Raw genomic sequence first — 54,167 nt, 5'->3', positions numbered from 1 at the left:
TTTTTTTTTTAACTTACACCACTACTTCAGTGAGTTTTTGTTATGACTCATTGTACAGCAAACTGAGTGCCTTGGTGGGGAATCTCCGAGTAATTGCAATTATAATCGCTAAACCCAGCTGACTCACTTTCTTCCCATACCAGTAATTTGGGAGTTGCCACCTGCCTTTAAAACAGAAATATATGAATGTCCCTTTCCCCGTGCTCTTGGGAATGGGACAGAAATGTGGGGTGTAAGATAGAGGTTGGGGGGGGGAGATGAATGATGCAGGTGCAGCCTTCCATGGCGTGACATGCCATGGTAATAATAAAAGGAGGGTGTTTAAGGTGTCTTTGCAATAGAAATAGATGCTCTTGTCCAATCCAAACGGAGGGTAGATGGAATTTAATTAAACCTGAGGGAGCCTTGACCTAGAGAGAGAGAGAGAGATTGTCCCCACGCGACCAAGCCGGTGTTTCTTCCTGCAGCAGTGCCTGATGCAATAAGCTGCTGTGATCCAGGGGTGGGTCCCTCTCTGCTTCACTGTTGTTTGGGACAAAGCTGCAGCAAAATCTGCCACATCAAATAGTGCTGTGTGCTCCTCCTCCTCCGGGCTGGGCTCGTGTCTTTAATTAAACTGTGTCCAGTCAGCAAGCATAATTGTTTGCTTCATTTTTTTTTTTTCTGCCCTGTGTGTCCGAGTCTTTTTCCTTGTCATACGGAACAAAGAGCCACTGCATACCACTGTTTTGGTGCCGAATGCAAAGCAGTGCCATGAACTCTTTTGAGTCTGCAGTAGTTCCCTGGACCCTTTGTCTTGACTTTCTTTCCTTGCAGATCCCCTAACTCAACAAAGAGGGGTTTGGTTTACTACTTTTTTTCCCCTCCTTCAGATCCCTCCCTCTGCCACGTTAGCCTGGAATTGCAGTTCAACCCAGCAGCCTTGGAGTGAAATTTTCACATTTTGATTACACTGGTTAACAGGAAGGAAGCAGTCAAGTGCAGTTGCCAACTTTCTTTATCCGCTGTGTTATAGTAGCTGACATGTGAAGTTTATTAGTCCAGCCGGTCTCATTTTTTGTTCCCTCTTTATTTAATTCGCTTACTGTCACTTCTCTCCCATTATAAAGTCAGCCCCCTCTCTTTCCCCAACCTGAAACATGAAATCCTAGCTTTCCTGTCTCATTGCCTGTGTGCAGTGATTTCACTAGGGCTGAGCATCATGCAGGAGAAACAGATTGTAAACAAAGCTGACAGTGTAGAAAAAATAAACATCAGGGTCACATTTTTTTAAAATGAAAGAAGAGAAGGTACAGGAAAGATGCTAAACTGGGAGCATTAAACTAGGGAAGTTATTGATTTTTGCATGTACTTCACATCTGTAGCTGTCTCTATTCTCTTGTTCCTTGCCTCTCAACATTTCTCTCTCAGTAATTCAAGATAAACAATTTTTTTTTGGCTAGATAATTCCTTTTTGGGGGATGGAGGGAAAGACTGTTCATTCACTTAAACACAGGCAAGAAGCAGAATTAAGTTATCTACAGCCACTGCTTACAGTTTTTACTGATGCAGCTGTGTTGGTCAGGGGTGTGAAAAAACCACACCCCTGATCGACGTAGCTATGCCAACAAACCTCCCTGTGTAGATGCAGCTATTGGCAACAGAAGAGTGCTTCTGTCAACATAGCTAATGTTGTTCAGGGAGGTGGTGTTCCTACACTGGCAGAAAAACTCCTTTTGTTGGTGTCAGCAGCATCCCGCTAGGGGGCTATGCTAAATAGGCTCTGAAGTGTTGACGTAGTCCCAAAAAGTATTGTAAAGCCATATTATAGAGTATGTAGGGGTTAATAATTCCACATGATTGTTTGCCTGTCACATTTCCTGGGTCGTGGGGGACGGGAATCCTTACCATGTGGGATAGGGAAACCCTTCTATAACTCTTGCAAGACGATGGTAATTAGTCTGGTTCCAAGGTCCTACTGTGTCTTGCGCTCTCATAAAGTTGTGTTCATTTCCTACACTGCTTTGATAACCTGCTGTCCTGAAAAAAGCATGGATCTCTTTTCCATGAACATCAGAGAAACTCTAATAACCATAATAGTGCTTGTGCCTATTCAAATAGACTTTTTTTTTAAGGGGGTGTAGTCACATATTGAGATAAAAATAATTGCAAGTGGGTGGGAAGCAGTTACTTCTGAGGTTCTTTAATGCTATCAAACTCAGCTGATGCTCACTTTCCAATTTCAAGGTGTTCCCCCACCTCCAGTACTTTGGCCAGTTTCCATGTGATTGTAGAAACGCTCAGGCAGTCTTTAGAGCGGAATGTCCCTCACACCTGCCTTTCAGAATGGAATCCATATCTTAGATTCTCCTGTGTTCTTCCTCAGGGGGAACTGGTAAGAAAGCTGAAAGAAGAGAAGGCTCCCCAGGTGGATGTAGACAGAGCTGTAGCAGAGCTCAAGGCTCGGAAGAAGATCCTAGAAGCCAAGGTGAGTCTGAGAATTAGATCTGTGGTCTAGAGGGTTTTGCATGAGCATACTTGAATTCCTACAGTCAAGTGGTGGTGTTTTTTAAATGCATACATTTAAAAGAGGAGGTGGAGCTCGGTGAAAGCTTGTCTATCTCACCAACAGAAGTTTGTCAATAAAAGATATTACCTCACCCACTTTGTCTCTCTGTTTATGCTAGACTGTCTTGACCAGTAGATGCTATGTTCCAATCTACTTTTTTAACCTAGGATTCATGTTGTTATATCAGCATGGGACTATGTAATCTCTTACCTTTCATTATAAAATGGTCAGTTCAGTGGCATAGATGGCAAAGCTAGTGATTGACACCACTTGATAACTTCCCTTACCTCAGTTCCTCCTGTGCGGCTGACACATCAAACAGTCCAGTTCCTCCAGTGATTATGGTCGCTGGCTAGTTGTGCTACTTCTTTCCAGGTGATGCCAGCGCATTCAATCTCCTCTGTCGCTGTCTTCGGACAGTTGTTCCTTGGCTTTCCTGGCTTTCTCTTTCTTCCTTGCTGTTTGTGCCACAGAAATTCAAGAGCCAGTCACTGTTGTCAGTTTGGATGCCTTCCACTGCTGTGCCCATGACTCCGTCCCAGCCAGTAGAGTTGTTTTATAACTTGCAGTCAACTTAAAAATCACATGTTGTAAACAAATATATTTCTTCCCTACATTGCTGATAAGAGCTTAGATGATCAAAAGGGAAAGAATTTTTAAAAGCCAATGTGCATGTCACTATTCTTTGTTTACTTTTTGCATTTGTCAGCTAGCAAAATGAAACCCCTGTAAAGTCACTTTGTACGTTTCACTTTCAGATTCTTTACACAATGTTTGAGTTACAAACCTGGCAGGGGAGATTTTTGTTTAAAAACAATTCTGTTCACTGTAACTTAACACATTTTAAAAAAAATATTTCCAGTTACCATATTTTTTTTCCAAATTGAAGGCCAAATTTAAGTTGTCCATTTTTAAAATACAGTTCTGTTCTGAAAAGGGGCTCTAAAAATGACATTGGGGGGGTTCCAGGTTTATCTTGATTTCCAGATCAAATTTGCTCAATATATGAGTAAAAATATATCTTCCCCACACACCCCTAGCCAGCTCTGCAAACTCACCTTGAGATCTAAGAGCAGGTTCTGGGTACTTTCTGGCTTGTATATTACCAGATAAGAGAATTCCCCCTCCCCCCCCCTTTTTTTTATTAGATACATTTGTGTAACCTTATTGTCTTCAGTGGTGGTGTACGTAAACAGAGGGCGGAGGCTGCTTCTGTGCTTGGAACTCAGCTAATAATTAGAGCACCAGAATCAAATCTAAATAATTCAATTAGTTCTTCAAAGCAGGCCAGAGTGAGAAGCTATTTGTCTCTTAAGTCAGCAGCCATGACTGGAGATGCACAAGGAGGCAATCTGAGTAAGACTGAGTCACTTTTCAGAGTGGAACCACGCTTTAAAACCCACGATTTGCTCATGGCTAGTCTCGGTTACAGTGACTAATTTTTTTTTTTAAATCTGTTCTCTGGTTATGTCTTGTAATCCTGGCAAACTTCATTTAGAGAGGCCATGAGTCAGGTTAGGAGTCTTGGCACCCCTTTCAGCCACTCCTTTTCCATGGGAAAGGCGTGTATAGGATCTGGTGCAGAGGCTTGTTTGTCAGTTACACAATGTGTGTGGGCTGTATTCATATTTATTCCAGGATGACCTTGCAACACCGTCACGTGTCCCTGTCAGCACAAGTGTTGATTATTGCCATTCCTGTTTGGCAAGGCTTCCAGCCGGGCATGTTCATCAGTGGCAACTTGAGAGGAACGCAGCAGCGTGGATGCCTGCTGATTTGAGCAACTAGACAGTATCACGCTGGCCCTGTAACTTCCACATTGGCTGCATGTAAAGGGGAGGTGTCGCTCTACGTGGGCACAGTCGGCTTCCAAACCCTTAACGGTGTAGGGCACATCTGTGTTTGAGAGCTCCTCTGAGAGGATATAGGCCGGGCTCAGATACCAACTTGTTTCCATTTTCTCAAGTCAGTAGATGACGGAGCTCTTACGCAGGGCCCAAAGATGTAGACATCCCCCTTGCAGCCATCACATGCTCCCCTCTCCACTTCTTAAAAAGAGTGAAGCCAAATAGTTAGACTCCACTCCTTCCTTGGAGTAACTGCAACATAGCCAGCTTAGCATTGCATCTCTAATAGTGACCCAACACATATTGGTGGTAGGGCCTGGAATCTCCTATATTCTCCTATTGTTTTGGGTCTCTCCTGAAGCGCTGACCATTTTTTGCCATTCGATGTCAGGCCATGCCTCTGTCGTTTCCCTCTTTCCCCCATCTCCTTGTCAGAAACTCATTCCTCCTGCTGAGAAGTCCTGGCAGTTTTGAGATGTCTCTAGTCCTTACAGAGTGTACTTCTCTCCTTCCTCAGTCTGTACTTTAAAGCTATTGTTTTGGCACTGTCAACTATCTTTCTTTAAATTGATATCCGCTCTTTTTTTTTTTTTTTTTTTATCAGGCAGATTTACTTATTGGTAGGGCCATACCAAATTTATGGTCCATTTTGGTCAATTTCATGGTCATAGGATTTTAAAAATCATAAATTTCTTGATTTCAGATATGAAAATCTGAAATTTCACTGTAACTGTAGGGGTCCTGGCCCAAAAGGGGGTGGGTCGCAAGATTATTGAAGGGGGATTGCGGTATTGCCACCCTTCTGCTCTGAGGCTGGTGGCGGCGCTGCCTTCAGAAGTAGGCAGCCAGAAAGCAGCGACTGCTAGCCAGGAGCCCAGTTCTGAAGGCAGCACCACCACCGCCAGCAGCAGCACAGAAGTAAGGATGACATGGTATGGTATTGCTATCCTTACTTCTGTGCTGCTGCCTTCAGAGTTGGGCCCTCGGCCAGCAGCCGCCACTCTCTGGCCACACAGCTCTGAAGGCAGCAGCGCAGAAGTTAGGGTGGCATGGTATGGTACTGCCACCCTTACTTTTGCACTGCTGCTGGCAGCGGCACTGCCTTCAGCTCTGGGCGCCTGGCCAGCACTTGCCGTTCTCCAGCCACCCAGTTCTGAAGGCAGCGCAGAAGTAAGGGTCACAATATCACAACCCCCTACAATAACCTTGCAACCCCCCCTGTGACCTCCTTTTGGGTCTGGACCCCCAGTTTGAGAAACGCTGGTCTCCTCTGTGAAATCTGTATAGTATAGGGTAAAGGTGCACAAAAGACCAGATGCCATGGTCCGTTAATCACTTTTCACGGCCGTAAATTTGGTAGGGCCCTACTTATTGGCCTGAAGTTAATGGGCGCTGCAGATGCTTTAGCATTCCTGAAAATCAGGCCTCTTTTGTTTATATGCTTAAATGTGGGTTTAGGTACCTGACTGCAAGCACCCAAGTTGTAAAATGTTGGCCATACTACTTTAAGTTAGTGATATAAGCCAAAGAAGATTCAGAATAAAAGGTTTTAGTTTAACCTTGACAGAGTACCTTAGTCCACTTTATATAGTTGTTTTAGAAACAAAAAATTCTGTAAGTCATTTGTCAGAATAGATTCCGTTGCTCAAATGTCTTAATGGGGAAAAACCCACTGTCAATAATGAATGGGGTGGGTGATCAGATATCACAGCAATGGGCTTGGTATAAAAATCAGTATTAGGTGGGTAGACTGAAATTCCTATACACTTGTTTAATGAAAAGTAGGTGTTCTCTCTGCATATCTTTTGTCATAATGTGTGTTGATAATAGTTATTAAAACTTAACGTGGAAAGTGACATCTAAGGCATATGTTCTGAGTCTAAAACTGTTGTTTTTTATTACCGGCATCGTTTTACAGTAATCATGTGGAATACATGCAATTGTATTTGCTCTGTCTGATGTTTGAATTCAGATAACAAGAGGATGGTATAAAACATATTCCTAGTCTTCAGTCAAATGCTACCATTAGACATCTGATACCTATAGCTTGTGTTATGTTATACAGAAACCCCAAGTGTCTCAGAGGAAGTGTGCTTTAGAAGTAGTCGTTGCTTGTTGTACAGATGGCTAGGAAATTTCTCCTTGACATATCACAACATGGATGGTCTTCATAATCCTCGTTATCAAAATCCCAGTAGCATCCAGAACCTCCCAATACTTGTGCAAGTGTTTAAGCTCACAGAGCTCACTTTTCAAACTTGGTGGCTAAATCTGGCATTTGGACGTTTACCTTAGCAGTTAGGCACGTATCTTCCAATTTGAACGTCCCGATCTGGGAGGTGCCTGTGAAGGCTACTTTCGAACAGAGGTCATTTTGTCCCATAATGGTGATTGAGGAAGGATTCATTTTACTGCCAGTAACTGGAACCATTGATTATTTTCGCCCTGCCTGTTTTACAGGAGCTGGCTTTACAGCCCAAGGATGACATTGTGGACAGAACGAAAATGGAGGACACTCTGAAGCGGAGGTTTTTCTATGATCAAGCTTTTGCTATTTATGGAGGTACAAGCTTAAACAAATTTAAATTCTAATCACTTTAGGGTAGAGTGTCTCTACACGATTATGAAGTGCCGTGTTCACCTGACATGTTACGTTGTTGATGATGATGATGATGATAATTAGGGCTCCGTGTCTGTCATGGAAGTCGCAGAAGTCATGGATTCCATGATTTTCCGCAACTTCCGTGACTTCGGTAGAGGCCAGTGTGGCTGATCCCAGGGCCACCCAAGCAGCTGGCTCTGGGGCCAGCCACACTGGCTATTGCTGGAGCAGCTCTGCAGCCCGCCGCTTGGGTGGCCCCACAGCCAGCCACACTGGCTGCTGCTGGAGTTGCCCTGGGGCCAGCCCGTGCAGCGGTCCCTCGGGCGACCGGAGCAGCCACTGCTCCGGCGGTCCCCGGCAGTTGGTGCTACGTCTGGCCCCAGTAGCAGCCCCTGTGGCGCTCCCCCCCGCGGGGCGCCCCCCCCTCTGCACAGCCCTCCCAAGATTTAATCAGGGGTATTTATAGTAAAAGTTATGGATAGGTCATAACGTGAATTTTTGTTTATTGCCCGTGACCTGTCCATGACTTTTTACTAAAAATACCCATGACTAAATCGTAGCCTTAATAATACTATGAAACATCAGTGGGTTTTTGGAAAGTTGGCTTTACCCAGTCTCGAAACTTCTTCCAAGTATGTGTGGGCATGAGTTCCATCTTGTGCTTTCAGAATGCAAATAGGAAGATCAGAGAGGGAATGTATACTGTCCAGGGAGCTAGTGGAAATAGGGTGGCTGGGAATTTTTTTTGAAAGCCAAGTGATTACCTTCTTTCCTAATACCGTACGTCTTTCTCTGAACTTTCCTGGCCAAGTTAATGTTAACATCACTCAAATACCAGATTCTGCTACTGCTCTCGATCCTGTTACTGCGGTGAAACTCTTTTCAAGGAGTTGCACTGAGCAAGTGGCTAAATATGGCAGTCAAACCTTTTCAGATAACCAGATGTGGTTCTCAACCAGGGGTATGCGTAGGGTATGGAGAAGGGGTACATCAACTCATCTAGATATTTGCCTAGTTTTACATCAGGCTATATAAAAAGCACTAGCCAAGTCAGTACGAACTAAAATTTCATGCAGACAATGACATGTTTATTCTGCTCTATATACTATACACTGGAATGCAAGTACAATATTTATATTCCAATTGATATATTTTTAATTACACCTCTACCTCGATATAACGCTGTCCTTGGGAGCCAAAAAATCTTACCGCGTTATAGGTGAAACCGCGTTATATCGAACTTGCTTTGATCTGCCGGAGTGCGCAGCCACACCCCGCCCCAGCTCCCGGAGTGCTGCTTTACCGCATTCTATCCAAATTCGTGTTATATTCGGGGTAGAGGTGTATATGGTAAGAATGAGAAAGTCAGCAATTTTCCAGTACTAGTGAGCTGTGACACTTTTTTGTATTTTTATGTCTGATTTTGTAAGCAAATAGTTTTTTAGTGAGGTGAAACTTGAGGTACTCAAGACAAATCAGACTCCTGCAAGGGGTACAGTAGTTTTGGAACAGTTGAGAGCCACTGCATTAGAATAGCGCTGTCTGTCAGGCTGCGTGTCTTTCCTGTGTGACCTCAGATTCCGGAGTAAATTTTCAATGTGGCGTTTACAGGCTGACAGTCTGGGCCTTTCTGCTCTTTTCTTTCATTGTAACATATTTGCTACTTTCCTTTCCTCATTAAGTATAAACTGGTGGGTGTATGTAGGATACGTTCTGTTACAGCACAGCTTCCCCGCAGAGTATGCAAGTGTCCATCTTCTCTCTGTATTCAGCTCCCGCCTTCAAATACATTTTCTTCCACATACTCCCCAGGAATAATCCACTGGAGGAGGAAGTGTGGTTTGTATATTTATAGAACATGTATCTGAATCTGGTTGAGTTTTGGCCACAAGCGGATCACCCAGTGCATTGTGGGACTGAACTGTATTAACTTTCTCACCTAGGGGCCAATTCTTGTAGATGCTGAGCACTTCCAGCACTTGGCAGGATCAATCCTTCCCATTGTAAGCTTTTGAAGGCAGACCCTGTTTCACTCTGGTTCCTACGAAGCAGCTCGTACTCAGAGGGTGCCCAATAAATAACCTGGACTGACACCTAAAAATTGAAACATTGTAGTTTGTGGGCTTTGGGTTGTTTGTTTGTTTTTTTTTGTTTTGTTTGTTTTAATCAAAACAAAATTGCTGTGTAAGATGGTGTGACCCATATTTTACTTCTCTTGTAGGTGTTAGTGGCCTGTATGACTTTGGGCCTGTTGGATGTGCTTTGAAGAACAACATTATCCAAGCTTGGAGGCTGCACTTTATACAGGAGGATCAGATTCTAGAGATAGACTGCACCATGCTCACCCCAGAGCCAGTTCTGAAGTAAATATGGGCCCTTCTCTCTTGCAGTGTGTGTTCATTTCTGGTAGTGATAGATTTCTTTGCAAGCCCTTGTAAAAATAACCACAGGACTATGAGACTAGGTCACCCAGTTTGCTACCCTGTTACCTTGTAGCAATGCAGAATATCTAGGTGGCTGCACTTAGCTAGGTAGTTAGTGGAAGCTGCTGTTCAAGTAGATATCTACCAAAGGTTTGTATATGGGCCCCATTATCGTAATAGCTGAGAGCCCCACAATCTGTAATGGGTTTAGCCTCATAACCCCCCTGTGAGTTAGGGTGGTGCTCATATCCCCATTTTACAGATGGAGGAACTGAAGCACCGAGACACTGACTTGCCTAAGGGTCTCGCAGGAAGTCTGTCAGAGCAAGGACTTGAACTCAAATCTCCCAAGTTTTAGACTAGTGCCCTAACCACTGAACATTGCTTCCTCTCCATGTGGAAGCCTGGCAGAAACCACCACTATCCATTAACAGTACAACTGTAGTACTAGTGAATGGTACCAGCCGTGGAGACTGAAGTCCTTTGTTTATCCACAGCACAGGTAGAGCACAGAAAGCAGCAAAGCAATAGGCCTCATACAGCTCCCGAAGTGTGCCTCAACCCTGCCCTGGAGGCAACACCTCGAAGGGTGAGAGTGTAATTCAGTCTCCATACCTCTCCCGTCCCTAGCACCTCTGCTAAAACTGGCAGCCAGGGTGCTTAGTATGCTCATGGCGGTGTGGTGTGGTGTGGATGCTTTCTGGGAATTGGACTGAGACCACTGAGATGGGTCAATGAGCCAGCACTGGATAGTAAAGACTTTCACCTGGTAACAGCTTGGGTCACACTCAAACCAATGACAGAAGAGTGAGTGTCCAAATGCCACCGCTAGTCACCTGACCCATCGAGTTCCCCCCACAAATGCATCCTTATCTTGCTCCAGTAATTATGCAGTAAACAAAAGAGAATGGGCCAGTAAAATAGCACCACAATGTACGAACCTAAAATGGATTCGGGGGGGGGGGGGTATCCAGGCTTTCTCAAGGATCCTTATGGCCACAGACGATTTCTAAATGAGGAAACTACTAAATACAGGTCCGTAAACTGAAGCAAGAATGAGCCTGCACTTTGGTTGCTTGGTTTAGAGGAGATCTCTTTAATGTCGGTCTTCATTGTGGGCTCACATGCTACTCTGGTGCTGTCAAGTGACAATATGTGTTTCTAAAGTAGTGTCTTCTGTCCCAGGACCTCTGGCCATGTAGAAAAATTTGCTGACTTCATGGTGAAAGATGTGAAAAATGGGGAGTGTTTTCGTGCTGATCATCTCTTAAAAGGTACATTCTGAGGGCAGGACTGGCTGAGAGATTCCTTGTGAGTGCTTTATGCTCCGTAGGGGGATGCCCTGCTTATGAGGATAGATGAGATGACCTAGTAAATATCTTGCATATTAATATCTATGCTTCACTAAGGGAAACATTCACCCAGCGTAGGTGACCCTTGCAAGCCCTCCACCCCATTTAAACATTGTGTTAAGGTCTGAAGTGATGCACAGGACCTCTGCAGTGGAATGACTTTCACCTAATAGAAATACTGTACAATAAAGATCTCATTTTTATTTTCTAATAATTCATAGATTAAGCCACAAGGGATCATTGGATCATCTAGTCTGGCTTCCTGCATAACAAGCCTGACCTTCCATCTAACAAATCTAAACAAAGCACATAAAGGCCATGCTTTGGTCTTATTTTTCTTATTGTTCTGGTGTTGGCTGAAACTTGCTTTTTGATCGAATCTCAGGTTAAATTTACTAGAGAGATGGTTGCAGGACAAAGCTGCTGGCCTGGACTTGTTTCGTGGAAGAGGCATTTCAAGGGTACTGTTGAGCTTTATATGCTCAGAATCCAGCCAGGTTGCAAAATCAGTGTGATTCTTTACATTGATTTGTATTAAACAAACCATGGAATCCTAGACATTGGAGATGGAGCAGATCTACGTCTTGTCCATCCCCTGGTCAAGTGAAGGATGGGTGTAGTCTAGCTTTAAATGGCTCATGCCAAAGGGCCTTCCATCATTCCCCTGGTGATACTGTTCTGCATCTAATAGATATTAGCATTAAGAAGTGGTCTCAGAATATTCAACTTAATATTTTCTTTGCCTTTATGTAACATGCTAACCAAGAGTGTGTATGTCCCCTCTATGGCCGATCCACAGAGTAAAGCCACCTGTGTTACTATCTGCTAGTGGACCAAATCGTTTTGTTCAAGTGGTAGAGAGCTATACTTTGGATCTAGAGGTCCTGGGTTCAACTCCCCACTGATAACTTGTCCTGTGGAGGGTCGGTACACTTAATAAGAAATGAAAAGGCTGTGCAAGCCAATAGCAGTGAATTCGTATGTATGTGCATGAACACACGATAGAAGGAGAAGCCTTTCTGAAATGGGAATAGATTTCACCCTCACGCTTCCAGTGCCTTACCCAGACTGGGTTTAAACTAAGGGGCGGGGGAGGAAAGAGTGACACAGGTCCTGTTTGCTAAATATACACAACATTCCCCATCGTCCTCTCTCAACAGGAAACTAGAGAATGTCAGAAATGACAGATTGGAAACACTGGGTCACATTCTCAGCTGGTGTAAATCCGCATAACCCCACTGACTTCAATGGAGCTACAGTGATTCACAGGAGCTGGGAATCTGGCCCATTGCGTTTTGTCCGGTGGGAATGTACAGGCAGTTTCGTGCTTTATAATCCTCTTGATTCATGTAGTTTTAGGGTTAGAGTGGTTCAGTGATATTGCTCAATGTGAACTGATTCCCTACTTCCAATGCTTACAGCTCACTTGCAGAAGCTGATGTCTGACAAGAAATGTACAGCTGAGAAAAAGACAGAAATGGAAAACGTTTTAACACAGGTCAGTGCTTGAACAGAGGATGATGAAAACTTGATAAATGACGTGGCAGAGATGCGGTGCGGTACAAACATCCAAGAGTGGCATCCTGTCCCATCTCCCTAAGAGAAGAAGCACATGCCGCTTCCCACGTCTGTTGTTAACTTTCCACTGGGCACCGTTTTTTCAAGCAGACATGAAGGCTGTAGCATTAGACGTAAATGTCCAAAACAAGCACATCCCCCTATATGCCCATCAGTCTCCTAAATATACTTAAGGTGCTGCTTTCCTTAAAGGAAATGTTCCTTTGGAAAACAGCTCAGTGGGCCCTGTCTGCATCAAAGCCACTATAGCATCACTTTGTGACCGGGGGCAGGATTTGTGGCTCTTGCTCAGATGTCTGCACCCCATGTGCCCATTACCTCATCGGGCTCACTGTGCCTCTGTGTACAGGAGGTTTTTTGGTTAAGCAGATCCACCACCTGTTGCTCTTCAGAGAGAGACTGGTCTCATGCATGCTTCTGCAGCCAGACGGCTGCAGATCTGTCCAGAGAGCATCTCTGTGGCCAGCCTAGTGAGGAGAATTGCACCCCTGTTGAGCCCCCCAACCCCCACTCATACGCAAGGCTCAGCCATTTGGGCCGTATGCAAGGGACAAGAATTATATCTCTAAGGTTTGGAGGTAGCTTTTTAAATAATTTTTGTACTGGATCAAAACCTGTGGTGATGTCTCTAGACACTTGGGAATTGTTTCTCTGTATAAGATTCTCAGTGTGTGGTTGCTCTTGTTTACCATTAGAATGGTTAGTGCTGCAGGCTAACATTCCTGGGCTGCAGTGTGTAGAGATTTGTCTTCATTTAGTTTGTTTTTAATGTTCGTTCCCATGGCTTTTAGAATAAGTGCTTTCACAGCCGCATGCAGCGCAGATGGCTCTCTCCAGATATAGTACTGTGTATCTCAGTGTATTGCATCACAGAGTCCTGGTCAATAACTCCTCCACAGTACAGTACTGAACTTTGACCCTGTTACATTTGTCCCCTTGTGCTGTCCCCTGCTGTAGCTGGAAACTTGATGTAAAGCTGGCAGTGCTCTTACAGTGTTAGACTCTATTAATATAGGAATCTCCCTGTCTGCTCCGAGTTTGGGAGCGCTCTCTGATATGCCAGGGATCATAGAAGTTAGGGATGGACAAGGCCTGTTTGATCACCAAGTCCAGTTCTCAATTATCTCTGCCACTGTGAGGTATGGTTACCTTGATAGAGGACCTATCTAATATTGAACACTACAGGTTAAAATGTAGTAGTCCAGCAGTTCTTTTAAATCAGTCTCTCTCACACAGCTGTCTGGGATCTCCTTCTGCTCTGATTTATAGGAGAGACGGAAGGAGGCAGGGCCCTGTAAGGGTGGCGACATCTCACTCATGGAAACCTCTAGTTAACAAATTGCTGTTAGAGCTAGTAGGCAGTACGCTTGTGGAACCTCTTTACTGCTGCAGTCAGCTTCTGTGCTGCAGATCTGCTCGGCAGCGCTGTCATGCAAGGTGTGATGCTTGGCATGTGTTGTGTCTGGTGCACCAGGTAATTACAGGCTTGTGGAAGGAAGAAGACATGAAAGGAGGCAAAACATTGCAGAAATTGTAGTTGACTTTCTTCTTCTCCCTCCCAGCAATTCCTTTTTTCTGCCTCCCTCCTGCCCTGGCTGGTTTGATTGGAACTGTTCAGAAGGAGGTTCTCTGTAGGTGGTGGTGCCCTCCTAGTGACTCTGTTGCCACTTCATACCCAACCTCAGAGCTTGTACTTCTAAAAAGATTGCAGGGCCTTGAAAGGCTCTGGCCTGCAGCTGAGCCATGGGCCCATAGTTTTTCAAAACATGTTCTTCCATCCCTGCTACAAACCTTAGCCCTCACCCCAAATAAAATACAGAGTTCCAGTCCTATAACAATCTCTTCCAGTGTTTTCCTCACCTCATGTTTAATAATAGATGGGAAGGGGGCGAACCATCACTGCTTTAACCTTGTCTTGTCATTTTAAAATAACCATCCTTGTGTTTTGTTGCTAGTTGGACAACTACAGTCAGCAAGAGCTCACCGATCTCTTTGTGAATTACAACGTGAAGTCTCCCGTCACAGGGAACGACCTGTCCCCTCCTGTTTCTTTCAATCTGATGTTCAAGACCTCCATTGGGCCTGGAGGAAACATGCAGGGGTAGGTAGCAGCCTCATGCTGCCCATTTTCTTTTGGCATGTGGCTAAGAGTGACCGTAATTTTCCATTGCCCAGGATTGGAAATGAGATCTATACGAAACTGAAAACAAACCACATTTCATCTCATGCAGCCTTCCCTCTGCAATTCACTCCTGCCCAGTCTTTTCCCCAGGCTGCTCTAGAGCGGCTATTGCAAAATAGGCTCATGGACTCTTAAGATAAGAAGGACCATCACAGCTGTAGTCGCCCATGCAGTTCTTGTACACCTGCTCTACTTGAGAGGCCGTAGTGGCTGGTGGATGTATGTCATTGTAGGCTAAATTGTGTGGCATGGGGCAGCAAGGCCCTGGACTCCTGTTCCCCATGCAACAGAACATTATTGGTTCCACAGGTGTCAGTGACCTCTGTGGCTAAGCAGGAAGGGGCGTGAAGCTAGTCTGTCGTAATGGTAGTTGCGTAGCAAAGGTAGCTGTCATGTGTGGTCTGTGGCCGCCATCTTGGTTGATGCACCAAAGATTGACCTGGGGACAAGCATGGGCTGCTATGGCTTGAGCTAAAGATCCAGGCTCTCTAGCTGAGGCTGTAACAGACTCACCCTCTGTGGACTGGCACAGAGCGGGACGTGGAACACCCACTCACCTGTGGGCTATGTAAGTATTAGCACCGGAAGCCTTAAATGAGCTTAGAAAAAGATGAGGCCATGGCTAATCTGTGTGTGTAATTACCCTGGGAGGGTTCTATAATTGCTGGGGTTCATAAGGGCAGCATTGCTGGACTTGCTTCACCTCCATATGTGCTAGTATTGGAGGGGTACAGAGAGGATAAGCATGGCCCCTGAATTTATAAGAAGAGAGCTGCAATCAGAAAGGTGAGTGGACCATCCCCTGCTCTCCTTGAACCCTAGATGCAGCACCTGAGTCAGCCTTTGCTGCTCTAAAGAAAACAAGTCTTGATGCTTGTTTATAATCTGTGGTTTCCTGTTGAACTCCACATTGCTGCTGCTGCTGAGAGCAACAGAGCATGTTGCCTTGATGTTTTGTGCCTGGAATTAGAGACCTGAGACAAAACGAGGCCGCCTCATTTTTGCATCGAAACAAAGTTTGCCTTGCTTCCCCCTCCATTTACCCACCTATGTCTTGTTTGTTTGTTTTTTCTCCAGTTATCTAAGGCCAGAAACTGCACAGGGAATTTTCCTCAACTTCAAACGCCTTTTGGAATTTAACCAAGGCAAACTGCCTTTCGCTGCTGCCCAGATTGGAAATTCCTTCAGAAACGAGATCTCGCCCCGTTCTGGCCTCATCCGAGTCAGGTACTGCAAACTTTCTCCCCCACCAGGACATCTGGCAGGTGATCAGCTGCCTCTGGGGAAATCAAAGCTCCCTCTGGCTTGAGTGTCTTTTTTCACTGATTTCCTGTCCACCCTGCTCTTTGAGAGAATGTCTTGTGCCTTGTAAAAGGCTCTGAGTAGCTGCATAATAAACGCCTTAAAGTAATCAGAGTTCACTGGCAAAGAGTATCTTGGTTATGAGACTCTTGCTTCAGAAACATTGATAAGAATTTGTATTAGGCATGAAAACTTGGCATTAAAACCTGGTTAGACCTTGGAGTAGTGTGTGGTTTTTTTTTTGTTTTTTTTTTTTGTCTCAACCTTAGATCATATGACAAAGAACAAACAGGGACTTTATCTCTTAGATAAGGTACTACGGGACATTAGTCAAGCAAGAGACCCTCAGATCTTCAAAGCCTTCTGCTTACCATACCTGGCATCTGAAGTGGGTCCAATAGTCACTTTCCCTGCCCTAGAATGCACTAGGAGAACCTCCTAAAATGTTCGTGGAGTTTCCACAGACTTCAGTGGGCGAGAGATTGTGCAGCTAAAGCTTTGAGGAATTTACCCTTAAGCTGATCGCTTTGTGTTTGGCTGGTTTGAAAAAGAAGCCTGCCTACCTGACCAAGCTCATAAAAGCTTGGTCGAGAAACCAAAAATGGACCCATTTCACTTCTTAATGATGGCCTTAGTATTGAAACTGTGTCTTTCTATGGAGATATCTTGTCCCCTGGTATGTTTGGCATTGCAGCTCTGGTTCACAGACCCAGACTCTGATCTCTGATTGAAACTACTTTAGCTTCTGATAGATGTCAGTGGAGTTACTCTGCAGTTACACACCGTGCATGTTGTAAAATTGATAACTGATTAACATAATGACATTTTCTGGCATTAACAGGGTGCAGTGGCATTACTGGCACTGAGGTTTTTTCAGCCCTCCTGTTCTCCTTATTACATCTGTAAACTGGCAGTTCTTGTCACCGAAGCCCTTATCCAATACAATATAAATTATAGGCTTGTGATACTTTCATAGGGAATTGTGCTGTAATTTTCTGCAATAGAATAACATCCTGGTGCTTGCAAAATAAACTTAAAATCTTCAGTGATTATACAAAACTCTTTCTTTAAGGTTCCTGATCACAAAGTAACTCACTGCTAAGCAATTTGAGGTACTGAAGTTAAAGACCTAATGTATAAATATATACATAGTGAAGCAATAATGTAAAAGAGAACATACGCCATTGTTGAACAGGCGGGCTTGCTACATGTTGCTATCTTAGTGCTTCTGTTGTCTGAGGCTCTTTCACTTAAACACGATCTCTGAGGAAAAACGAAGAGATCCACCTTTGGGGAAATATGGCCAGCATTTTCCACCACGAGTGCTTGAAGTTTAATGTATTTACTCTGTTTTACTGCAGACAAACCGATTGCAAAAGTATCTTGCATGACAAGAGCCTTCATTGTAAACCCTCAAACAGAAGGCCTGGTTTTCAGAGGGGTGAGCCACCTGCAATGTCTGCTGAAGTTACTGAGCACCCATGTCTCCCATTACCACCAGAAGTCAGGCTATTTAGGGATGTAAATATGGATTTAGGTGCCCAACTTTAGTCAGCCACTTCTGAAAATGTCCTGTGTCTGAGTCGTTCCCCGGCACAGCCATCTCAATGGCATGCAGTTAAAATTTGGCTTCTTAATGGGGGGATCACGGACCATTTCTTAATTTCTGGGTTTACGATGCCATGCAGAATACTTTTGCCATCTGTTTGCAGTAAAGCAAAGTAAATAAACAAATGTTTGTTGTTAGACGGCCTGGGTTGAATACTGGAAAAGCTTGCAGTTTTAAATCTCATCTGTGCTCTTAAACAGAATGGTGCTGGAGCTTCCAGTATTGCATTTTTAAAAATGTACCATGAGTGGTTCTTCCCCCCCCCCCCCCCAATCCCTCACAATAAACGTTGCAAGATCTAGTTAGAAAGCTTATCAGGGTGAGGCCAGGTCATAACTTGGGTGGGAGACCTCCAGAGGATACACATGATTTAGGAAAGGGTTTGGGTATTTCAGTAGGTAGCATTCTTCCCTCTGAGTCAGTGATGTGATAACCAAGGTCTAAAGCAGTGGTTTTCACTTTTGTATTGAGAACCCCTGGCCTAAAGGCTTCCAAGAGAATTTGTAGGTACCTTTTAATAGAAGCTAAAGGGGGTGGGGGAACCCTCCAACATCTGAAGAAAAGCGGCGTGCTTTCTAATCTGTCTGGTCCCTTGGCACTGCACTTGTTGGTGTTGAAACTCCTGATTTGCGTTTTTAACAGGCTAAAGCACATTTAAAAGGCTGGTGGGGAAGGTTCTTCCTGGGAAGTGTGCATTAATGCTAGCATGTGGCTCTGTGTGTTCTGCTTAGAGAATTCACCATGGCAGAAATTGAGCACTTTGTGGATCCCAGTGAGAAGTATCACCCCAAGTTCCAGAGTGTGGCAGATCTCCACATCCTCCTGTACTCCTCCAAAGCCCAGGTCAGTGGGCAGTCCGCCCACAGAATGCGTCTGGGAGATGCTGTTGAGCAGGTAATGTTACTCGCATGACCATTCACAACTTAATTTGGTAGCATGCTTGCAGGGGTAAATTAATTCCAAACTTGTACATCAGGAGTACCTTCATGGAGTCCAGTGGAGTTACTCCACGTGGGCACCTGTGAGATCAAAATCTGGCCTTCATCAGTACTGAAAGGACACAGTCAGGTAGCACTGTTGCATAGGTTAGGCTTCCAGGTTAGTTTTTGGGAGAGGGAGCACATTAGGGGTACCTGCTAAAAGGCTGGGGGCAGCCTGAGAATCCAGACCCCCTTTTTGTATCACCTGGCACCAATACGCTGTGTGTTGGGTTTGAATCCCCAAAACCCTGATTCTTCATCCGAGTGCATTAAAGAAAGAACATGACTGGTCACCTAAAAATAGACACTGAATGATATAATACAGAAACGCATTTTGACTGAAAATCCTTTAGGTTGGGGGCCATCTTTTTGTTCTGTCTGTGCAGAGATTAGCACAATGGGGTCCGGTCCATGACTGAGGTTGATAGGCGTTACCACGGTGTAAATAACATGCACTGTTGTATAAAAGTATACTGTTACGTCTGTACATGTTGAAGACTTTTTGGTACAACTCCTTGTTGATACTAGATGTTCGTAACAGAACGTTGGTGACTGTGTTGTATTGATGGTATGAGATGACTGGTAGCAAGTGGGGAGGGGTTTGTCTTGCAAATTAATACAAAAAGAACAAAACAAAACCTCTTGCAAACTGTCAATATAATAATTAAAGATGATTCATCAATAACTCTGCTCAAATTCCCAGCAGCCAAAATGATGCCTCTTTGGAGGGGTGGAGCCAGAAGTGATGGGAGGGAGTAAGAAAACTTTTGTACACTCTTTCCCTCTCCCCTCCTTTTCATCTTAGCCTCTACATATTTTGTTGTTTAGGGCCTGATCTGAACCCTTTGGACTCAATTTTATTTATCTGGCCCAGAACCTTTCCTCCTCAGTAAGTTCCTCCAGACCTTCTAATCCTGTTAATCGTTTTTCTTTGAACTCTCTCCATTATGGGGCCCGTGCATTGATTGCCAACTGCCTTACAGGCATTCCAAAACACCCCCTGAGGTAACTTTGTAGAAACCCCATTTTAGAGGTGGAAAATCAAGCGCAGAGAGGCCGAATGACTCGCCCAAGGTCCCACAGCAAAGCAAAGGCAGTACTGGGAACAGAACCCAGGAGTCCTGACTCCCAGTTTCCCTGTCTTAATCGTTAAACCCTCCCTCCATAATCTACAGAGCTACACTTCTGAACTCCAGTATTTGAAGATGGCCTTTTCATAGATTCCAAGACCAGAAAGAATCATTGTGATCATCTGGTTCTGACCTCCTGTATAACACACCATAGAACTTCCCCAAAGTAATTTCTAGAGCGCCTCTTTCAGCAAAACATCCGCTCTTGATTTAAAAATTGCCCGTGATGGAGACTCCATCATAACCCTTGGTAAATTGTTCCAATGGTTAATTACTCGCACTGTTAAAAATTTACACCTTGTTTCCAGTCTGAATTTATCTTGTTTCAATTTTCAGCCATTGGCTCGTGTTATACCTCTCTCTGCTAGACTGAAGAGCCCATTGTCAAATATTTGTTTCTCTGGGTACAGTGCAAAGACGTGGTATGGTATTCTGCTACGTGGCAAGTTCAGTAGTTTCAGTCACAAATGATGTGCTCGCAGCACTTCCATTGGGAGATTTTACTGCGCAGTACAGAGATTTTGCTGTGCTGAGCTCATGATGCAGTGGGTTTTAGGAAACATATTGTATCAATTTACCACATGCTGCAGCAAGAAGTTGTCCCTCTAAAGGGAAGTACACCTCTACCTCAATATAACGCTGTCCTCGGGAGCCAAAAAATCTTACCGTGTTATAGGTGAAACTGCGTTATATCGAACTTGCTTTGATCCGTCGGAGTGCGCAGCCCCGCCCCCCCGGAGTGCTGCTTTACCGCGTTATATCTGAATTCATGTTATATTGGGATGTGTTATATCGGGGTAGAGGTGTAGTATCTGCTGTGTCCATTCTTTCTGAGGCAACAAAATGATGTGGAAATTAACGAAGTGTGTGTTTCTCTCTCTCTAGGGTGTGATCAATAACTCTGTACTAGGTTACTTCATTGGCAGAATCTACCTCTACCTTACAAAGGTTGGTGTATCCCCGGATAAGCTGCGCTTCCGACAGCACATGGAGAACGAGATGGCTCATTATGCCTGTGACTGCTGGGATGCAGAGTCCAAAACATCCTATGTAAGTTGCAGGATTAAACCTACCAGCAGGGTCTTGAGTTGCGCTTTCCCCATGCGCTGATGTGTTCCTAGCCTGGCATGCCACTAGTAAGATGGTCTCCCAACTCTGTTTATTAAAGTGAAGACATTCAACAGGTAGGTTTAAGGCTGGCTCTCCTCTCTGTTTAGCTTCATGCTTACACAACTTCATTGACTACAGCGGAGTCACTCCTGATTTATGACTGCTGTAAGGGGAACGTGTACATCACATGTTCCTTCTGCCCGGCGGTGAACCCTAGTCAGAGGACATAGGCGGCATGTGGATGAATTGCACCCAGGTGAGAAGAGAATTAGGCCTCTGTGGCTTCCAGCTTGTTACCCCAATAAAATCAGTGGTGGAGAAGACAGTACTACTGGAACGGTTTGGCCAAGGCAGCTTCCTTCCTGCTCCATCCCCAGCCCCCTTTGACTATGAGGGCTAAAAAAAGGACTCCCTGTTGCTGGGCCAGCTAGTGCTACAGGAGCTGTTTTCCCAGGACCTCTGTTCCTACTCCACCCTCGCTCCCCCTTTGCTGCTGGAAGAATTTTGTGATGTCGGGACTTAGCGTACACTGTGCTTTCCTCTGATTGTTTGTTTGGGCTTTTAAGATCTTGTGTATATATTTTTTTTAAGTGACCAGGAAGGTTTGTTAAGGGTGTAGCAGATGTTTAAACCCTCCTTATTGCATGTTTTTAGAGAGCTTATTGCTAGTTCTAAAAATCTCGATGGCGGTCTTTATATTAGTCAGCAGTGATATTTTTGAATGGAAGCTTCTTAGGGGGCTCTCCTATTGATCAGTTATGGCGACTGGAAAGAGAAGAAGCCTCCCGTGTAAGAGAATCGGATCAAATCCTTTGACTGGAATTGGGTAGGGAGAATGAGCAGTTCTCCCGTTAGAGTAAAGCCTCTCTTTGCACCTGACTAGTCTTTTCAAGTGGGACGGGTTCCACTAATTCTCAGACTGCTGAAACTACTTTGAGAACTCCATGGAATTGAATCACAAGATGGGGTCAGAAGGCCGATGAGATTCTGTCAGCCACTACGAACGTAGGCCCTACCATCGCAATGAGCTTCTCTTGGCAGATCCCCGTGAGAGGCTCCGTTGAAGTCAAGAGGGCCAAACAGGGTGGTTTCTGCATGCCCAAAGGAAGGCCCATGCAGAGCTCATTACAAGATGGGGACTTTAGGAACATAGTACCAGAAGGGACCTCCTCGATCATGGAATCCAGTCCTCTGCTCTTCTAGGGTTGGATAGATGGTTCAGTTAATTAGGAGTTTGCTTTAGTTTAAGGTATGAGTAAGGATGTCCAGGTTTGGCTCTGTGTGGGTAAAAATACAAGTGTTCTGGCTGAACATTAATCATCTCGACTCCTTATTGAAATAGCTGTGGGATTGGCCATCAGTAGTGTGTCATCACAGCCCACTAACGGATGTTGTTACTATGTGTAAGGTTGTACCAAACTTTTAAGCTCAAGAATCACTGGAACTTGCCTGAATCTGAATCCATCCCTTCATAGAAAAGTCCTGTAGAACTGAACAGAAGGATTTCTCTGTTCCTACAGAATATTTAAACCAACTTACAGAATTGTGTAGCGGCGGTATAATTCTACAGGATGGTTTAAAAATTCTGTAGAAGGGTTATCATTGTCTGGTATGTCTAATAGGTTTTTCTGTCATACCCTATTGGTTTCCTCCCTGTGAAATTCTGTAGGACTTTCCTGCATGGAATGTGTTGGAGCATAGGGATGTTTCCTGTACACACATCCTCTTTGGGTATGTCTACACTGAAGAAGAGCTTTGTGTAAGCACGAAAGCATCTCTCTCACCAACAGAAGTTGGTCCAATAACATGCATTACCTCACCCACCTTGTGTCTCGAATATTCTGGGGCCAACACGGATACAGCAACACTGCATGCAGCACATCTAGACGTACCCAAGCAAGCTTTGAGCTAGTTAGCTCAAATAACAATAGCAGTGAAGCTGCACAAGCCTGCCCTGGATCCTGATATGTACTTGAATGGCTAGCCTGTGCTGCAGTGGTATCTGGGCTATCTTCCGAGCCTGCTTGGGTATGTCTGCACGTGCTGCATTCACACCTCTGATTGCAAATTAGACATGCCCTTTGAGTCCTTCTCTTGCCAATTGGAATTTCATGCAAGCAGATTTTGACTGTATGTACATTTGCATACACACACACACACACCCCAGCACAACAGAATGAATGGAGAAGACCAACGCACCTTGTCTCATGTATGGCCACATTGTAAACCAAACAGCTCATTGGTTTTGCTAAAAAGATTTGGAATTCATGGGCAGTGCTTCATGCAAATTAATTCGTTTACAGACTCTTCCTTTCCACAGATATGAACGTATGCAAGGAAATGCTTCAGTCAGTTGTGACTCATGTGTTACTTAGCAGCTCTTAAGCATGCATCTTTGACAGTTGTAAAGAGGCGAGTTGGTTACTCTGCCCCAAGCTCATGAAGTGATAAAATCCCCAGTGATACCCAGTTACTCAGCGCATCTCATGCATGCTGATGTGAATGTAAAAAACGTACGCTGTTACCCAGGTCCTCAGCTGGCATAAGTCTGTGTAGTTCCACCAGCCTCGCTAGAGAACCTGGCCCTGCATGTATGTGCACCTTGTATTTTTTTACATAGCTGGTTACTTCTCGAAGCAAACAGAGGGCCATTCAGATTAGGGAGGAGCTGGTGGAACTAATGCTGCTTATCATAACAGAGCTAATTAGGTAGAAAAACCAGCCCTGGGAGCATGGTGGGCTTAGGGGTAAACAAATATGTTTGATGGTTAAGCGAACAGAAAGACAGACTGTTAAAAGCTTCCACTTTTGCTTTTCTAGGGTTGGATTGAGATTGTTGGTTGTGCTGATCGCGCCTGCTATGACCTCTCCTGCCACGCCAGAGCCACCAAAGTTCCTCTTGTAGCTGAGAAGCCTCTGAAAGAACCCATATCCTTTGTGAATAAAACAGTTCTCTCTAAAGCTAGGTAGCATCTGAAACTGAAATGTCCTAAGGCCTGTGCAGGTCTGTTCAAAGTTAGACTTTTGAGTGAGTGTCTAGATTAAATCAGGAGACCTTGATGCTCATAGCAGTGTAAAGAATATCTTTGGGGCTGACCCAGCAAAGACTTCAGCATATGAGTAACTTTACTCAGGTGAGTAAAGGAAATACAGGCCAAAGTTTGTTTCCTGGGTCCTTGTTTTCGATTTGTTTGTTTTCATAAACACAGTTTAAACATTACACGAGTTACTTGAAAAGAACTTTGGAGCATTTAAAGAAGGGTGTGAACCCATTAAAAGGTAAGCGGGTGTGGTCTGCTCAGAGGATTCAATCTGCCAGGTTCTACGCTGGCTCAGAACCACTGATTTCCTGCCCCTCTTTGTCCCCTTCAGGGGATTGGGAGGGACTGCTTCCCAGATTGCCCTGGTATCCGTCCGTTATGTTTCCACTGAGGTGGTGAGCCGCAACTGGCTCTGTGGGGAAGGCCTGGTGGGCCTTTTCTTGAAGATATTGGATTAGATTCTGTTCTTGGGTGCACCAGTGTAAATCTGGAGTAACTACACTGAAGCAATTGGTGTCACTCCAGATTACTTGGGTGTAACTGAGATGAGAAACCAACCCAGTGTGTAAAAGTCTTATTCTTGCTCTAATAGCGACCATATTAGCTGCATGTATATGCTGATCTAAAGTACTGATAGGGACTGTTTACTTCCTGCTCTGAGGTAAGTTACTCAAACCGGTGTCAGCACTGAATAAGATACAATGACAAAACATAGACCCAGATTCTGTAGGTGCTGCAGTAATTACATTTGTTACCCGGTATGAACTAATGAAAGTGTCAGGTCACAGTGTCCTCTGAGTTCGATTTCCTTAACTGGTCTGTACAAAACAGCCAGTGTTGTTCAGTTTGAGGCAAATAAGGGAGCCATTGGCAAGGCCTACAAGAAGGATGCGAAGCTGGTGCTGGAATACCTTTCCATCTGCGACGAATGTTACATCAGCGAGATGGAGAAGCTGCTGAATGAGAAAGGGTGAGAAGGCACTGGGTGTGGGGCTGAATAAGATTTTCTTAGCAAGCCAGGATACCCAAAAAGCCGCTTGAGTAATCTCAGTGCATCCTGCACCAGCCTTGCCAGTAACTGAAGGCTGTGATAAAATGGATCATCTGCAGTTTTTGCTGCTGGTGGCTCAGCCAAGAGGCAATTCTTCACTGATGGACAGAATACAGTTACATGTCATTAGGGTTATGTGCGTTTATGCTTTGGTTTAAGAAGTATGTGCGTTTACATGCAGACTAGGTGCAGCCTGCTGGCTCCTGGCAAGCTGCCCTGTGTGTCACGTAGGAGCCAGTCCTGTAAGGTACCAAATGTCACCTGTGAGGGGGTGAGAGCCCTGAGCTCTCACTGAGTTTGCTGGGAGAGGAGGCTGTTCAGCGACTTGTGGGTTGGGGCTCATGAACTGGCCAGCTCTGACAAAGGCAGTCAGGTCTATTTCGAAATAGACGTTCACATGGGAATGATTCATGCCCAGTATGGCTTGGTTCATCAGTAGACAATAGGCTCATAAGAATAAGAAAATGAGACTGGGTGAGACCAATCGTCCACGTAGCCCAGTAACCTGACAGAGGCCAGTGCCAGATGCTTCAAAAGGAAAGAACAGAACAGGGCAATTATCAAGTGATCCATCCCCTGTCATCCAGTTCCAGCATCTGGCAAACAGAGGCTTGTCGAACTATCATTTGGTAAAACACCAGTGGGAGTAGCACAGCTGGCAGCAGTCAGTCTGACTTTAGGTGCCGTTTGGATTATTGCGGTGCTAGAGAACTGTGAATATGGAGGGGCCGGGCACAGCCACGTTTAAGTAGGTTTTCCAGTTGGTGAGTTCGGATTCTCTGCCTGACTTCAAAAAAAGCTTTGTTACATTTCCGAGCAGTGTTAGCTTAAAAAAATAAATAAAGCTGTTGCTCCTATGTTATTTGAAATAGCTTGTGCAGAACAAGTCCAATGGAGTAACTGATACACTGCGTTCCTCCCCCCCTTCCCCCCGTATTAGAGCCAATTTGTTTTTTTAAGTGTTTTGAGTGTCAAAGTAACCAAAGTGCAAGAAAAACAGTACTTGTAATACATCCAAACCAGGCCTGCGAGACTGAGAAATTTTCACTGGGTGCATTGGTCCTACAGAAGTCCAAACCAGAAGCAAGTTAACCCAGTTCCTTAACCCTCCAATTGAGCAAAGCAATAGCAGCATTTTTCAGTGTACGTAGCTTTTACCACAAATGATGAAAGTAGTCCAAACTCGACTCCCTGATCTAGCCACATTCAGGACGTACCTCTATAAACGTAATCTCCTCTGGGAAATAGGTCTCGATGCAGGCAGCTTGGCACGTAGCCTTTCATAAATTCACCCATTCCTGTATTACGCACGCTCCTGGAAGCCATCAGTTTAGTATACCTGAGACACCACTACTGATTCACCAGCACGGGTGCACTCGGCCGGCTGTATGCTGAAGTGCCTGTGGTTAGACCTGTTTTACGGATGGTTAAGTTTAGATGACTCTTTTCTGTAGGTGGCTGCCTTACAAAATGAGGCAGAGTTTGTACTGCAGCAGCAATTTGCCAGCTGGAAGTTTAATAAAATAAATCTTCGCTGTTTGTGAACAGGATATTTAGGGCCAGGTTGACATCAGTGGGAATTCTGCCTGACAGGACAGCTCGGGGGTCCGGAAGGGATTTGCTCCCCCTCCCCCAATGTATTTTGGGGTGTTTGGGGGGGGGGTTTAAATCTCCTTCTGAAGCATCAGGGATGGCCATGGCTGGAGATGGGACATTGGGTGGGGAAGGCCAAGTCTCTGAGGTGGCACCATGCAGTCTCTCAGGTGCTTGGCTGCCTGGTTCTTGCTCAGATGCTAAGGGTATAACTGAACACCATATGTGGGGTCAGGAGGGAATTTTCACAGCACAGGTCAGATTGGCAGTGACCTGAGGGTTTTTTTTGTTGTTGTTGCCTTCTTCTGCAGCATGTGGGTGCAGGTCACTTGCCAGGATTATCTGGCTGTATCTCACTCATTTCCCTGCCATAGCGGGGGCCTCAGATTGGTCCCTCCTATTCTCTGCCTGTGGCACATGTCTAGTCTCCTGTGGGCTGTAATAACTTGGCGTTAGTTCGGTTGTTGAGTTTAATGTGTGGATGCTGGGTGGTGTGGTGGTGGTGACCTGTGCTATACAGGAGGTCAGATCAGTTGATCTGGTCGTCCCTTATACTCCGACTCTGTTACTGATTTGGCCCTGTAGCAGCAGTGAGTTAACTTTTTTTGTCCGCCTTAAGAGCGAGCAACACCAAAAGCTGTAGGAATCAGTCAAAAATGGATTTTGGCCTATCCACTTGTTTGGTAAGCTTTAACAGATCAAAAAATATCTTTGATTTTTCCAATTCCCATGCAGAGATCAGGTACTCGCCAGCAGAACTAAATTTACACAAAAAGTATGTGTGTGTTACAATACATGAAAAGTCTGTAGTGAGTGAATGAATGTCTGGTTGTCTTGTGGTTAATTTTTCTTTTTATGTATTTCACCCTGGAACCCTTCCATATTGTAATTGAATTTGCTCCTGGCTATTAACCACATTGCTTTTATGTTAAATTTTATTTTACAACAATAATAAAAATGCTAGATTAAAAACTTTGAGTATTTAAAAAAAATGGGACATGCTACATGTTTCTTCCTTTGATCCCTGGAGTTTGAGCTGACTTTTCCGTATAGCCCCCAAACCAGTTCTTCTTAATTTTTTTTTAAATAAACCAGTGAAACCACCTAAGGGAAAGTGACATAACTAGTTTTGTTGACTAATACTAAAGCACTGGTATTTTCTTTACAGGGAATTCACTGTTGAAACTGAAGGGAAAACATTTAAATTAACAAAGGACATGGTCAGTGTGAAGAGATTCCAGAAAACACTGCATGGTAACTTTTATTTACTTTTTAATCTTAGAGATGGGAAGCTGATCACAATACATTTTGAATGCAGGAGAGTTAAGCAAATCTGAAAGTTGTGGCCAAAATGTTGAGACTTGGGTGCATAAAATTAAGCACCTAAACCAGTACATAGGTTCCTAAGTAAGTGGCTCAATCCCAGAGGTGCTGAGAATCTGCTGCTTTCATTGACTTCAATAGAAGCACCTTAGTCAATCAAGCCATTTTTATTATGATGCCTAAGTTTAGGTACCAAGCTTTGTGGCTAATGGTTTTTTAAGAAATGTTCCCTCTGTTTTCAGATGAATTATTTCTTTTCAGGATAAGTTCCAGCACAGGATCAAAGTTGATCAGACAATTATTTATAGGATTCTGTCTTATAAAATAATCACTTTCTGTAATTATCAGTAGACAGACGGTCTTCTATCTATGGTACTTACATGGCCCCCGTTGCCACTATAGGTGAGGCACTCATAATGTTCAATGTATTTAGCCTCATAACATCCCTGTGAGGTACGGCAGTGCTATTCTCCCCATTTTACAGATGGAGACTGAGGCCCAGAGAGTCTTAAGTGACTAGAGCTGGTTGGAAAAATTCCCCCAAAACATTTTTTCATTGTTTGCTGATTCATCAAAATGTTTCGCGAAACTGTTCAATTTTGACAGACTTCCGACACAACCCAGGCTTGGTCTCCTGCCAGCTCTCCCACCTGGGCCCGCGGCTCCAGGATCGCTTGCCATGAGGATGGCCTCAGAGTCAGGGACTCCTGGGCTTCCGAACTCTGGGACCAGTGGGCTCCTCAGTCTGCTCTAGCCATGAGATGGGCTGCGGCAGGGCCTGTGCTCCCAGGGCCTCCAGGCTCCTGATTCCCCACCAGGCTGAAGATAAGAGTTTGGTCACTTTCACTGCTGTCATTCAGTGATGGACAGTAATGAACACTGACAGTCGTGTCAGTTTTAGTCAGAAGCTTCCAGGGTGCCTGGTCTCACTGCAAGCGGGGGGCTGGGGATCCCAGGGGGCATATGTCACTTTGGAAATACCATGTGTCTGAAAGGAAATATTGCAGGATTTCAGTTCTGCAACATTTTTAGAGGATTTGGCTTCGTCCCAATTTTTCCAAAATCTTGACAACTTTTGTGGAAGTGAACTTTGTTGTGCCAGCCAGCGCTATTAATGACTTGACTGAGGTCACATGGGAAGTCTGTGGTCGGGTTAGAAATTTAACCCATTTTCTAACCCAGAGATCCAGGTAAGCATCCTAACCACTGGACCATTATCCTTCCTCACCTTTTTCTTTATCATTTAAGAGCCAGTCCTGCAAGATTCTAAGTGCTTCCTGTTAGGTGCAGAGCATCCTTAACTCTTACTCCGCCTCGGAGGCGTACGCAGTCTGCAGGCATTAGCAAGGTCTCTAAGTGCCTGTCAGTCAGTGGTAGAAAGTAATTACACTCGTCGTCCATCTCCGTTTTACTATCTCAGAGCAGTCAGTTGGCGTTTTGGTTGCTGGTCACTTAATTTGTATGAGTACAGACTCAGAGTTCATCTTATCCAGGGCTGGAAGGGGCGGCATAGCCAGAGTGAAGGAATCTAATGTTCTGTATTCACGTTCCATAGGGCGATGGCTCTGAGAGAAACATTAAAAATGGCATAAGATGTCCTGTAAATATTATCCCGGAGGGAGAAGGTTTTTGTGGCAAAGTGGCTGGCAGAGCAGAACTGGCCTATTTCACAGAAGAGTTATTTTTCTAACCAGTGAAGATGGGAACATGAGGCTAGTACATCAGAAATGGCTTTTCAGCATCTAAACAAAATAACATTGTCGCTTAGTTTCTAGAACCAGCTTATGCTTCTAACAAATTGTAGCTTCTCAATTTGGCTGCCAAGGCTTTTTTTTAAAATGCTGTGCCGTCTCTAGCCAGGGCAGGCATTAGGTGGGCTAGGCTGTGAAAGCTCCTATACAAACCAGGAAGACAGCGTGGGGGGGAAAAGTCCTTTTAAATAGTACTTTGGTGAGGGCTGTACTGTGTTTAAATGCATTCTGTAGAGAGTGTAGTATTGCTTACATGGGACATTTCATCTTCAAAGGGCTTTACAAATATAAACTAATTCACGTGCCACCTCTGCTGGCATTTCACATATGGAGACATTGAGGCAGATAAATGGAGAACTCAGTGGGAGTCATTGATGGAGATCAGGTTGGAATTTAAGGGTTTCTCTCCCCCTCTCCTTTGCTCAGACTAATAGATTCATAGTATAATGATAGCTCTGCTTCCAATGGGAATACTTGGAGATCAAGATTTGGACTACATGTGCTTATATGGGTGCTATCTAAACCCATCTCTTTATACATTCAACTGCAATCAATCCAGACTTGTGTGAAGGAGTGCAGGTTCAATCAAAGAACGGTGCTTTTGTAAACTGCCTTTCTGAATGCAATGTGTTTTGTGCTCTAGTGGAAGAAATAGTCCCGAATGTGATTGAGCCCTCATTCGGAATTGGAAGGATCATGTATACAGTGTTTGAACACACATTCCATGTCCGAGAGGGAGATGAACAACGAACGGTGAGCCTTCACGTGCCTTTGGATTGGTTGAGAAGCAGCTGTGGGGTTTGATTCCATAAACTCCCACCACCAGATACAGCTGTGGGATTTAAATTATACAGTGAAATACACAGCAGATATGGGAAAATCCTGTTAGGTCACCTAGTTCCTCTCCCTAGCAGGGCAGGTGCGAGTTGTACCCAGGCACTCACAATGATCTGGGACGGTTTGCACTCTAAGCTCCTACTGTTCTACTTTGGAGGGGAGAACTTTTCCCTATGGCCTGAAACTTGGCAGGTCTCCTGCTAGGGGAGTGAAGTCCTTTTAAATGATTTGTCTGTGCTCTTTCACAGTCTCAGTACCATGCAGGCAGCCTCACAATCCTGGCTTGGGAGACCTCCCTGCAGCTGAGGTCAGAGGGAAAGAGTGCATGTTCTATGTCAGACTGTGGTGGTGTCATTGATGCCCACACTGCAATCCAAGGAGCACTCTCTGATGGTCCATGGAGAGCTATCTAGCGCCTGGGGCCAGCTCCCTTTCCTTGTTTCCCACTGCTAAATTGCTTTTAAAGAAGCTAAATTCCTTTTCCAGCTGAGGTTGCTACTGTGATGGGATTACAAGTGGGCGGGTGGAGAGAGGAAGAAATGGTTCGTTATCTAGTCTCCCTGCTAAGATGTGATCCACCTGTGCAAATACTCCGGCACCTGCGCTGTGTGCAGTAGGAAGGGATGGGATGAGGTGGAGTAAGATGAGAGCATGAAGGCTGGGGAAAGAATCTTACTCTCAATTCTCCTCCCGTTGGAACGTGGTTTTTTTGTTAACTTTGTTAATAATGAACTAAATCTCAGCAGAACTGTGTACAGGGATGCTCCCTATCTTAATCAAGTCTCTGTTCGAATTGGAGAGGGGGTGTGCTAGATCCTAAGCACCACCATCGAGGGAGATGCATTGGGACTAAATATTTTAGTCCCCCCCCCCCACACACCTTCATTTTCAGGTGTTTCGGGTGAAGCGTGCCTTTACCTCTGCCACTTTAATGATTTACAGAGGGCCAGCTCCTCCGCTGGAAGAAATTGGCCCAGCTCTGCTGATTTCACTGGAGCTGTGCTGACTTACCCTAGCTAAGAACCTGGCTCAAATTGTAGCTGCTTAATAATTAAATTGGCGTGTGTTTGTTTTGACTCTGTTTGTGTAGTTCTTCAGCTTCCCTGCTGTTGTAGCGCCCTTCAAATGCTCTGTCCTTCCTCTGAGCCAGAATCAGGAATTCATGCCTTTCGTCAAGGAGCTATGTGAGTAAATGCAGCACCACGGATACCACTTTTCTTTTTCAGGAAGATAAGAAAGACCCAAGAGTGGGGTCTTTTCACGTTGCTTGTTTATGCCAAAGGTAGTTGCACACACCTGAGGTAGAGGGAACTCCAAAGCTTTCAGCAGCTTCTGTCATTTGAGACCTCCGCATTGATATGAGCCAGCCTTGCAAATTTGTCATATAAACTTATCAGCTTAGGCACAAAATCTGCTCCTTTGCTCTTTACCGTGAGTCCTGATGAAAAAACGTATTTACTTGCGTGTCAAAAAAGTGACCCACCCTGCCCATGTAATGGCTGTGGTGAGTAGCGTGTTTATTGCTTAGGGCAGGGCAGGAGCCCAGACTGCTGCGTCCTGTTCCCAGCTCGGCCACTCGCTTGCCACGTAGCCTCTGAATAAAACCCAGACCTCCCTGTGCCCAGTCCTGGGCTTTAGTTTCAAAGGTAGTCCTTCCCCTCTGGGTATGTCAAAGCACTTTGCAAAGTGGTACAGAGAGCACAGTAACAATTGCTGTGTAAGTCAGTGGGACAGCCGCGATGTTAGAATCAGGGCTTGCTTGGAGCTTTTTGTTTTCAGTTCTTTGAGATAACATGTCTGGGCCCAGACACCGAGATGAACCAGTTCTTCAGTTAGTGTTTCGCTGCTGACCTTTAATGTCAGGCTTGAGAAACCCGTGATTCAGTGTCCTCTTTCAGAAGAGACTTAGCAATGCACCATAGAGTGCTAACCCTGCACTGTAGTGTCTGTACGGTGCGTGGGTATGAGGCTGAACCCTTGTGTGGGCCTCGAACCCAAAACCTTCTGTCAAAATAAAGTCACTTCTTACTTTCTAGCCCCCAAACGCATACAGCCTCCCCCCCAAGTTATTACTAATACTGTACACGAATTGCACTAGATGCTTTATAGGCATAGAATAGGGACCAGTCCTTACCCTGAGGAGCTTAAAACATAAGGGCCAGAATCTCCCACCCTTGCTTCGTGGGCAGCCCCACTGACCTCAGTGGGACTGACTGCAGCCAGGCGGTGACACTGCACCGTGTGTGAACAACTTCCAGTTAAGAGTTGGGCCGAGCAGCAAATAACCGGCTTCGGAAGTGGTCGTGGGTCTGCCTTGCCGGGACAGTAATGCCTGTCCATTGGTACTCCCCTCCCCCTTTTCTGTTTATCGCCCTGTGGTTCTGTGTCCTTCTGATCCTCCAGCCCGGCCGGGCTGTTGCTAACCCTGGGACTCTCGGCTTCTTCCAGCTGAGGCGCTCACCAGGAACGGCATCTCCCACAAAGTGGACGATTCCTCCGGGTCCATTGGCCGGCGCTACGCCAGGACCGACGAGATCGGCGTGGCTTTCGGCATCACGATAGACTTTGACACGGTGAACAAGGTGCCTCACACAGCCACTCTAAGGGACCGTGACTCCATGCGTCAGATACGAGCCGAGGTAAAATGCCTGCACGTGTGTGAGGGAAGGAGTTAAACGTATTTAACTAGAGCAGGGGCTGGGCCTGCTGCCTCTGAACCTATGGGGGTACTGGCCTTGCTGGGACCCGTGTAGGACTCTTCATGTATGAGCCGTGTGCTCGGAAGGTGAGGGGGTATTACTCACCAGCCTGCCAGTGAAATGAACAGAGGAGTTGCTTTCAATCGCCAGAGGGAGAGGTTACCCCTAAAGGAGCCTTGAGCTGTTTAGGCCCCTGCTAGAAGGCCGACCTGCTCACTGTGAGCATGGGCCATTGTGGATGTAGTTGCTGACTTGTGTATGTAGCGCTAAGCTGTCCTCCAGACAATCCTGTGGTGACCTGTCACTGTTACTGGGGGGAAGTAGGTCTCCTTGAGGCCTCAGCATGGTGTCTCCGCAGGCCGTTTTGCAGGCTGTTCAGTGAGCTGTGACATACAAGTGACCATCTTGGACCCTCTCCTTCTGGTGAACTAACCCCTGTGGCCTCTTGAGGCGCTTTAAAAGCCCAGTTTTCACTTGCTCAGATAGACTTTTTCAAGTGACAGCTGATCTGACTGCCAGGGTTACTGGGCTGGCCCCCCCCTCTGGTCTCTGAATGCAGACCTCTGAGCTCTTGGGTGTCTTGCCCTTACTTCTCTCAGGGAGGAATCTCACAGTCCTTGCACTCAGGCCAGGACCTGGGTACGCCACCCTGTGTACATCAGCCACTTACCGCCCCGCAGGTCCGACTGGGTTTCAGGCACCTGCATTTAGTGATAGTGACCAGCAGCATTTTTGAAATGCAGGATTTTTATTCAGCACTTGGAACAAAGCATTAGAGAAAAAAGATTTTCAAACAGCCAACACACATAACTAGTCTAATCTTAAACCCTTAGTTTGTAGTGAAATTTATCTACATGGGGAGATTTACCAGCAGACCTATACCAGTATAACTATAGCAGTGAAACTATGCCAGTATGCTTCTGCTGGTAAATTTCCCTGTGTAGACAAGCCCTTAATTACACAGGATGACTTCTCAAAGTACAGGAGCAGAACAGAACCAATGTACATTCTCCCAGCAAGCCCAGATTTTCCTGTGTCTCTGTGGGAGTCTCTCAGGGTTGGTCTACACTGCAGATGCTACAGGGGCGCAGCTGTGCCACTGTAGCGCCATGGTGTAAACACTTGCTACAGCGACAGAAGGGGGTTTTCCATCACTGTAGTGATTCCAGCCCCTTGAGAGGCGGTAGCTAGGCTGACAGAAGAATTCTTCCATCAGCATAACCTTGTCTATACCGGGGCTTAGCTTGGCTTAACTACATCTCTCTAGGTCGATCTAGCGTTTAGGTGTAGACCAGACCTGGGGGTCTGTCTGACCCACCACCTAAATAATAATATATGGAGATATACCTATCTCATAGAACTGGAAAGGACCTTGAAAGGTCATCGAGTCCAGCCCCCTGCCTTCACTAGCAGGACCAAATACTGATTTTTCCCCAGATCCCTAAGTGGCCCCCTCAAGGATTGAACTCACAACCCTGGGTTTAGCAGGCCAATGCTCAAACCACTGAGCTATCCTTCCCCCCCATCCACCTGTTCAAAGTGGTTTGGATGCTGCCCAGGAGAGTGGGCGAGAGCCATTCAAGCTATTTGCTCTTAATAACCCTTAGTGCAAGCTGTTAAGTGGCTATTAGAAAGGGTCTCCTCCCCCTTTCCTGAGGTGGGTAGGCTCAGCTCCCCAGACCGCCCCCGTGATGAAATATCCACCCCCCCCCCCCGACATGGCACAGACACACCTGAGTCAGCTGCAGCCAATGCTGCTAATCATTCAAGAGCACCCAGGCCATGGTCACTGTGACATCCTTGGGATTCTCCAGAAGGAAGGGAGCCCAAATGGTGGCCACAGATGATGTGGGGGGACACTAGTGCTCCTGCAGTGGAAGAGTCTCCTGTTGGTCACACGCCTAAAGGGGACGGCTCTGCATGCATTGTGAAGAGCAATCGCTTGATGGGCTCTCACACAGGCAGCACAGTAGCCGTTCTGGGCCTGATCCAAAGTCCATTGAAGACACTGGAATGACCCACATTGATGTCAATGCGCGCTGGCCCCAGTGTGACTAGTATGTCTGATTTTTCCCATTGACCCTTCAATCAATTCATACATGGTCTCTGTGACTCTTAAACTCTGAGCACACAGTCACGATAGCAGAGAGAAAACTCAGCAGGTCCTGAGGCAGCCACTGTTTGCACTCATGTTACATTGCCCCAGGGCCTGTCAAAATCCCCTGCTTGCAGGTTCATTTGGACCTGTCCCAAAGTGTTGTGTGACATTGCCATGTGTCACTGTGCTCCGCCCAAGTGATGGCTGCATTTCACTAGCGAATCTCCATGCTAGGAGTAGCTGATCAATATTCGCTATGGTGAAAAGTGATCTAGAATTAAAATGCCCTGTTGCTTGGAGACACGACCACTTGATGTCCCAGAGTTTGAGGAAGAGTTTATGGCTGTAAAAATATTACATGGAAAAAGTTGGACAGATCTGCTCTCGTCAGATGGTAACAGTTGATCATGTGGCAGTATTTGTAATACAGTGCTAAACATTATCCATGTACACCAGTGGCTCTCAAACTTTTTTTTTACTGGTGACCCCTTTCACATAGCAAGTCTCTGAGTGTGACCCCCCCCTTATAAATTAAAAATACTTTTTAATATATTTAACACTATTATAAATGCTGGAGGCAAAGCAGGGTTTAGGGTGGAGGCTGACAGCTCGCAACCCCCCCACATAATAACCTCACGACCCCCTGAGGGGTCCTGACCCCCAGTTTGAGAACCTCTGATGTACATGTAGGATGAAAGAAATCAACTTGGTGGTTGTGTGGTCTCATGTCTTGCCTCTTTCTGTGCACTCTCCTCCCAGGTCTCTGAACTTCCTACCATAATCCGTGACCTGGCAAATGGCTGCCTAACTTGGGCTGACGTGGAGGCAAAGTATCCACTCTTTGAGGGACAAGAGACTGGCAAAAAGGAGACAATAGAGGAAGACAATTACCTGAAATAAGCCCCATATGATGTCCACTTTTTACTGTTCATGTTAATATGAAATAAACTATCATGTGTATTATTCAAAGCTGCATTGTTTGTGCACCCAGGGACTACGTTTTTTCCTCAATTGCTGCCTGATTTTAACTTTAAACTGAAATAACGGCAATTAAAGGTGTTATGAATAAAAAAGCCATTGCATTTGCTTGCTTTTCCGTGTTCGTGCAGCCTTGTACTTTGAGACCTTTGACTTTATCAACCACTTGTTTGGTTAGTTCTTGTGGGTACAAATGGGAATTGTGGGTGTATAAAAGAAGGCTGGTCCAGTCGTTAGACATGAGTTCAAGCCCCTGCTCTACTATAGTGATTTTGGACAAGTTACTCTGTACCTCACTTCCCCCTCTGTAAAATGGGGTTGTGAGGATAAATACATTAAAGTATGAGGCACTCTGATATTATGGGGGATGTAAGTACCTCAGATAGACACAGCTGTGGACTAAATTTGGCCTTGTGTCCAGAAGGAACTCCTTCACCCTTTCTGGAGAGAGAAATACAACAATCTATTGGGTTGTTGGCAGGAGTGGTTATTTCTGAAACTTCATGGAATGCCGAGTAGCCTCAAGCCACAAAGCCTAACCTCTAATAGCCGTGCTGTGCACTCTCCAGCTGGAGAGCTTGACGTGCTTTGTGTCTCCGGTTAAGTGCCATTACTCCTGCTAGCCTTGCACAGCCGACCCCGCTAAGCAAGAGAGTTGGATTGGTCCTTGTACAAGAGAGGGCTTGGTTTGCCCCGATTGACGTGAATGGCAACACTCCTGTTGACTTCAGCGGCACAGGGTTGGGTGCTCACAGCATGGTTTACTAAGTGTCAGGTGCACCTGTCCAGCCCCCATTGATGGTAATAAGGCTGCACAGATGTCACAGAGGCCTGTAGAACCATTACCCTTGCGGACGAAGCACAAAAGGGAAATAAATCCGCTTGGCTGATGGAGAACAAGCAGAGTGCAGCCCTGGCAGTTCGTAAACCTCTTTTCACGCGTAAACTGAGCCGGGCCAGAAACTTCCCATCCCTCAAATACTTTTAAGAGAGTGAAATTTTGTCATCCTCAAGTAGGGCCAAAAAATGAACCTTAAAAAATATTCGCAAACGGAAACAGAACTTTTTGTTTCAGGTCAATCAAAACATCAGTTTGATTTCACCTTTTTTTTTTTTTTTTTTCCATTGGTATTTTCAGTCTAGTTAGTTTACATTTTGAAACAAGAAGTCATTAGACCAGAAGTTTTCATTTAAAAAATGTCAAAACACACACTTTGACAACTGAAATTTTTCAACATTTTTTGTTTTGGAAATTTGTCAAAACGGACCCTGTTTGACAAATCAATATGACGAAAGGATTTGTGGGAAAAATTCCCAAACAGCTCTGTAAAGCAAGCACACGTGACACGGCAACTGTCATAGGGCAGTGAGCATAGAACCGCACAATGCCATTGTAACGAAGTGCAGCTCTGCTCTGAAAACCCACCCTGATAATCTTCCTCTTCTCTAATACCAACACCCTGAGACAAGTCGGCACTTCAAGCTACTGTTGCTCAGCCTATGGGTCACAAACAGGCTTCAGATGGTTGCAACTACCCTGCCCTTCTCATACTGCTAAACACATGAGAGGCCTTAGTAGGAAAAAGGCAGAGAACCACAGCTCTAAACCACCCATTATCCATCTACAACAGGTTCACTTCAGCAGAGACTGACATTAGAATTCCACCCTTCTAATGATATTGGCTGAGCGGAGACGCCCCTTATTTACAGCGATATACAGATGCACTCCACCAATTTCTAAGTAGATGCAGCATATTGAAGGCCATTCACACCATTCGCAAAGATTGTGTGCCATTGACTGTACAAATAGCATATGCTGCAGCTAGTATGATGCACTGAGACTGTGACAGTGAGTCACTACCCTGGAAAGAGCAAAGGTTAGTGCAGTGACAAACTATGGTGTGAGAGACTGGAAGTTACTTTACCAATACGCTGACTTTCCGAATCCAAGTTGTCCCCAGCGGGAGGCTGGAATTTTCTTTAAGCCCAACGAAAGTCTTTGATCAGAAACTAACGCATCTTACAAAGGATGGGAGATGGGCATCCCAGGGGGAGCAGAGTTAAGGATGGTTGGGGGAACAAAGCAGGGTTTCCATAGGAGGGCACCCGAAGGCAGGGAGCTGGAATTCTGCAGAGCCTGAGACCTCCACAGGCTCCCTGGCTGTTTTCCCAAGCTTGCTCCTCTGAGCTTCATACCTTGACTCCTCCCACCTGTGGACTTTTTACTGATCTCTGTACGTCAATAGGAACCATGGTTCCTGATGTGGACTTTGTAAGGACTTCAGAAATAGTCTGCAGGAAGCACTCGTCCAGCCATGGTAGCTGTAGAGAAGATGATGTGGGCAGATGATAGGGGCTGTTAGTGCCAGGAAGTCTGAGCTGTGGAAAACGGGCTAATCAATAACCTTCAGGCTTCTGCTATTGCACCTTAAAAGTCTTCAGAGACCTGGCACCCATCCTGCAATTCCGGATTCCCCATCAAATAACTTCCCAGCTGTGTCTAACTCCGCTCCCCCATCTCACAGCGGCTCCTGGGCACTTGAGCTTGCCCAGAGCTTTTAAACAAAATCTCATTTGAACTTTCTAGGAAAAGCCACGTTTGAGCTAACAAAACCAACCCCCCCCTACCCCCTGCAAGAATTTTCAAATCAAGATGAATATTATTTTTTCTTCTTTTGGCCTGACTTCCCACATCTCACAAACAGCTCAGATTTAGGCAAGACATTGTTGACTTGATGACCTGTAAAACCGGGAGTAGAAGAGAACTTTATCGAACCTAGAAGAGGAGCGGCCAAAGCTGGGTTTGTCAACAGGATGAAAGCATCAGTTCTCATAAGCAGACCTCTCATGCAGTTGAGTTAAATTTCCTAAGGTGCCCAGACAGCAAGGAGTTGATTATAGTATAAAAACCAATAGGGTGGGATTTAGGGGAAAAAAGCCTATAGGACATAGCAGCACAAGTCCCACTGACTTTAAATCGGACTTGTGATCCTAAGTGAAATGCCCTCATATTAACGATCCAGGGACTGCCTCGTCATCTGAGGGGAGGGCACCGAGAATGAAAGTTTCCCTGCTGTATGTGCCTTTCACGAAGCATGGGGGAAGGAGAAAAACCGCCAGGAGCATGTGTCTGAATCCCTTTGCTGCCATTCTTGGGGGACACGGGGAAACAGCACAGCTAGTAGCGCAGCCTGAGGCTGTTTAACAGGGCACAGCAGGTTAGGACAAGACTCCAAAGGCTGGATTATTTCATGACTCTAATGGATTAGGCCAACATTTTCCAAAGTGCCAGGCGATTCTGGATGGCTTGTTTTGGGTGCCCAGCTTGAGGCACCTAAAAGGAGCCTGATTTCTGCAGCACAAGCGCTCAGCACTTTCTGAGAATCAGACCCCTAAAAATGTCTCAAATCGGGCACCCAATATCACAAGTCACTTTGGAAGATTTTGGCCAGCGGCCCCAGGGCCCCTTGAACACCATGTCAGGGCCTCAGTTTACTGCTGATGGTGAAAGAAGAGCGCCATCTACTGAAACACTCCCCTCTTCCTCTTCGTAGGGCAGCAGTCGCAGGGCTATACTTGAAGCTACCGCCACTCTGTCAGCCAATGGCAGAGTTGTGAGACTGGGTGCAGGGCCAAATGCAAAAAGCAAAGAAACCGGGTATTGCTGGTCTTTATTCCAACTGTTGTATTGATGGGTTGATGCTGTTCAGTGGACCAGGGCAGGGAGAGCAACTTCCTATTGGCTCAGGAGAAATACCCCAGCCCCATTCCCACCAACACCTGAAGTCATGGAACATGCAGGCAAAATTGCTCAGGATCTGTGGTGAAATACAGAACATGAATTCACTGGAGTTTCTCCCCCCCGCACCCGCATTAGGAGATTAGACAGATTTGTAGCAGAGCTGGAATGAAGCTGGAAACTGCAAAAACAGTCCAACCACCCAAAAGAATCACATCTGATTTACCCCCCTCCCAGCCCCCATCAAATGCTGCTTCTGATGCTCAAGTGAGTGATTCTGACAGCAGTTAATTATCTTTAAGGTACCGGAGTGGCTTTATAAGAAACATAAAATCCTGTCGGCATTTCAGGTGGCAAATTGTGGCCAGCTGATGTGAATCAGAGCCACTTCTATTGAAGTCAATGGGATTCCTAGCAGAAGGGTGCTTTGGGGGATACCGCGGTCAATTGAGCCAACGGAGGGACTGTGCAAGGATCTGCTCCCCATGCATTCAAACCAGGAGGCAAGGTGTATGTTCACACGAAATGATTTGAAATGAGCATACCACATCTTACTGACTGAGTTCAATACAGCTGTACTGTAATATAGATATATCGACCACCCTGATGTTTTTAGCCAGCTACAGTGCAGTGCAGTATACAGTTAGGTTGTGCAATACATTGCTCAGTGGCTTTCCAGTTGAGGGTAAACAATCAAATACAATGAAATGTATTACCCGAAGTGCCTGTGCTGGGCCAGTCCTAGCCTTGAGGTACTGTTCTACAGCATGCCCTAAGGATCATGCCTGCTAGGCATCCCATTTTTGCAGGTCTTTTGGTGATCATTCAAAACAGGGTTGGTTGGTTTGTTTGTTTGTTTAAATCGGATCATTCAGAACCTGTGTGGCTGATTGGCTACATGGGGTCCATGGCTTGTTCTCACCACCTGATGGAGCTGTTGCTCTATAACTCACCCTGAAAATGCTGTAGGTCATTTGGGAATACAGTCAGCACCAAGCTGCCAAGTATCTTGTCCCCTAGTAATAGAGATTGTGGAGTCCCGCTAAATCTTGCAATATTTGGTGCTTCTTTAAAAGCCCCAGCTCCTGGAGTCAGGTGATTACAGGAGACTCTCAGCTTTCAATTAAATTAAAAAATAAGTTTCTAGCCCTCATTCATTTAGAGAAAAGCTTGAAAACGTGAACAGCAACTGCTCAAAAACCCGTAGGTAAATAAAAAGAACCCAACATGATTGTAACTTTATATCTCATGATTTTTAAGTCAGTCTCATGATTTGGCTCTTGGTTTTCAGATGGCTGGGGCTAGCAGTACTGTACTGGCATTGTTTATAATACGCATTATTGTAGCATCTAGAGGCCCCAATCAAGATCAGGGCCCCATTGTGCTAGGTGCTGTACAGCCTCCTGGTGAGAGGCAGTCCCTGCCCCACACAGTGACAGTCTAATGTATCTGCTCAGCGGAGTTATGCCCAGGATCAATTTGGCCCAACATTACTAAGCACAGATGTCCCACCGGGCTTTCCTGCCCTGCTTTCTTTTCCTGACGTAGGATCCAGGAAAATCCTTAGGGATGACAGACTACAACACGGCAGTCCTTGCTGCTTCCCCTCTTTTCCGTGGCTCTGGGCTGCTTTCTGCATTGCTGAAACTCGAATTAAACCTGGGAGGCGTTGGCACGGATCCCTCGCTGAATGGACAGATGAGGTGCTGAGCTGTTCCATTTGATAGAATCTCCTTTGCCATGGCTCGTCCTCCTAAATGTCACTGTGGAGGAAAGCAGAGAAATCTAACAGCACCACGTCGGCTTTTTGTGAGACAATCCTGTCAGTGCTAGCCAGGGTGGGAGCCCTATGCCTTACCTCCACTGGGGATCTGTCTGAATTACAGCCACTGGTTAGCAGCTACTGATATAGCTGCACCAGCACAACCTGCTAGGATAAAGAGGCAAAGCTACTACTTGCACTGAAGGAGTTTTCCCTTGCTTGACACTGAGCTGCCTAGGTACAGAATGCAATTTATCCTGCCTGCCCTGGCAACTAGCCTCTGCTGGCCAAAATTGGAGCTAATCCCTGGTGTAGCCTAGGCCCTAGTGTAGCCAAGACTCCTGCAGTCGCTGCTGTTTTGAACAGCATGTTGGATACACTTGCTCTGAGCAGCGTGACAGAGCCTAGTCTCTCGCCTGAATAGGCACCACTGTTCAACGAGGAACGCTTTTAAAAGAAATGCAAAGGAGGGTGCCTGGAAATTCTGTTTCAATGCAAGACCAGAAGCCGGCTCCCCTGCAATAGCTGTTGCTGGGTTCTGTGGCTTGGCAGCTCAATAATGACTAACAAAGGCTTCTGAATCATTTTCTTTGTATTTAATTAAACTTGTGCACAAGTAAATGGGGGCGGCGGGGTGGGGGAGGGCGGAAAAGCACCAGCTTGACAAAGGTTTCGGTGAGCACGGCATGAGTCAGAGTGTGCCTGTTAGCGAATAGAAGTTTGCTTAGTGGAGCCACTCAAATAATCCACCCTGGTTATTTAGTTTTGTTTTCAGGGAATAATTTGCATGAAGCCATGTGAGTGCTGACAAAATGCAGTCAGCTGCGTTTGGACAGAGAGTCTGGTGGATGCCCTGGGGTGAATTAGCTCAGCTTTAATAGCATCCCTCCTAGCCTAAAACAATTGCAATTGCTTTCGCACGGCGCCTTGTATGTGGTCCAAACAAGGCAGGTAAATAGCACCTTCTGCTCAGTTATTAGCGGGGTGCTTAATGTCATGGCTGTGCTGTCTTAGTCAGCTTTGCCACGTTGCTATATCTTTGCCACTGGAGTCCTATACCAACGATTGCCCAAGAAATGCCTGCATCGATGCACTATGTCTCAGTTCCGGGTAACAGCCCCCGTATCTCCACTCAGGGCTCCAGCAAACGCCATCAACTCACTGGCTTTCAGCTCCCCTGGCTGTCACCTCTCTTGGGCAGAGACACGTCTGTCTCTCCAGTCTGACCATGAACCCAGTTCCCGGCCTTTGCTGCATTATTCCCAGGAAACAGTCTGCCTAACAACAGTGTAAGTCACAATTAAGCTACCATGCGGCTCTTTCTAAGCAAGTACATTTGTTCTGAGAAAACCTACTAAAACAGTAATAAAAGCTGCATGCATGCTAATAACTTACCAGAGATCACCCTCAACTCTGACAGGGGCTCTGGCCTGGTCATATCCCAGGAAGGGGTCTCTTCTGTGGCCACAAGACAGCCTCAGCTCAGAACTAGCATGTGCATGGAACATTTTAGCCCCTCCTTTATACACTTCAGGGGTCTTTGACCTGGAGTTCCCAGGACCAGGGGATCGATAGACGATGGGTTTTTCTCCCCAGGGCCGAGCTACAAAAGGCCCCCCAAGTATCGCCTCGGAAACCCATTTTGCACATGTCGTCCCAAACAGTTTTTCAGAGATCCTAACATCACTCCAAGGTTTACGTTCATCTGTCTCCCAGACCAGTTACATAGGACTGTACAGTACTCCAATAACACATACACAGTTGCATTTGAATACAATGGACCCCGTAGGTATTAACCTGATTCAATAAGATTTACCCAAGATATTGCAGGAAATCGCTCTCTGTCACAGAATGTGCTGCTGCTCGCCCGTTTATTCAGAGCATGTGGGTCTGCATTTGCCAAAGCCTTTAGTGGCGAGCTGGCAGCTCCTAAGTACAAAATGATCTCTTCCTCTCTAGCCATTCTGTGCGGGTGAAAAAACCAGCGCTTCACATCAGTTCTATTGTAACATACTAATCTGACATTTAAGGGCTGAGCCAAAATCCATTGAAGGCAATGGGCAGCTGTCCTTTAACTTTGGGATGGGCTTTGGATCGAGCCGGAGGAGAGCCTGCACTGGACTAAACAAGAACAGGCTATTCCCCTCTTGATAGGTGGAGACTTATATTGTGCATTTCCCTTTGCTTTACCACCGACAGCAGCCTCTTTAGCTCACCTTTCCGCTTTTTCCATAGCGTCGTTCATAGATTCTAAGGCCAGAAGGGATCATCGTGATCATCTAGTCGGACCTCCTGTGGGACACGGGCCAGAGACCTGTCCTGAATTCATTCCTGTTTGAAAAACCTTGATTTAAAAATTGCCAGCAATGGAGACAACAAGGAGTCTATACAGACTAACACGGCTTATGCCCAAATAAATCTATTAGTCTTTAAGGTGCCACCGGACTCCTTGTTGGTTTTGTGGATACAGACTAACACAGCAATGGAGAATCCACCATGACCTTGGTAAATTGTGTCAATGGTTAATGACCCTCACTGTTATAAATTTGCAGTTTGAGTTTGTCTTCAGCTTCCAGCTGCTTCCCCCACAAGAACTTTTCAACCATCTTCTGTGCTTCCCCGAGCTCATGGAGCCACCTCTCCAAATCAATGCACACAGCCGCTACCCTCGCCTCCTCCCAATCCCTTCTCAAGAGCCACTTCTACCTCCCTGTCCATTTAAACCCCGCTTCTGAGAATGGCTAGTGCGGGTGGCGTCTCCTGACTGTCCCGGGTCCATTATCTTAGTGAAAGGGACAAAACTTGGAAGCTTCCAAATTGTTCCCTTGGATAAGAATCTACATAAAACAAGGCTGTGGTGGGGCCGATATTTTGGCTTAAACCCAAAGAAGAGCATCCACACACCCTTTTACACTGGTTTATCTAAATCAGCTTGAAACCCCCCTTGCAGGAAGGATGGTCCAGTGGGGAGGGAGCGAACCTGGGGCTGTGGAGAGCTGCGTTCAATTTTCTGCTCAGCCACAGACTTCCTTGGGCAAGTCACTTAGGCCCAGATGCTCAATGGGATTGAGGCACCTAATTCATTGGGAGCTTGGCACCTCAATACCTTTGAGGATCTGGGCCGCAGGGTGTGTCTTCCCCAAAAAGAAGAAGAAAAAAGCAGCAACCCTGTCAGAAACAGAGCTAGAGCAGGGTCAGAACAAGGCAAGTACAGGGCTGGGAGCTGGGCCAGAGCAAGCTAAGGCCTGTGGCATCTGTCACCACTAGGAGGCAGGGTTCAGTGCCAAGCCATGAAGTGATACCAAGGAGACTGAGTTGCTGTGTCTGCTGCGAGGCTTATATACCTGCCTGAGCGTCACCAGCCCTGCCCCCGGCTTGTGGATTGGCTGAGCCTGGCACAGGAATGACCCGTCCCCACTTGTGGCTTAATCAGGCCCTAGCTCAGGGATGACTCATCACCTCCCAAATCCCGGCTCCCCTATAGGCGTTAACTGGAGCTGTTAACCCAACTGAAAAGCCAAGTTGCCCTGTCGTCACTGCTCTTTTAACCCAAGTCAGCTAACTAGAGGTAAGGACACCCCTGAGTCCAGTGGTCCCCAAACTTGTCAGGGTCATGACCCCCTTACTCCTATCCATGCCCTCCCCCTGGATGGGGGGGGACAGGGGTAAGGGGGCCGAGGTTGGGTGTGGAGCCACGGCCAAGCTGTGGTCGGGGGCTGAGGCGGGGGGTAGGGCTGGGCACAGGGCTGAGAGCAGAGCTGGGAGAGGAACGGGACTGGGTGGTGCTCCCTCCCCGCCGCCTAGGGGGGCACACCCCACAATTTGGGGACCTCTGCCTTAGTCCCTTCTGTCTAGATCCTCAAAGGTATTTAGGCTCGTAACTTCTGCTGCAATCAGTAGGAGCCGGGCCTCAATGCCTCACCCATCAAAGGGGGAAAATTGCACTTCCCTCGTGCACAGGGTTGCTGGGAGGGAAAATACATCACAGACGGTGAGGTGCCCAGGCTGACAGGCATACTTAAACTGGTGCCACTTGCTCATACAGATGGATGCTCCGGCTGCTTTGACCTCTTAGGTTCCTTACTCACAAGAACGGACCCATCCTTCCTGTGACCTTTCCAAGCCTGTTTGATTATAAACCTGTTGCATCCTGTCATGATCCTAGACCGTGAGCTCCAGGGCAGGGACTGTCTGTGGTACCTGCTTGCACAGGGCCTAGCACTGTTAGCTGCTACTGCAATATAAATACTCACAGTGGTGATTCGCTGTGTGACTTTGGATGAGTCATTGCACCGCTCTGTGCCTCAGTTTCCCCACCTGGCGATAATGACATTTGCCTTCCTTTACAAATAGCGTTGAGCTCTGTGGAGGACAAGTGCTGGGGCTCTAAGTATTATTATTTATTATGCATCTGGTGGGAGTGCGTAGCAGCCCCAGTCCTGAGCCAGGACCCCACGGTGCTGTACAACCAGTGTAGAAGTTGCATTGATAGTGGAGAAGGGGTAACAAAGGGCCAGGTTTTCAAACATGACTAGTGATTTGGGATGCATCTGTTTTTTTGGGGGGGGGATCTGAGTTTTAGAAAGTGCTAAGCACCCGCTCTCTGCAAACCAGGCCTTTTTAAAGCACCTCAGGTTGGACACTCAAAATCACGCGTCACTTCTGGAAGCTCTTGACCCCCAAACTTTCCCTTTCCGGCAGCTGGCAGAAGCTTGGAATTTAGTGCCCGCTCTTTGTGCAGTTCTGCCTCCCCTGACCCGTCTGCCTTCTCCAGACGCTTCTGCTTTCATCGGGAGGCGGCTTCTTTTCATCCCTGCTGCTTGGCTGACAAAAAAAAAAAGAGTCTGCAATGACAAGGTTTTTATTGTTCCCTCCTCAGCTGCCACTTCTGAAGCCAGAAAGAGGAGCCGCGCCGCTCAGTCACTGTCAGTTCTCAGCTCTCATTTCAATACACTAACAATAATAACAGCCTTGCTCATGCAACACAGCTTGACAGTTACAAGAACAGGGGCTTTCCAAGTGGGGTTTATTTTAATTTAAAAGGACTTTGTAGGTTCTTATGTTCTTCTCTCCTCCGCCCTCTTCCCCCGCCATCTACTTGCCTCTAGCCCAGGGATGCCTGGTTTTTCTGCTCACTTTGTCTTGTCTCTAAATGTGCAGAAAGAGCTGCACAACACCTGAGTGAGCTGGGGGGTCCGAGACACTGCTGGTTGTCCTGGTAAGAGCTGGTGTATCTCGTGCATCCTTTACTTCAGTGTTTCCCAAACTTGGGACGCCGCTTGTTCAGGGAAAGCCCCTGGGGGGCTGGGCCGGTTTGTTTACCTGCCACATCTGCAGGTCCGGCCGATCGCGGCTCCCAGTGGCCGCGGTTCGCTGCTCCAGGCCAATGGGAGCTGCTGCAAGTGGTGCGGGCCGAGGGACGTACTGGCTGCCACTTCCAGCAGCTCCCATTGGCCTGGAGCAGCGAACCACGGCCAGTGGGAGCCGCGATCAGCCGGACCTGCGGACACGGCAGGTAAACAAACCAGCCTGACCCACCAGGGGCTTTCCCTAAACAACCGGCATCCCAAGTTTGGGAAACACTGCTTTACTCTGAAGAGGTGCAGGGAAGAAAATGCATGTCCAGAGCTGATTAGATTCTCCAGACAGAGGGATACTGTGGGTCAAATCCTGCTCCAAGTTAAGTCAATATCCAAACTTTAACCCATAGTCCATAATACCAGCATGATGAAGGGAACCACAGTCTTTCTTACACAAGAAGCATTTCTCATAGAAAACAGCTACAACTATATAGACCGACACAAACATCTTTCCACACAGCTCAAGTTCCAGCTTGGTTTTTCTTGTTTGCCAGCAACCATACAGTCTGCAATGCTATATAGTGATATCTAGTGGTGGAATAATATACTGCAAGTAAACAAGTCATTACAAATTCCTTGGAGGTAAGCGTTGCTACAAATTTGGAGCCACCAACGGGAATCCATGCCTGCGGAACTAATTAGGCTACTGTTTGTTTCTCAACTTCTCCAAATTTGTTTGAAAGGGCAAATGACATGGGCTCTAAATAAGGGTTACATTTGAATTGGTTTATCAGGTGTTGCTTGAAACACTGGATTCAGCTACACTACTATGCTAGCTTGGGTAGGACCCTGGGGTAGCTCAGTGGTTTGAGTATTGGCTTGCTGACCCTAGGGTTATGAGTTCAATACTTGAGAGGACCATTTAGGGATCTGGGGCAAAATCAGTACTTGGTCCTGCTAGTGAAGGCAGGGGGCTAGACTTGACTCAATGACCTTTTGGGGGTCCCTTCCAGTTCCATGAGAGAGGTATATCACCCCTGTGCAGAGCATTATTAACACTTTGCATAGCTAAGCAACATTATTGCCAGAGATGAGATGCTAGGCTGCTGCCGGGCAATAGGCTGGAATGTACAGTATTGAAGATAAGGGAATAGCTGCTCTGTGCAAACGTAAAGGTTGCATAGACCCTCCCTGTGTCCCGCAAGACATCCCAGAGATTTAAGAATCTCTGCAATGAAGAACGATCGTCTCTGTAGACTTCATTATTTTAGACACATTAAGAGAAAAGTAGCTAAGCGTGCATGTTCTTCCCTTGATTTACATCTATGCCTGTAACATCAAAGCGATTCACACAAAGTCAGGGCCTCAACTATTTATTAAGAGACTTAAAGAAAAAAGCTGGATCATGACCTAAGAGGTGTATTTAGTCTGACTGTAAGGGCCATGTTCATTAGAATGCTCCAGCTGCTTTGTGCCGCTCTAGGAATGCAAAGCAGCCAGGAGCCAGGCTTAAACTGCTAGCTGAGCTGGCTTCACAGCTGTTTTGAGTCACCGGAGAAGCCCAAAGCAGCCATAAAGTACCAATGAATCTGGCCCCAAGCCTTTAATTTTGAACTAGGGGGCGTTTACACTGTGCTTCACCATCGCACCACAAGAGGGCGCTGTGAAGAAGACAATAGCAAGCCCAGCTGAGGTTGCATTGGAGGATAGAAATCCTCTGATAAACAAATCATCATTTTAAATCCCTTTCTTTTCCCTAGGTGGCTGGCTCCCAGCACCTCCTACCCATTAGCTCAAGAACAGCAGTATTCTGAATAGCATTGAATTCATTAATGACTTTTAACTAAGGTGCTGTAGTGTTTCCAGAGCAGGCCCAAATCAAAGGCCCTTAACACAGGAATCTGGTTCAGCTTCCATGGAGTAGTGTGAGGGTGCAGGGGGCTTGAACCCAGGTCTGCAGGCAGGCTTCAGCCAGCAGTGTGCTAGTACCAGCAAGGAGTGGGGGCGGGCACACCCTAGCTCACCACAGGCATCCTCCCAATTGGCTCAGACTCACTATTTAAGCCAGAAGGAGGCACAGGAAGTTACCTGAGAAACCTGGGGAATTCGCTGGTTAGCAGCTGCATTGGGCCCTGTCTTCCTGTCTGACTCCTGAGTTCTGTTTGGGTCCTGGTTTCTGCCCTCCTGCCTTTTTTCCAGATTCCTGCTTCTACATCTCATCCCTGGCACCTGATGCTGGCTCTGACCACTAGACCTGACTGCAAACTTGTCTCCAACAAGTGCGCAGGGCTCGCGGTAGAAATGTTAATTTTCATTGAGATGCCCTATCTGATGGTTGTTTTCCCCTCTCCCCATCCCTCCGTCCCCCCACCGTGGAGTCCAGCCCAGGGGATTCCCTGATAGCACAGAGCCAGATCTGAATCGCAAGCAGGCAATTGGGTTTTTAGTATGGGGGTTCTTTAATTAATAAAGTTTTAACACCAGACGAGCCTCTCATTGAGCACTGGGGGAAGGACGAGGCTGACCATGTGAGGGGCTGACGGAGAAACACGGCAGGGCCGATTCTGCTCTTCGTGGTGCCGGTGTAAATCTGGAATAACTCCATGGTGTCACTGGAAAGGTCCCAGATGTGCACTGGTGTTACTGAGAACTGGTTCCAGCCCGCCGCCTGTCGGAGGCCCAACTCAAGCCCTGTGTCTGGAGTCAGAGAGCTCTGTGTCTAGAATGGGATCCGCTCCCCAAGCAGTGGTACATGGGCCCCAGGGGGCTAAGACCCATCACTGCAGTAGGTGACAGGCAACATCTAGCAGTGAGGACAGAGAAAGCAAGAAAAAAGGTACCAATGTGGATTTTTTCCTTAAAAGGCCGGATCCTGCGCTGAGTTGAGCTCCCTCCAATCCCATTGACTTTAGTGGAAATCGAGGGCGTTCTGTACCTCCCAGGAAGCGTCCATTGCCTTGCTAGACCTGGCCCCACATGTCGTGTGCTAACGGTCCAAACCATCTGCTATGGAAATCAATGGGAGTGTTTGTGATGGCTTCAGTAGGTGCTGGATCAGGAGGGGCCTAGTGAAATGAACATGGCAGGAAGGTTGTAAAATGCCCCCTACCTTCGGAGAGTACCAGAGTGAAGGGAAAGCATTTAGCAAACCCTTGACCTGGTCTGGGTAGTGCAAGGATTTGCTTTCCTGCGGAAATGTGCAACGCTCAATGCTGAAAAACAGGTGGCGCTGCATAAGGGATCGTTAAGAACTGGGGTAAAACGGACAGATGTACTTTGGAAATTCAGCTTAATCCCTTTGGACTCGTATCTTTGCTGTGACCTGCAATTCACCTTTCAAAGGAGATAACGATGCTTAAATATTTATAGGCAAAGGCTACAGAATATGCTTCTAATTCATTCTTCTGCCACACGCATTTCCATGTTCATGTCCTAGCTGATCATGTAATGCGCTGTTGTCTGCTTTAATCTGCTGCTCTCTCCCCTTCGAGTGCATGGGGAAATATTGTTCATTCGCTCCATTTTAATCTGGCTAAAGCTACAAAAAGGGAAATCAAGTCAGCTGGGAAACCCAGGACCTGCTTTCTAACTAGATATCTAGGCCGTGCTTATCCCCATGGCCTCCGGCTCTAAGGGAGTGAGTTATTTGCAATTGGATGTAATCCCCATTTTTCAGAGACGTGGAGAGAGCGTCTGAGAGGTTGAGGAGCCATAATCAATCACCTGCTCAAAAGGATTGTGATTGTACAATGATCTCAGAGCTGCAGCCATGGGCCAGCCTGGCAAAGTTAAGTGTGCCTCTGGAGAGTGTATAGCTTCTCTTGAAGCATCCGGCATTGGCCACTGCTGGAGATGGACTCCTAAATAGGGTGACCAAATAGCAAGTGTGAAAAATCGGGACAAGGGGTTGGGAGTAATAGACGCCTTTATAAGAAAAAGCCCCAAATATCGGGACTGTCCCTATAAAATCAGGACATCTGGTCACCCTACTCCTAAATGAGCTGGGCTGTTAGTCTGCTCCCACCTTCTGAAAAAGGAGGCTGGGGCTGCTAGACTAGGCGTTCTGATTCCAGACCAGATTTGCAAGTGTCCAACTCCCACCAAGGAGGCTGAATTTTCAGAAGAGCTCAGCTCCCCGTTGGGCACTTAAATAAGGGCCGGGTTTGCCGAAGGGTATGTCTACACTGCAGTAAAAGACCGCACCTGGGCCAGGTCATTTGACTCGGCTGTGAGGCTATAAAATTGCAGTGTAGATGTCCGGGCTCCGGGACCTTCTCTCCTCGCAGGGTATCAGAGTCCAGGCTCCAGCCCGAGCCTGAACATCTATACTGTGGTTTTATAGCCTGAGCCTGAGCCCTGGTCTACACTACAGAGTTAGGTCGATGCAAGTCAGATACATCGACCTCACTATGGAAGTGTCTACGCTAAAATGTCACTCCCGCCGACGTAACTGCCCCGCTACGCCGACTCCATTGACTCTACGGCGCTCGTGGAGGTGGAGTGAAGTCAACGCAGTGTCAGTGGAGACCCAGCGTTGTTTCCATCAACTGTTACTGGCTTTCAGGAGCTGTCCCACAATGCCCCGCAGGACAGTCCAATCCAGACAAGCGCTCCTGTGTAGACATGGCCTGAGTCAGCTGCCCTGGGCCAGTTGTGGGTCTCTTACTGCAGTGTAAACAGATCCTCTGTGTTCAGCATTCGGTGCCTCACAGGGTGACTCTCATAGCCAGAGTCTCAAAAGAGCCTATCACCAGGAGTGGTGGAAACTCTCTAAAAGTGTGTGTGTGGGGGACCGGTGCCCAAACTGTGGCCCTGTCCCCCCTGTGCTGCCCTTTCTTCCCAAGCCCTCGCGCTTCCCTTTCCCCTCGCTTGAGCCCCCACCCTTACGCCACCCCTTCCCCCGCCCTTGTTTTTTTAAAAAGTGATGGGGCCATGGCCCCCGCCCCCGTTCCAGAGCCCCTGCCCAGCACCCAATGTGCAGATTTACTCACCCCAGCTAAGCCCCTATAAACCAATTTTCAATTGCGATCATGGGGGTGGCAGCAACGTAAGGGCTGGTCTACACTTAAAATGCTGCAGCGCTTCAGTGAAGACGCTGCCTACGCCGGCGGGAGGGGTTCTCCGATCGCTCCCCGAGTTAATTCGCCTCCCCGAGAATTCTCCCACTGACCTAGTGCTGTCTACACCAGGGGTTCGGTCGGTTTAACTGTCGCTCGGGTGTGTGGATTTTTCACACCCGCCTATGGGTGACTCATGGGAGGGACTCAAAGGGGGGCACTAGCTAAAGGGGGGGCATGTGACCCCCCCCATGTGACTCCTCCCTGCCTCCAGCCTGGGCCCCCGTGCTCTCCCCATCCCATGTTACCTGGGGGGGACACTCTGTCCTCCGGCTGTGCTGGATACCAATTTCAGGCGAAAAGAGGGTGGCCAATGGGAGCTGCAGGGGCGGCGCCTGCGGACAGGGCAGCGCGCAGAGCCGCCTGGCTGTGCCTCCACGTAGGAGCCGGAGAGGGGATATGCTGCTTCTCAGGAGCGGATTTACCATGAAACAAACCGTGCGGTGGCACAGGGCCCCCAATGACGGGGGCCCCCAAAATGCAGGACAAATACCTGACAACCTGCCCCCAAGTCCCGGCTGGCGGCATAGCAGGGCTCAGGCAAGCACACACCACTCCCAGAAGAGGCTGGCTGCTGGTAGGTCTCTGCGCATCCCTGGGGGGCGGGGGGGCAGGAGTCTCCACGTGCTGCTCCTGCCCTGGGCAGCGCACAGCGACCCACTGCCCCCCTCCCCCCAAGGGGCGTGCAAAGACGTGCCAGCAGCAGGGCTAAGGCGGCTCCCTGCACACTCTGCCTCCCTCCTTCCACACCGCTTCACTCCTGGCATGTCCCTGTGGCCCCCGTGTGTGTGTGTCTCCGCACGCTGCCCCCCACCCCGCGTGCTGACTCCGCAGCTCCCATTGGCTGGGAACTGCGGCCAATGGGAGCTATGGAGATGGCGCCTGCGGGTAGCAGCGCGTGGAGACCCCCTGTAGCCCCCCGCCTAGGAGCCGCTGCTGGAGGGGTGTGTGTGCCAGTCTCTTTGGGAGCCGCACAGTCTGAGGTAAGTGCCACCCCTCTTCCCCCCTCCCCACACCAACCCCCTGCCCCAGCCCAGAGCCTGCACCCAGCACCCAAACTCCCTCCCAGAGCCTGCCCCCCACATCCCAACCCCCTGCCCCAGCCCAGAACCCACAGCCCGCACCCAAACTGCCTCCAAGAGCCCAACCCCCGCACCTCCTCCCACACCTCAACCCCCTGCCCCAATCAAGGTACCTCACTTCATTTTCATTTACTTCCCATTACTTATAATATAGGAGGAGGATGAAGAAAAAAAGAATGAGAAACAGGGATGGGGGAGATAAGAGAGAATGTTCTTTTTCTTGGCTCAGTCCCGAGGGGGGGCCCCCGAAAATGAAGCTGCGCACAGGGCCCCACTACCTCTAAATCTGCCACTGCTGCTGTTTTCGGGAGCTGCTTGAGGTAAGTGCCACCGGAAGTCTGCACCCCTGACCCCCCTCCTGCACCCCAACCCCCAGCCCTGATCCCACTCCTGGCCTCCGAACCCCTCCGTTCCAGCCCAGAGCACCCTCCTTCACCCCAAACCCCTCATCCCTGGCCCCAAACCAGAGCCCTCACCCCCAGCTGGAGACCTCACACCCTCCTGCTCCAGTCCCAGTCCTGATCCCCCTCCCACCTTCCAACCCCCTCGGTCCCAGGCCGGAGCACCCTCCTACACCCCAAACTCCTCATCCCCAGCCCCACCCCAGAGTCTGCACCCCCAGCCGGAGCCCTCACACCCCCCTGCACCCAACCCCCAGTCTGGAGACCCCTCCCGCACTTCGAACTCATCAACTCCAGCCCGGAGCCCCCTCCTGCACCCCAAATCCCTCATCTCTGCCCCACACCTGAGCCTGCACCTCCCAGTCAGAGCTCTCATCCCCCTGCACCCTAGCCCCCTGCCCCAGCCCAGAGCCCCCTTCCGCACCCCAAACCTCTCATCCCTGTCCCCACCCCAGAGCCTGCACCCCCAGCCAGAACCCTCCCCTTCTCTCACATCCCAACCCACCGCCTCAGCTCGGAGCCCCCTCCCACACCCTGAACTCCTCATTTCTGGCCCCACCCCAGAGCCTGCACCCTCAGCCAGAGCCCTCACCCCCTCCTGCACCCAACCCCCTGAGCCAGCCAGTGAAAATGAGCGAGTGAGGGTGGGGAGAGCGAGCGGTGGGGGGGGGGGGGGGGGATGGTCTGAGCGGGGGGGCAGGACCTCGGGGAAGGGGTGGGGCAGGGGCAGGG

The 54,167-nt window shown here is 47.2% G+C and overlaps 1 protein-coding gene across 1 annotated transcript; it reads left to right on the top strand.

Annotated features, from left to right (window-relative positions):
- The first annotated feature begins 2,185 nt into the window (after positions 1-2,185).
- Positions 2,186-36,147, top strand: GARS (glycyl-tRNA synthetase). The gene is made up of 16 exons (XM_026652097.2): positions 2,186-2,467; positions 6,856-6,958; positions 9,219-9,360; positions 10,606-10,694; positions 12,194-12,270; positions 14,306-14,451; positions 15,610-15,759; positions 18,175-18,337; positions 20,439-20,603; positions 23,484-23,591; positions 24,529-24,674; positions 27,517-27,602; positions 30,066-30,175; positions 31,350-31,443; positions 32,708-32,898; positions 35,816-36,147. The coding sequence occupies exons 1-16, from the start codon at positions 2,186-2,188 to the stop codon at positions 35,954-35,956; spliced, it is 2,193 nt and encodes a 730-aa protein (XP_026507882.1). The 3' UTR covers positions 35,957-36,147.
- The last annotated feature ends 18,020 nt before the right edge of the window (positions 36,148-54,167 follow it).

This window comes from Terrapene carolina, unplaced genomic scaffold, assembly GCF_002925995.2.
Source record: "Terrapene carolina triunguis isolate 2854851 unplaced genomic scaffold, T_m_triunguis-2.0 Scaffold111, whole genome shotgun sequence".
NCBI classification, from domain to species: domain Eukaryota; kingdom Metazoa; phylum Chordata; order Testudines; family Emydidae; genus Terrapene; species Terrapene triunguis.
This window is presented reverse-complemented; position numbering and strand designations above follow the sequence as displayed.

Coding starts and splice junctions, on each gene's coding strand:
- GARS (XM_026652097.2), top strand. CDS start 2,186: ATGCTATCAAACTCAGCTGATGCTCACTTTCCAATTTCAAGGTGTTCC. Junction 6,959..9,218: donor AGCTTTTGCTATTTATGGAG/GTACAAGCTTAA, acceptor CTTCTCTTGTAG/GTGTTAGTGGCCTGTATGAC. Junction 24,675..27,516: donor AAGCTGCTGAATGAGAAAGG/GTGAGAAGGCAC, acceptor TTTTCTTTACAG/GGAATTCACTGTTGAAACTG.